The sequence below is a fragment of the Ochotona curzoniae genome, unplaced genomic scaffold (genome assembly GCF_017591425.1).
Source record: "Ochotona curzoniae isolate NIBS_2020 unplaced genomic scaffold, NIBS_Ocur_1.0 contig_1014, whole genome shotgun sequence".
In the NCBI taxonomy this organism is placed as follows: domain Eukaryota; kingdom Metazoa; phylum Chordata; class Mammalia; order Lagomorpha; family Ochotonidae; genus Ochotona; species Ochotona curzoniae.
The window spans coordinates 39,066,416-39,127,363 of record NW_024464920.1 but is presented as its reverse complement, the minus strand read 5'-3'; the positions used below and the strand labels follow the sequence as shown (position 1 = coordinate 39,127,363).

At 41.0% G+C, this 60,948-nt stretch overlaps 2 protein-coding genes across 7 annotated transcripts; one reads left to right on the top strand and one right to left on the bottom strand.

Annotated features, from left to right (window-relative positions):
- Positions 1-3,447: 3,447 nt before the first annotated feature.
- LOC121159354 (serine/arginine-rich splicing factor 1-like) lies at positions 3,448-7,510 on the bottom strand. 3 transcript variants are annotated; one of them, XR_005884356.1, is made up of 3 exons: positions 7,295-7,510; positions 4,851-6,176; positions 3,448-3,950 (listed from the first exon to the last, which is right to left on the bottom strand). XR_005884356.1 is itself a non-coding variant. In XM_040984390.1 (3 exons), the coding sequence occupies exons 2-3, from the start codon at positions 6,097-6,099 to the stop codon at positions 4,948-4,950; spliced, it is 762 nt and encodes a 253-aa protein (XP_040840324.1). In that variant the 5' UTR covers positions 6,100-6,176; positions 7,295-7,510; the 3' UTR covers positions 3,448-4,947. The 3 variants fall into 3 exon arrangements, 2 of the variants coding, with proteins under 2 accessions (XP_040840324.1, XP_040840317.1); XM_040984390.1 differs by having other exon boundaries at positions 3,448-4,970; positions 5,361-6,176; XM_040984383.1 differs by having other exon boundaries at positions 3,448-6,176.
- A 169-nt stretch (positions 7,511-7,679) lies between these two features.
- WASHC3 (WASH complex subunit 3) lies at positions 7,680-38,692 on the top strand. Of its 4 annotated transcripts, none has more exons than XM_040984368.1 (7): positions 7,680-7,815; positions 8,312-8,410; positions 11,301-11,366; positions 14,246-14,344; positions 18,349-18,456; positions 30,863-30,927; positions 38,442-38,692. In XM_040984368.1, the coding sequence occupies exons 1-7, from the start codon at positions 7,765-7,767 to the stop codon at positions 38,524-38,526; spliced, it is 573 nt and encodes a 190-aa protein (XP_040840302.1). In that variant the 5' UTR covers positions 7,680-7,764; the 3' UTR covers positions 38,527-38,692. The 4 variants fall into 4 exon arrangements, with proteins under 4 accessions (XP_040840302.1, XP_040840292.1, XP_040840316.1 ...); XM_040984358.1 differs by having other exon boundaries at positions 18,346-18,456; XM_040984382.1 differs by lacking the exon at positions 38,442-38,692 and adding an exon at positions 33,423-34,161.
- The last annotated feature ends 22,256 nt before the right edge of the window (positions 38,693-60,948 follow it).

Here is a 60,948-nt window from a genome sequence, read left to right as displayed (position 1 = left end):
GTGGCTCAGTGGCAAAAACCCTTCTCTTGCATGCACCGAGATCCTATATGGACGCCATTTCGTGTCCTAGCTGCTTCACTTCCAATCCAGCTCCCTGCTTGTGGCCTGGGCAAGCAGTGGAGGACGGCCCAAAGCCTTGGGACCCTGCACCCGCGTGGGAGACCAAAAGGAGGCTCCTGACTTCAGATCAGCTCAGTCCCAGCCGTTGCGGCTCCTTGGGGAGTGGATGGAAGATCTTTCTCTCTGCATCTCCCTCTCTGTGTAAATCTGCCTTTCCAATAAAAGATAAATAAAAAGATAAATTTTTTAAATTTTAAATTTAAAACTCGACCCTGGCCCATCTACCACCTTGTTGGTAGTGACACTATTGCTTAACTTTTCAGGCTTTCTGCCTACTGCCGCTGAAAACCTCACTCATTCCTGCTCTGGCACTGATGGCTGAGTCTCTCCCGTTGTCTGTGGTCTCCTGAAGTAATCCATCATACCGGACACTCAGCCTCACACGGTTTTCCTCACTGATCACTCTAGCTCCGGGGAACAAACCTCGTTGCCTTTGCGATGGTCCTCTCCTTTCTTCTTCACTTAGCCTAGGTCCTCTAACATAGCTCGGACATCAGCTCCCTTACAAAGTTTCCCCTCATATCACTAGGACTCCACCTCAGGGCATACTTTAGCTGAGTCTTCATCACAAAATTTTTCTTTTTCCCTTATTTATTTGAAAGGAGGAGCGAACGGGAGGAGAGAGTAAAGGAAGGGAGGGAAGGGAAATGGAGAGGAAGGAAGAGGGGAGGCTATAACAGGTGAGGGAAGGGGACAAGAGAGGAACGGTGAAGGGGAAGGGGAGACGTGAGAAGGGAGGGCCAGACCACAGCCAAGGCTGGCCACTCCATCCCTGTCCCCCACATGGGTGGCAAAAACACAAACGCTTGGCTCTCATCTGCTGCCTTCCCAGATACATCAGCAAGAGGCTGAACTGGAACGCAGGGAGCAGAACTGGATCCTAAGATGTTCAGATGGGATGCAGCGATCGCATGCAGCAGCTTGTTTTGCTTTCAGTGTCCACCCAAATCACCTGCGTTCATTTTTACTGTCCCTCAATGTGACCTATGAGCAACTTTTTGTTATGTCATTTTGATTTTTTATGATACAGATCCATAGGCTCAGGGATTTCCCTTTCCACTTGCCTGCCAATTTATACGCTTGTTTACCTTCCTGAAGTCAGGATTTGTATGTTTTGTTTACTGCTGTACCCTCAGTGCTTCTATGATGGCACTTAACACTATTAGGAAATATCTGTTAAATGGGTGGATGGACAGAAAGATGGCTCATCCGTGCCAGGCACCGTGCCTCTATCACAATAAAATCTCAAAACTCTGATTTAAAATCATGAATTTAAATGTAAAGGGGAGTCACAGAAAGAGCATAATCATTTTGCAAGGAATTTATAATCTAATGGAAAAACTCCAAGTCATATGGATTTTTTCAGGGGAAAAAGCAAAATATAAGTACAGTTGCCTGGAATTCTCACAGTGCTTATTTATAGCTGTGGCACAAGTGTAGTACAGGCTTGTTTTAGTGCAGCTTATTGTGTTTTGCAGATATTGTACAAAAAGTGAAGGCTTGTGGTAATCAGACATCCAGTAACTATATTGGAACCATTTTTCAAGCATGTGTTCCATCTCTTCGAGTCACATTTTGGTCTTTTTTTTTTTTTTCGAGATCTATCTATTTTTATTAGAAAGGCAGATGTACAGAGAGCAGGAGGAAAAACAGAAAGATCTTCCATCTGTTGGCTCACTCACCAAATGGCTGTAACAGCCAGAACTGAGCCCAACCACAGCCAAAACCCAGGAACCTCTTCTCAGTCTCCCAGACAAGTACAGGTTCCCAAGGCTTTGGGCCATCCTTGATTGCTTTCCCAGGCCTCAAACAGGGAGCTGGATGGGAAGTGGAACAGCTGGGACATAAACCCGTGCTGGATCCTGCCAATTGCAAATGGAGGATTGAGCCATTTAGCCATCTTGCCAGGACCCCACCTTTGGATCTTTTTCTCATTTTTAGTGTAGTAACTTGCGGTGAGTAATCTCTGATGCCACAAACTGCACCCGTGTAAGATGGAGCTCCTTTCCATAGTTTGTGTGCTCTGGCTCCATCAACCACCTGTTATCCAGGCTATCTTCTCCCAGAATGCCCTATTGACTGAGACACAGCAATATGGAAGGCAGATCAGCAGCCCTCTACAAGCAGTCTCCAGGCATTCAAGGGAAAGGAAGTCACGTGGCTTTCACTTGAAATCAAAAAGCTTAGTCTTATCAATATCTGGAATACTACAATACTGAAAATAATGAAACACCGAAAACAAAAAGTTCTTGAAGGAAATTCAAAGTGGTCCTCCAGAGAATACATGAACGGCAAGAAAGCAAAACAGCTTTAGTGCTAAGATGCAGTAAATCTTAGTGGTCTGTAATTCCCACATGAATCAGGATTCAGACAGGGAGCGCTGCATCCAGGCCTACCACGTGGGCGATAGGAAAGGAGGCCTACCTTCCATCCACTGTTCTTCTCACCATTCTGCTTCAGCATTCACAGAAAGTACAGGCAGGACTCCAAGAACCCAGTATGAGATGCAATGGGATATTGTACCAAGTGGCAATCCAACCTGTTGCATCACAATGCCTGCTTCCCCCACCCATGGCTTATTACTAAAAAAGTAGATGTTGTTAAGTATCACCAATGAGAGCGATTCCTCTAATGGATCTGAGATGTAGATTTTAAATCATTTGAAAAGAATGCAGGAATCTGGGTGTCATGGAAGGCTGCAACTCATGGAAGGCTGTTAAACATATCAACAGTTGGGTAGGCATTTCCTTAGGAATAACAGCTCAGTTGTGTTCATACCACAAAGGAGACCCTGAGTTCCCAGTTTCTGGCTTTGGCCCTGCTCAGTGGCTTTGGGGGCCTTTGGGGAGTAACCCAGTGTGGATGGGAATTCCATCTTGATAGATGTCTGTCTCTCTTCCTCTCCGATAAATATCCACCCCACCATATAACTTTTTAACAAATCTCAGACATGTTGTTCTTGCTCAGAACATTTAAATGACTTGCATCGCCTACAGAAGCCATGTTGAGGCAGGGATTTGACATAGCAGCTAAGATGCTTCTTGGGATGCCCAGATCCCGCAACAGAGCACTTGGGCTCCAGGGCTGGCTGCGCTCCCTCTTGTAGCCCCCTGGGAGGAGCAGGTCAAGCAGCTCAGGAGGTCGGCCACCTGTGCAGGAAGCCCGGATGGAGTCAGTCTGGTGCAGCCACAGCTACCGCAGGCATCTGGGGAGTGAACCAGTAGAGGGGAGATAGTTCTGTGTCTCCTTTTCAAAGAAATAAATACATTTTTTTTAAATGTTTATTTTTTTTCAAAGAAAAACAGCAACAGCTAATTGGAAACCTACTTATTTTTCAACTTCAATTTTGCTTTATTTAAATTTAGAAGTGACTTACTGATTACTATTTTCAACAAACCTCCCTTTGCCCCTTGAACGTTTACCATCTACTCGTGCACAATCCTTCCAAGGAGATTGCTCCCGCGTATTATCTCCAGGTCCTCGCTTTGCTCCTTTTACCAAAAAATGCAAAACGCAATTCCGTCGTGCATCTTAACGGCTCCAATCATCATAAAAAAAAAAAAGGAAAGAAATTCTTTGGAATAGCCAATTAAGTGGAATTTTAAAAATTCACAAGAATATATAGCCAATTAAGTTGAATAAAAAAAAAATCCACATGAATATGGTTTGGTTGGGGCAGGAATCCACTCCCATGCTCCTGGAAATCTGATCCCATTCCATGAATCCTTGTAATTCATCCTCCGTATCTTATCCACATTATGATTTGAATCCAATGATCCAGCGCCAAGCATTGGGATCCAGTGAGCCCTCTCCAGTCCAAACCTTTATAACTAGCAAAGCCAAAACAGAGGAGGCAAAATGTTAGATACTGCCATCAAAAAGGGTTTCTGGGGAATGAGTTATGTCTGTCATCAATTTCACAGATGTACAACAATAACTAGCAAAGTCCCCAAAACAAGTTTCTGAATGGTTTTCAGATAAACTTTAGAAACTTAACCATCATAGAGACTAACTGAAGAAGCATCTAATATTTACAGTTCAATGGATAATGCCAACATTTGTTACTTAACAGCGCATTACAGATTTTGTGGTTGCAAAGTTATGCGGTTGTAAAGTTAACTGGTATTGCTACCCATCTAAGCCTAAACTAAATCTAAAGCTCCCATTTGCAATTTAACTTGTAAATTAAAGTGTTTCAAACATGAGTCAATTATGAATACTATTTTAAAGGGGAAGGTGAGACTAGATTATCTACACCAAAATGCTGGAATTCAACATTCTGCTTTCATTTTGTCTTTAAAAAATGATATAGCAATGCTCTATCAGTCACACAGAGGACATGCAGGTTTAGCAGTATTGATACTATACTCTGTCTTGTTGGAATCACTGACACCCTGTGCCCACACGTACACCAACAGTAGGTCACAAATAACAGTTGTAACTAAGCTTTTGTGACACATTAACCAATTCTTCCCACATTAGTCCCTATTACAACAAACCAAAAAATAGGGAGTGGGTGAGGGGAGCAAAATAAATTGTTACCAAATGGGCAATACAGTGATGCCACAATTGCCCAGGTAAAGAGCATTGCAATTGTAGCCAAGGGTAACTGCACTAAGAAGCAGTTTGCAAGTATTTTGAGGTAAGCATACTCATTTTTAAACCCTTATATTTTAGTATAAGGTCAATACTGCCAATTTCATCTGGGACAATAGCACTTGGAGTCATACCATTGCCTCCATTGTTGTTCTGATCCTCCTCAATCCTCCGTTTGACCATCCTAAAATGATTGAAATGTGCTCCCACAATCCTTAATCCAAAGCATCCTTAATCCATCTCTTCAGATATGTCTACAGAAAGACACGTGAAAAGCAAGATAAACAAAAGAACATCCCCAGGTAAGATTAACCACAAACAGCCCCCGCATCCCAGTTCACACAAATCAGCACAACAGACATCACAATATCGCAGCCTGAAGGGCATGGAGAATGAACTAAATTGAAACAATCCTGCCTATGGCATCCCTTAAAGTACAATTTATCAAAGGCATGAGGGGAATGTAGTTGTTAGGAGCAAGGGGATTTTACACAAGAATGCGATTTAACACCAGCCCACTCTGAACAAAAACTGTTTGAATTTAAAAAAAAAAAAAAAGAAAGAAAAGATTGTACTGAGTAAAGGATAATTGTATACAACATGGGTTCTACAAAAAGTGTCACCAAACCAATCATCTTATGTGCGAGAGCGAGATCTGCTATGACGCGGGGAGTAGCGGGGCGACCCTCTGCTTCTGCTCGGGGAGTAACTGCGACTCCTGCTGTTGCTCCTGCTGCGGCTTCTGCTGCGACGGCGGCTACGAGATGGAGATCTTCCAGAACTGGGACTTCTGGGCCCATCAGCTTTCACCCGGATGTAGGCGGTTTCTCCCACGTGAGATCTAAACTTAGTGTTGTCCAGTTTTCGAACTGCATAGGTCATATCTTCTTTGCGCACAAACTCCACGACACCGGTGCCATCTCGGTGGACATCAGCATAACATATATCGCCTGCCTCGCGCATGTGATCCTTTAAATCCTGCCAGCTTCCGCTTGGAGGCAGTCCAGAGACCACCACGCGGTGGTCGGACCGCCGGGATGGGGGGCCATAGCGGCCCCGGGGCGCTCCGCCCCATCCACCTGCACCTCCGCCTCGGCCAGGCCCGCGGCCGCTCCGTGGAAACTCGACCCGGAGACGGTACCCGTCGTAGTCGTAGCCGTCGCGCTCGTGCACCGCGTCCTCCGCGTCCCGCGGGTCCTCGAACTCGACGAAGGCGAAGGGCGGGCCCCAGCGGCGGTTCTTGAGGTCGATATCTCGGATGGCGCCGTACTTATAGAACACGGCCTCAATGTCCTTGGTTCGGATGTCCGGGGGTAAGTTGCCCACGTAGATGCTGCAGTCGCTGTTCCACATTGGGCCACGGTTCACACCACCTCTGGACATGGCGAGGGCGACGGCGACGGTGACGAGCGCGGACGCGAGCAGGAGAGGCCTTCCCACCAAGTCAGCTGGCAGCAGCACTGAAATAAATACATTTAAATTTTTTATTGCAAGGTTCCCTTATTCATTAGAAGGCATAGTTACTAAGACACACACACACACACACACACGGAGAGATCTTCCATTTGCTGGTTCACTGCCCAGATAACCATACTGGTCAGGGCAGGGCCAGTGTGAAGGTATAAGTCCAGAGTTTCTTCCAGATCTCCTACACGGATGGCAAAGGCCCAACCACTTGGCCCATCCTGCGCTCCATTTCCCGAGGCTTTAAGCAGGGCGCACAACGGGACGGAGAGCACACACCAGTGCTCACACGGCCTAGCTCAACGGCACAAAATGGCTTTAACATTGCTCCCAAGAAATACATTTTTCAAAAAGATTAATTTTTAAAACTTTGGCTCATAATTCTGAATGGCAAGGCAAGTTAAAATTCACCTTTCTAAATTCATTCAGCAGAGGCGCTCACTTAGTTTAATCCGCCTTCAGTCTCACTTGCCTTTTCCTCTCCCACACCTCATTTCCTACCTTCATCCACTCCTGGGACTTCCTGTTTGGCCAAAAAGCAAACAACTTTGCATTTCACCTACATATCACGCTCCCTCGGGCCTCTCGGGCCTGTCGGGCCTGTGGGCCTCGTTCCTACAAAGGGCCACCACACACTAACACCCTGCTAAAGCTGGACGGCTCCGGAGCCCCCTTTTCCCGCGCCCCCAGAGGACGTAAGGCGTCCCAGTGTTTCTGGGTGGACCCAGGTAGAGACTCGTGCTTGTGTGTGCGCGCCCACAGCCTTCACGGGCATTTTGTTTGCACTTGTGCCTGCCACGTGTGTCTGCCCTACACTGCGTGTGTCTCCAAGTCTTCACCTTTCCACGTGGAGCGAACCGATGGCACAGAGCACGGGTTTCAACCCCCCGTGAGGGAGATTTTGCTCCAGGGAGCAGTGCTGGGAAACCGTTTCCGCACGGTCACAATCCGAGCCAAGCTCTTCGAATTGCAGGTGCAACGGTTTTTCTGAATCGCTGTGGCCCTCTTTTGGATGACACGTCCATCCGTCGGTCAGCTGCACAGGTTTGCGCCGCACCTGCAGCACCTGCCACAGCTTATGATAAGGCTAAAGCTCTTTGCAAATAGGTCTTACCTGAGAACAGGAGTCTCCAGTTCAGCTGGCTCTATCTGACTCAATATTTCCCGCAGGCCTAGCAAATTAGTAGGATTAAAAACAAAAAAAAAGTTGTTCGAGTGACACAGCTGTTTACAGACAGACAGGACTAAGTAGGAATAACTTCAAACGTGCCAATTCTTGGCCGTGCTTTCGGCCCCTCCACGCTGTTTTAAGAATTTACTATCCAGGAAGACGGACTGGCGGCAGGCGGCCCCCCGGAAGTAGTGATGTCACAATCTCGACCAAAAACTACCGTTCCCAGAATGCGGGGCGGAAGCGGCACTCTCCCTGAACGAGGAGTGATTGGCGGGGAGGCGTTTCCTTCCGGCGGGTCAGGCCCTCGGAGGCGGTGACTGGAGGAGGTGTAGGGCACGCCATTACCGGCTTGGGCGGGCTCTCTCGGGGAGGGACTTGTGGGTAAATTAGGTCTCCCGCCCGCCGAGGAGATGGATGAGGACGGGCTTCCCCTCATGGGGTCAGGCATAGACCTGACCAAGGTTTGTAAAAAGACCGAGTAGAACTTCCGGCGGCCGGGGAGGCGAAGGAGGCCGGGGAATGGATGTTAATCCTAAGCCTAGGGAGACCCCCTTCCCCTTCAGCCCAGCTTCTCCAGGCCCCAAACTGGCCCGAAACCCTTCTTCCGCCGACCTGGGAGAGAGGGCGCCGCGGTGCACCTTCCTGTAACAGAGCCTAGGCGGTGCGTGTGCCCCTTCAGCCATAACTTCCCCGCCGGAGATGGCGACTGGCTGCGACCTTTGAACCGAATGCTTTAGTTAGTCCCCAAGTTTAGTGTGAGCGTTATAGACGCCGTCCTGGTGGATCTAGAGCCCCGTCCTCAAACTTTGCCCCGAGACATCCCCGTTGAGGAAAACAAGCTTGACAGTCCTACGAATTCACGTCACATAACAAAATGTCCCAGCGGGAGGCCTGAGTCCGGGGGTTGGCCGGCCTGCGTTCCTTCTGCCCAGACCTGTCTGTTTTTACACGACACAGGTGCCTGCTATTCAACAGAAGAGAACGGTGGCCTTTCTAAACCAGTTTGTGGTGCACACTGTGCAGTTCCTCAACCGCTTTTCTACCGTGTGTGAGGAGGTAGGTCCTGTGATGTGGGGGTGGAGGAGAGTCACGTGGCTCTGGGCGGCTGCCCCGTGCGGTAGCAGCCTGTGTTCCCCTATAGGCGCTCCTGCCACACAGTCGGGGATCTGCCCAGTACCAGGCTCTGCAGACTCAGCAATCTGATGAACATGGGATCTTGTTTTTAATCTAGCTGGTTTTTTTTTTAAAAAAAAATCTAATTCTCAGAACCTTTTTTTCTTAAAATGTATTCAGTTTATTCAAAGACAAAAGGGCAGAGAATGATGGGGGCTGCCGTGGGAAGAGACGAGGGCCCTGGTCTTCGCACACGGTGGGCAGGGGCCTATATGCGTGGGTCATCTGCTGCCACCTTCCCAGGAAACGGAAGTACAGGAGTTAGGACCCCATCGGATACTGCATTGTATATGGGATGCCAGCATCCGAAGTACATGCTTAACGAGCTGGGCCACAGCTCTACCACAACACTGGCCACTAAACAGCAAAATCTTTCCTGGTTTTCCAGTAAGACAGAAGAAAAAAATATGCCCATTGATAAAGTCCACAACCCAATCTGAGGATCCCCCTTGAATGACAGGAACTCATATACTTGAGCCATCAGCCACAGTTTCCAGGGCGCGCATTAGCGCAAAGGTCACAGAGCTGGAGCTCTGAGCACTTTTACATGGAACACAGGCGTGGTGACATCCCCACCAGATCCGAACCCACTGCTGACACATTTTATTAACTATATCAGAAGCCCACTGCCAGCAATGATGCATTTTATTAACCTGCTCACGCTCATATAAAAGCTGCCACATAAGCAAATTGTAGCAATAAAGGGTAAAATTAGCTGTGGTGTCATTAAAAAAAGATTCTAGTATTTTTCTTAAAAAAACAAGCAAAAAAAAAAACACCAGGATTTATTTGTTTTTATTGGAAAGGCTGATTTACGCATTGAGGGAAAGATAGGTCTTGAATCTGCTGGTTCACTTTCCCAGAGGCCAAAATGGCCGGAACTGACCTACTCCAAAGCTGGGAGCCAGGCCTCCCATGTAGGGGCAGGTGCCCAAACATTTGACCCATCCTTTGCTGCTTTCCCAGGCCACTCCTGGCTTTAGATTGGTTAGACTCCAGCTGTTGCACCCCTTTGTGAACCAATGGATGCAAAATCTTTCTCTGTCTCTCCTCTCTGTAAATCTGCCTTTGCAAAATAAATATTAAAAAAAAAAAAGTGGAGTTGTAGGAACAGGAACCAGCGCACCCATATGGGATGCTGGTGCTGCTGGCAGAGAATCTTCTGCAAGCCACTATGGCAGCCTCTAATGTTTTCTTTCTAATAAAACTTCCTAATATAAAATGCCCATTTTAAAAATAAGCATGCTTTAAGGAATTGCTTTCTCTGTGGCCAGCTTCAGATTTTGTACTCTTTCTGGTTGTTGTCAAAAACGATCATTTCTCAGTATATTGAAGTCCTGCTTATTATTCAGTCTTAGCAAAAACCTAGAAAGCAGTCTGAATACCGTGTGTCTGCCAGATCAGGAACTGGCCAACCTTCATGGAGCAAGTGTACCAGAACTGTTGAATCTATCTTGACAGTAGGATGCTGGACTCTCTGCCATTGTCCATGCTTGCAATGTCAGGATACACTTAAATAGCAGAATGATGGACTTATGACTGATTGTGAAGGAGTATGACATGGGAGAAATTATTGCTGGGAGGGGGAACAGGGATTTGGGAAAGGGGGCAAGGGAAATCCCAGAGCCTATGGAGCTGTATCATGGAATAATAACTTTAAAAAAAAAAAAAAGAATGTAAAAAGGCAAAAAAAATAGGTTTTAAATATGGATTGTATTTTATGATGTTAGTTTTGTTTGTGTTGGGATGCACACACATATCCACTGGAGGGTACTTTAAAAAGTCTGTAGAAAATGGAATTAAATTATGTTTATTTTGGTACAGATTTTGTATTTGCATGAGATTTTGGAGGACGTGTGTGAGTGTAGGAAAGAATTGCTTACATTTCAATTTTATATTACTGTTTTACCCTTTTACACTTCAAATTTGGGACTTTGAATTTGGGATTAATTATAGAATGCTTGTCTATCTAAGTAATTTTAAAAGTAGAGTCTGTTCCAGGTTCTCTTGCCTAGTTTTTATTCTTGTTTTCAGTGAAGAATCCCTTCATTCATCATCCAGTAATTATTATGCTCCTGTTAAGTGTCCGGTATTGTTCCAGGAACTGGGGCTATAGGAATGACCAAAAGATTCCTTAGGTTGAGTTGATATTCCAACCCCTATGATTGTTTAGTGCGTAACAGTGAGTTTGCTAAAGTTGAAAATGAGTTTTCTTTGTCAATGAATATTATTTTATGAATTACCTGTGAAATATTCTAATGAAAACAGTTAGACACTTGAGTTTCATCGCTTCTTAGCCTTTTGGCTAAGATCCAGTATAGATACTTGAGTTTCCATTCCTAGTTATGGGTTTGGACAGTTGGTTATCAAAAAGTGACACATATTTAAATCATAATTGCTTTTATTTTCGAACTTGTGTTTATAGACTCTGTTTTGTTTTTAAAAAATTTCTATATTTGAAGGGTGAGATGACAGAGAGATCTCGTATCTGCTCGTGACTTCTCAAATGGCCACAGTGATTGGAGCTAGGTAAAGGCAGAGCCAGGAGCCTGGAACTCCATCCAGGTCTCCCATGAGGCAGGGGGACCAAGGACTTCCGTCGTGCTCTGCTGCTTTCCTGGGTGCATTAGCAAGGAGCTGGAGATGAAGCCAGCAGCTGGAGCTCAAATCACGCTCTGATATAGATTGTCAGCGTGCCCCACAGCGACTTAGCCCATTGAACCACAGAGTTAACCGTGGACTTTATTCTTGTCTCTAAATTTTTATTTTTCAGAAACTGGCAAACCTTTCTCTACGTATTCAACAAATTGAAACAACTCTCAATATTTTAGACGCAAAGGTTTGTATTTCTGAATAATTTGTAGTATAAAGCACAATGTATGTGCCAGTTTTTTCAGTCATACTTTCATTGCATTTGAAAATGAACTCCACTTATCTGCTGCATCTATGAAGTGGTATAATGTTCTGGTATTCACCGTGAAGCATTAGCCGAGTCTATTTAAGTGTGTACATGCCTTTCGATTCCTTTCATTATATTAGCCAAAAAATAATGTAAATAACATGCCAACCAACTGTAGTGTTAACACAGTTCACTTCATTGATGGGAAATTCAAAATTACATTGTTTTGAAAAAAAAAAAAAGATGTCTCCAGTGCAAAATTCAGAGATCATATCAGATAATTTTCTTTTTATTTTTATTACAAAATCAGATATACAGAGAGGAGAGACAGGAAGATCTTCTATCCAATGATTAATTCCCCAAGTGAGTGCAATGGCCGCTGCTGTGCCAATCCAAAGCCAGGATCCAGGAACTTCTTCCGGGTATCCCACACAGGTGCAGGGTCCCAAGGCTCTGGGCCATCCTCGACTGCTTGCCCAGGCCACAAGCAGGGAGCTAGATGGGAAGTGGAGCTGCCGGGATTAGAACCAGCGCCTATATGGGATCCCCGGGGTGTTCAAGGCAAGGACTTTAGCCGCTAGGCCACACCGCTGGGCCCGATAATTTTCAAGTGCCAAGGAGCAGAACCCATTCTTTTTTTACTGTTAAAATGAAGCAGTTTTCTTTTAATCAGCTGTTGAACTGATCCTGATTTTATTTTTATTGTTAGTTTCCACAATATGGTTTTGTCGACATAAGAGTTTATCCCTCCCTTCCCCATTTTCCCTTCCTACTTCCCCTCCAGCCATTTTTCTACCAATTATCACAGTAGTATACTCCCTTAGTAACAGGTATAAGTTTAAGTTTCTGCTGTTTAAATGTATTGTAGCCTGCTAGGCACAGAGAAAGGTACAAAACATAATATACTATAAAGATATATTTAAATATTTTATAGGAAATCCTGCTGTTTTTGAAAGTAGAGACATGTAACAGTACCTATTTTGATATCATGGATTTTGAGAGATATTCAGGAAAAGTAGAATGCTATTTTGAACTAATAGATTTGATAAACGACGGTGACATATTTAATTTAATTAGGTTTTTTAAAACATTCATATATTTTTCCTGCCTATCAGGTAATGGATACACTTTTATTTGTGACTTTGCCCTTTTTTTGTTTAAGATTTTTATTTTAAACTTTAAATTTTATGGTACAATTCTGTAAAGTCTGAGACTTCCACCCCCTCTAATTGCCACCCCCTGGCTGATTTTCTCATATTGTTTAGTGGTTGTATTAGAGTGCACTCGCACCAGCAGTGAAGGAGGGTGCCTTTCTCCCCACATCCACGCCAGCAGGTGTTGCTAGTAGAGTTCTGAATGTAGGCCAGTCTCACTGGAGTTAGGTGGTACCTCAATGAAATTTTCATTTGTATCTCCCTGATGGCATCTTATTGTATGTCTGTTAGCATTTGAATCTTCTTTCTTTTCAATGAAGCAACCAACAAAATGGGAGAAAATTTTTGCATACTACACAAGTGATAGGGGACTAATATCCAGGATTTACAAAGAACTTCAGAAACCCAGGGAAAGGAAAAAAAAAAAAACCTTGTGAAGAAATGGACAAAAGAAATGAACAGACCTTTTTCAAGTGACTTTGCCCTTTTACCCCAGGAAATTTAACCTTGAAATTATTTATTGAACCTGTATGGAGAGGGCAAATGGTATTAGTCTTTTTAGAATTATGACCAGAATGCAGTGTTAGGGACGTCAACAAGTGTTGCTCTCACATTTCTCTTGCTTGAAGTTCAGGGTGCTTGGCCATGAACATGTTCCTTATTCTAGCAGCCATACCTACCTGAAACGGGTTCATCGTCACTGTGTTAGAGAAGTGATAGCTGTCAGCAGTTCTCAATGAGTAATCCTACTTAAGCCCTTATTACTGTTGAATTTTTTCATCTTTGTTGTGAGTGTCTGACTCATTTTAATGTTTGAGGAATTCTCATGGAGTTGAGTCCAGGGTCACATATTAGGTTACCATTTGAACAAGTTAGCTTTTTTCCCATGGCCATAGTTTTTTCCCTAAGTTAACCAAATATCTGAAAAAATGTTTATCATTAATGGCAAGATGAAATTGGGGAAGAAAAGGGTTAGCATAAGTCATGAGATGGTAACCTGAAATGCTTAATGATTTTAGGTTGACATGCTTACCCATTTTGTGTTCAAATGCTGATGGTATGCCCGTTTTTTAATACACAAGAAATGTATTTTAGTAATATTCGGCAGTAAACGTTTGAAGAAAGACAAAAGAATGAGCTGTTATACATTAAAGTGTAAAGACAAGAGTTCCATCATACCCCAGATAGTTTAAACTTAAATATGCACCAAAGATCTTCTGCTTACAAAACATTTTTAACAAAATTTTATAGTAGCTTTGTAAGGCACTTCCTCTGAGTCCCCACTTCCCAGGTGAGCATCTTATTGAGACATGGGAGATTGACAAAATGTCCCAGCTTGCAAGTGGTTGAACTAGAACTTAATACTACTACAAAACCCCATACTTTCAGTCCTTACACAAAAAGATTTCAATATTTTAAGGATAACTTAAAAGAGTGGTCAAGGAAAATTTAATTGTTAAAAAATTCTTCAAAAGCATTTTATTTATCATTGTAATTCACTTTTAATTTGTGATATGGAAAATTAAAGATCAGAGATTATAAACCTAAAAAAGTTGCATTAACTTAAAATAGCTGTTAGAAAATACACATGTAAAAAAAAATCACAGCATAAAATTATGCACCTACTGCTGTCCTGAGATGCCAACACTGGCTTTCTTTTCTCAGTTGTCTTCCATCCCAGGCCTGGATGAAGTCAGATTTGAAGTGTCTGCTGTAAGTGTCACAAATGACTCACGTTCTGAAACTGCTCTGGAGCCATCACAAGTAAGTCATTTAAAGTTCGGGAAGCAGGAGCAGCTCTCCTTCACTGTTCCTGGCAGACCTACCTAGCAGGCTGGAAGGAAGAAAAGTAGGTGAAGCTAAGTTTTTTGTTTGTTTGTTTTTAAGATTTATTTATTTTTATTGGAAAGGTAGATATACAGAGAGGAGGAGAGACAGGGAGGAAGATCTGTCCGCTGATTCACTCCCCAAGTGGCCACAATGGCTGGAGCTGTGCCGATCTGAAGCCAGGAGCTCTTCTGGGTCTCCCACATGAGTGCAGGGTTCCTAGGCTTTGGGCCGTCCTCAACTGTTTTCCCAGGCCACAAGCAGGGAGCTGGATGGGAAGCAGGGCTGCCAGGATTAGAACCGGCAACCATATGGGATCCCAGCACGTGCAAGACGAGGACTTTAACCACTATGCTATCACTGGGCCCGAACCTAAGTTTTAATGTAAAGATTGTAAAAACTTGAAAGATTATGGAGTGAAAAAAAATTTTTTTTTATTTTGAAAGGCTTCCTGCAGTTAACATTTCCTTTGCCTGTAAAAACCAAGATCAGTCTAAGTTCCTATGAGAACATAGCTTTAAAATGTTCAATGTAGAATTTTGAAACATACACAAAATGGAATAATGAATACTCAAATACCCATTTCCTGAATTCACCAGTTAAGACTTTTCTTTCTACAATTGCTTCATCTGTCTTTTTGATACTTCCCTAAATGAATCTCAGATATGTCATTTGGCTCACCATAAATCCTTGAGTTATTTCTGAAAAGTCTTGACATTCTTTAATTTTATAACTTTTTAAAAAAATCAGTGCTTTTATTATACACAGTAGAGGAACCATAGTTCTGTTGTCCATCAGAGCCCTGCTACTCAGGGATGCATCTTGGACCAGGTGCAAGGGCATAGACTTTGGATTTGTTAGATTTGAAGAGTCTCTGCCTCCTCTCCAAAACTACTGAATCAGTCTGTATTTTCACAAGTTCCCTAGGTCGTTTTTAGGCTCTTGAAATTTAAGAGCTACGGATAATAAATATACCATTTGTCTGTAAAGTTTGCAGCTCATTTGTTCATGGAGAATGGAAACGCTGCTGTTTCTCAGTTGGGTAATAAAATCCAACCTCAAGTAATCACTAAGCGACTAACTTCCAATGTAATTTAAGTCTTCATTTTTGCCTAGATTTGGGATTGTTTCAGATCACAATGATGTTGGTAATCACAATAGCTAACACTTAAAGTGTGTTTACTGTTTGCCATGGCTTGCATGTCTAGGTGATTTCTATAACATAACCCATGTTAACTTCATAATAGCCATATAATTTAAGTACTTATAAACAATCCTTCTTTATGCATGTGTCATGTAAGGTACACAAAGGCTTAAATTAATTGCTGAAGGTCAAACAGTAACATAAGAGCTGACATTTAACCCAGGCAACCTACTGCCAAGAAATCTAGCTCATATCTGCTGTATTACATTACACCGTCTCTGGTACCGGCATTCAGTTCATTAAACATAATGAAGATGTGTGAAGCCCTAGGAGGGTGCCTTGTATAGTGGATTCTGTGTTCTGCATCTATGGACTCAGCTATCTATAGTTCAGAAATATTCTTTTAATTGTGTCTGTACTGACTATGTACAGACATTTTTAAAAAAAATTTCTGAACAATAAGTATGAACAGCTATTTTGCATTGTAAAATATATGGAAGAATAGTATGAGTTGTATGGAAGAACTACACCATTTCATATAAGGGCTTTGAGCATATATGCTCTTTGGTATCCTTGGGGCTGCTTGGCACCAATCCCCCATATCAAGGAGTAATTGTGTTTAGATATAGTATTATTTAAGAAATGAACTCAGTGATCATTTATGCTATACTTAGATATTAGAAAATGTAACCTCAGTTTAATTTATATAATGAATTCCATTATGATGGAATGTGTTTTTATATAATGTACATGTGGAAATCCAGCTGTTGTAAGGGTTTGACAAGCTTGTCTACAAAGACCATCCTTTTTCTGAAATGACATCTGTAAACAATATTAATATAATGTTTCCACTCATTCATTCTTCGGTAGCATTGTCATATAGTTCTCCAGAACTTTTAAGTATCATCTGTCTTTAAATTTCATCTATGATACATACTTGGATTTTAAAACTTTTATACTGTTGTTAGTCTTTGCCTAAAATGTGTCATCAAAAATTTAATACAATAATCACAGATAAATTTCCTAATTTGCTTCACAAGTGATCTGGTATAGCTCTGACAGTTTTATTCTGTCATTGAACATTAATTTCCCTAGATGATTTATAAAGATCTGTTGGCTACTTAATTTAAAAAATAATAAAATTGTATGATTGATTGTAAAACTGATAAGTATTGGTAGTTTAATAGACTGTTCACTATTTTCTTAATATGTAAGTCAACTTCACATTCCTCCTTCATTGTCACTAGCTTGTTATGTGAAATATTTTTGAAATAGGCTTAACACTAAGTTCCCATTTGCCTTACTGTCATCTCAGTAGTCAGATAAATAATAATTATACATTTTTAGGGAAAGTCATCCATTTATCACCATCTCTAATCTATGCTTGAGTCAAAAGGGTTTTTGTACACATTTTTTTGTGTAACTTTAACTTCATGGTTCACATTTTAGTATTTGTAATAGAACATCCAGTTGTACAGATTGAAGTTGATTTGAGAGTAAAATGAAGGGCAGCTGAGAGATGTGACAGAGGATTTAGTTGGTTATCCAAATAGGCAAGTTGTACGGCATCATATAATTAAACCTTGCTGAGGTCTTGGTTATTAGAACAGAGTTAATAGCTGAGTTGAAATCTATTTGTTTAAAAACATACTTGGATACATTTAAATTTTGTGCTTCATTAGTAATGTTTTGAATTTTTGTGTTTACATATAATACAGGTAAGTATACACAGAGGTAAATATGTAGGTTTAAATATAGATACACTCACTTTTGTAATACTTAGTATCATATAATTGGAAAAACTTGAAAATTTTTGGATGTTTGTTTCAGAATTTTTGACAGATTAAATTTGTATTTCAGTTATTTAAGCAAAATTCATTTTAAAGAATAAAGGAGGATATATACTAGTTTTTATGCATTTAATCTTAGATACTGAGATACAGAATTGAGTTTATTTATTAAAGAATTTCCTCATAATGTTTATGTGCTGATAATGAATGGTATTCATGAAAGTGATTCTGAATATATAATTTAATAGAAAATTCAAATATTATATACCTGTGTCCTTTATTAATGACAGGATTCCAGCAGAGACAAGCACCGGGTACACAGTAACAGGCAAAATGAGGACTGCCTGTATAATGAAAGCACCTTTTGCTCTAAAAAAACACCATTCTACAGTGTTTTATGTTGCTAGTTCATTTTATTTAGTCTTAACTGCTGTGTGAACACCATTACACTGTTGGTTCTATCAGCAGCTGAAATGTGCAGAAGTTTTGTCTGAAAAATGGTTCTTTCCCACCAGTTCTGCAGGCAGTGCTTTCTAAAAAGTTAAAATAGGCATGTCCACTTAGAATAAAGTGACTTGTAAATGAAGAGTTCAGTAGATGATGGATACCACTGAGATAAATTCTCTTTCAGAATTGATAAATTGACAAGTGGGTTTTTTTTGGCATCATTAAAAGTTCCATTGAAATAATATATCTTGTTGTTATTCATGTTTTGTGTGAAGACTCTGAGGTGGCCAAGTAAAGCAAAAATATGTTTTTGCATGCCATGAGTATAATTGTGTTTTAAGGAACATTTGTTAAGTATAACTTCCTCTGAAGTCATATTTAAGTATCTATAAATATTTGGAAGCATGTATCCCATAAATACTGGTATTTAAACTCAGAAGTGTGATTTTGTTCTATATACCAATTGTCATGTAATTAAAAAGATTATAAAATTGTAAGTAACTTGAAGAATCCCTTTTGTGAACTGACTGAAGATTTACACCAAATACTCTCTACAGCAGAATAGTGTACAAGAGTCTGGACCCCAGGAAAATGAGGTATCAGCAGAAAATATTGTAACTGTAGCCAAGGATCCAAGATACGCCAGATATCTTAAAATGGTTCAAGTGGTAAGTTAATTTAGTCTTGTCTTTTCTGTTCAGTAACCTTATTTGAAATTAATAACCCTGGAGGTTTCATTGTTATTTTTTTCAGTCTAAGAAAACCGCCAAGCTGAGTGACCAAGTTTTCTGTTCTCTTGCTTCTTTCCTGTTTTAATACCCTGATAAAAAGTTACTGCAAGTGACAGCTTTCTAATTAGCATGCTTAAAGTTAGCATAGTTTAAGATAGATTTATGTTACGTTTTTGCTTTACACAAAATTTTCTTTGCAGATCTTGGTTGAATCAGCAAATAATGAAAGGATTATTCATTTAGAAAACAATTTACTATAGCTTAATTCTCATATACTGACATATATTCTTTAGAATACTTTTGGCTGACCCATAACTAAAGTGTGACGGATCTGAGAAATTTTCCTGGCCAACCAGAGACCAAGATCAGTGGTGATCTATGAGACCTAGTGTCTGGGGGAGCCTGGTGCCTCCCGATGGGTGGGGGCTCAGTTTTCTGAACCTTCAGACACAGCTGTGGAAACATGACTGCCACACTCACTGCCAACATTGCTTTCCATGATAAATATCACTTTATGGAATATTCCGGAGTTTATAATAAACATGTATTATTCTTTCTCCCTCCTCCCCCCCCCCCCCGCTACCCCTCAAAAAAGGAATACTTTTGTTGCAATGTTCATTTGTACGACAGAAATGAATTCTCTAGGCCATGCCAGATAGTGCTTTTAAAATTATGTGTTTTCAGAATATTTGTAATTCGCCATAATAACATAGTTACTTTCATTCTTGTACAAAGTCCTCTGATGATTCAAGAGCTAGCTGAGCATCATTTTTCTGTTAATCGAAAATTATTCTTGTCACGCCAAACAAAAACTGATATTAAAAGAGAAAAGTTATCTCTATGACACTTAGAAAAAATTATTCATTTGAAAGGGAGAGTAACAGAAAGAGGAAGAGATTTTTTTTTTTCCAATGGAATAAGGGAATAAGACAGTTCTCTGTTTCTTTTGTTTTCTTTCTTTTTTTTTTTTTTTTTTTTGGAAAGGCAGATATATAGAGAGGAGGAGAGACAGGAAGATCTTCTGTCCAATGGTTCACTCCCCAAGCAGCGGCAACGGCTGGAGCTGAGCCAATCCAAAGCCAGGAGCCAGGAGCTCTTCCTGGTATCCCACACAGGTGCAGGGTCCCAAGGCTTTGGGCTGTCCTCGACTGCTTTCCCCAGGCCACAGGCAGGGAGCTGGATGGGAAGTGGAGCTGCCGGGATTAGAACTGGAGCCCATATGGGATCCTGGTGCGTTCAAGGAGAGGTGCGTTTAGCCGCTAGGCCACACTGCTGCCAGGCCCTCTTTGTTTCTTTTGTTTGTCTTCTTTATTTATTTTTATTGGAAAAGTAGATTTACAGAGAGAAGGGAAGACAGAAAGATCTTCCATTCTCTTGTTCGCTCTACAAATGGCCATGAAGGCTAGAGCTGAGCCTATCTGAAGCCTGGAGCGTGTTCTGGGTCTCCCGCACACATATAGAGTCCCAGGGACTTGGGCAATCCTCCACTGTTTTCCTAGGCTGTAAGTAGGGAGCTGGATTGGAAGTGGAGTAGTTGGGATACTAACCATGCTCTTATGGGATCCCTGTGCTTGCAGCGGGAGGATTAGCCAATTGAGTCATCACACTGGGCCCAAAACAGAAATCTTGCCTGCTCTGGTTTACTCCCTATAGAGGTACAAAGCCCCGGGCCTGGCCCTGGCCCAAGGCAGGAACCTGGGACGACAACCAGGTCTCCCTCGGGGATGGCAGGGCCCAAGTCCTTGCAGTCACTTTGCACTGCTTTCGCAGGCACACTTACAAGGAGATTCAACAGAAGCCTTCCTGTCTGATATAGGATGCCAGGGTAACAAGTAACAAATGAACCCACTGCACCACCACACTAGTCCCTGTTCCTGGCAGCTTTGTTTGTTTGTTTGTTTGTTTGTTTTTTGGCAAATCACCAGAGTAACTTAAAAACAAAGAGTATTCTCTTTGAAACTCAGAAGGAATAGATTAGCTCCTATCAAAATTCTTCACTAACACTAATATCCTGGACTCTGGCTCCAGAAAAGAAAACTAGATTTTAGGATGAAAATGCCTAAGAGGTTTTTTTTTTTTTTTTTTTTTTTTAATAGGAATAAAGCCAAACTAGTTTGAGTATGAATCACAATGACTGTATTTTAAAGCTAGAGCCCAGGAAGGCCAAGCCTCAAATATAGACTGTTTAAAATGATAGTCTCACAAAAGAAAACGCTGCAGAGTGACTCAGAAAGGCTTTTTATATTGGTCTCAGCTTACCTAACCTACATAAAATAGGAAATAGGAAACTCTGTTCCGTAAGAATGCCCTGAAGTCTTACATAAAAGATTATATCTTAGAATCACTTTGAAATAGCAGTCCTCATTTATCTAAAGTTTCACTTTCTAGGGCTTCAATTACCTGCCATCAGTCACATCTAAAAATGCTAATCGTAAAACTAGGAAAAATAAAGAATTTGTAAGTTTTAAACTTCATTCTGTTTCGGGTCAGTGGATGAAACCACACCGTCTCCCACCCAGGACGTCAGCCATCCCTTTGGGCCCGTCCACATGACACCTACTCATTAGTCAACTGGTTTTCAGACCACCTCTCCTTTCCTCTACAACTTGGAACTTCTAGAAAAGATGACAATACCAGAACCTGTTGCAATATATGAATTAAATTATTCAGTTCTGCTATTCGTAATGCAAAAAAAAAAAAAAAAAAACTAGGTAGTTATTTGTGTACTCCAAGTATACTTTCCTATTTTTTATGTTGGTGTTGTAATTGTAGTTTATTTATTTATTTTAAAAAGGATTTATTTATTTTTATTTGAAAGTCAGATATACAGAGAGGAGGAGAGACAGAGAGGAAGATCTTCCATCCGTTGAATCACTCCCCAAGTGGGTACAACAGCCAGAACTGAGCTGATCCAAAGCCAGGAGCCAGGAACTTCTTCCGGGTCTCCCAGGTGGGTGCAGGGTCCCAAGGCTTTGGACCATCCTTGACTGCTTTCCCAGGCCACAAGCAGGGAGCTGGATGGGAAGTGGGACCGCTGGGAATAGAACCAGCATCCATATGCGATCCTGGTATGTTCAAGACGAGGAATTTAGCAGTCAGGAATTTAGCTGGGCCCTGTAGTTTATTCTAAAGTGGTTCAGTTTCTTAAGTGTTACTGCAAGAAAACAGTATTCAGAGGGAATCTATATAGAAAAAAATAAATATGACCACTGACCATAAGGAGCTGCCACCTCAGTTAATTCTGGAGGCAACCTCACTTTCCCAATAAGATTACAGATTTCACTAAGAATTACCCAGTTTGTCTCAACTTCAGAGATTAGCGAAGATTTCTCTTGCTTATCCACTTGTGAAAATTTAGAAAGACTGACTTCAGTATGATTCATCAAAGGAGTTCTACTTTGTTGGTGTGTGATCCGCATAGTTTACCACCTGTTGTATGCTTTGCTACGGCGAAGCAAGTAAGGATTTTTAGAAGCATGCATTCCAGTTTTTAGGGAATTTTTTTATGTTAGCAAAAATGAAGATACCAAGTCAGCTGCTCCCTGGTAGTGCCTTTTATCTGTGATTCCACTTCTGCTCAGTTTTTTCTGTGTTTGAAATGTAGAGCTTTCTTTCATTCAGTAGTATCTCAGTGTTTCGTAAGCCGCTCTACAGTCTTGTAACTTTATCCCCACTTCCTTCCTAAACTATTGCTTAAAATCATTTTATCCTAGTAAAGACAGGGGGCAGAAAAATGTTTCTCAGGTCCTTCCAATTTGTTCTCTGTTACAAGGTGCTAGAATCTATAGACCACATCATTCAGTTTAGCTAGGAAGACAGAGATGGTCCTGCAGACTACATAAGCAAGATTTGTCTTTCCAGACTTAACTCTGGGTATTAGCATTAACTGTAACTTTTTTGCTTTCCTCTAAACTACCTTGAAAACTTCCCCTTCCAGGATCCTAGGGCTATCCCTGAACAAGCTGCTTTTACATTTACCTGGTCTCACCTTTCACATATCTACAAATACTTCACAGTCGTGATAATTATCATAACCTCCTTTGAACAAAAACAGACATAATTTTTTGCTTGCCACAATTACCACTTAACAGGGTAGTAAACAGGACCTTGGGTTTTGGCCTCCAGTGGTTCTCCCCCCGCCCTTTGTTGTCACTCCTGTGAAAAGTAAGACGGGGTAGTTATTCTTCTGAGAGACAGCTGAAATGCCCAGGAGGACACTGGATCTGTGCCCTGTGCTGCTGAGATGCAGCACGGTTCACTGCCACGTGCTGCCCGTCTGACCGTGTACAGATCGTGTCACCTCTCAAGGCCTCAGTTCTTCCATACAGAAAATGAGATCTGAAGTTCCTTCTTGGTTTATGATGTATTAATTGATATCCAAATTACTATTTTGTCACTAATGAATGTCACTGGAACATCTACTGGCATTTTCTGATTTTTCTGTCTTTTAATTTTTTTAAAAGACATATATTTTTATTGGAAAGGGAGATCAGATTTACTGAGAGGAGACAAAAAGATCTGCTAGTTCACTTCCCAAATGGCCACAGTAGCCAGAGCTGAGCTGATCAGAAGCCAGGAGCCAGGAACTTCTGGCTCTCTCACATGGGTGCAGGGACCCAAGGCTTTGGGACATCCTCTACTGCTTTCCCAGCCATAAACAGGGAGCTGGATGGGAAATCAAGCATCTGGGGCACACACCGGTGCCCATGTGGGATCCTGACACTTGTAATGTATGGTTTAGCCATTTTGCCATTGTGCCAGGCATCCTTCTAAAGTAAATTTTACACAAGATTTTTCAAGAAGTAATACTGTTATGTTCCAAATGTAGCAGATAATTGATTGTGATTTAATGTTTGTTGTCATAACAGTACAGCTTGACATATTGCTTTATTCTGAATTACTTATTGCTTTTATAACTTAACTGGAACTGTATGTATAGGTCACTTTTCCAAAATTTCTCCACTTTTAACTGGCAGAGTTTGGTGATTCCTTTGCCAGTAATAAGTTGTGTATTAGGAAAGTCCAACCCCCACATTAAGAAGCTAATGACTTGTATTTTTTGAAAACATATTTGCCAAAATGGGACACTTGCACTTTTTTTAAGCCCTATTTTCTTTGGCTGACATAAAAAGTGAATTAAATAATCTCTGGGTTTGGTGGTTCAGCTGGGTCTGTTGCCAGCAGGATGTTGACCTGGAGAAATGTGACTTCCATTAACTAAGGGTAGAGATTGCCAAATGACTATTTCACATGTTCATTAAGAAGTGATACACCCAGGATCTGGAGAAACTAATCCGGCATGAAGTAGAGTATGCTTCACATTTCACGGGTAGGGAATGTTACCCTCAAACATAGCTTTCCATGGCAGCAAACTCCAAGGGAGGTTCCTCATGGCAACAATATTGTCTAAAAAAAAAAAAAAAAAAAAAAAAAAAAAAAAAGGCTACTGGTGCTTTTTTTTTTTTTTTGGAAGTTTTTTTTTTTACCTTGAAAGTCAGATATACAGAGAGGAGGAGAGACAGGAAGATCTTCCATCTGTTGATTCACTCCCCCAAGTGGCTGCATGGTCAGAACTGAGCAGAACCCAAGCCGAGAGCCAGGAGTTTCTTCCTGGTCTCCCACATGGGTGCAGGGTCCAAGGCTTTGGGTTATCCTTGACTGTTTTCCCAGACCACATGCTGGATGGGAAGCGGGGTCACCAGGATTAGGACTGGTGTCCACATGAAATCCTGGTGCATGCAGGGCAAGGACTTTAGCCATTAGGCTGCCGTGCCGGGCCCTACTGGTTCATATTTAACTACAACTGTGAAAAATAGTGATACAGATTTAGTTCAATAGCTATGTTATTTCTTCAATTTTAAGTACTATGTAAGTGTATTTATGTGTTTCATTTAATTCAGAAGACAAAGGATTACTAATCAGTAACAAAGTCAGTTTTGAGCATATGAACCTGTGGGATGGAGGAGACAGGATTTTGTGATGTTTCAGTCTCACACTAGTCGTTGAAGGTAAGAGCTGCATGTCTAGTGACAGTTTCCCATATATCTGAGAAGATGGAAAGCTGGAGTCGGGAGGCAGAGCTCGGGCTCCAACCGAGCCAGTCTGGTGTGGCGTGCAGGTGTCTGAAGCACTAGGCTAAATGCCCATCCTAATAACTGACTTTGAAATTGAAACGATTTTATCCTTCCCATCAAATGTACAACCTGGTCTGTTTGCCTGAAAATGAAATAACAAAGGAAAGCTTTGCAGGATGGTTGTCTGCGACCAGGCGCTCTGCTGCACGGACCTCAGGTGACCACTGTCAGCAGTGCTCCTTCTGGCTGCACATTTCATTCTGTGTGAAACGCAAGCACCTTTGGTAGCACGTCTCCATAAGCACAAGTCTTTGACAGCTACCAGTTAAAGACCCTGCGTTAACACAGCCTGAGTATCCCGGAAACCTAGAAACAACTGTTTGTCATGTTTTTGGCAGAGAAGTAAAAAAAAAAATGACTTGTTCTCTGCTAACGTCAGTGAGCTGGCTTCTGAAGAAACTGTGTGTGAAGAATTATTGTGCTAGTCTCACGGATGCTCTTTTTTTTCAAGCGTATTGACTCCCCTTTGGATCCTCCCATGTTGTCCTGAAGGTTAGGAAGCCCAGAACCACTAATGCTACATGTTGATTTAATATTCAGAAACATGGCCTTTCAATTCTGTATTGGCCCTTCTGTTTATTCCCTTTGTTTTTTTTTAAATATTTCTCAAAAGGTTTGTAGCCATAAGGAACAGTGTTGCTGAGTTCAGATTTAAAGTTTTGTCCATTTCCTAATGTGTGATAAAGATTGAAGGTGCCATGTAAAAGGAAGATGGTTGTTATGTCATATGATTTTCAACATATGTTTGGAAATACATGTGCTGCCCTCGGTTGCTGTCTGTTCGGCTGGTATTCATTGACACCAGTTTTTACTAGAATTGTCCTGATGAAAATCTTTTAATACTAATACAGCATCATTTCTCATTGGAACTTTACTTCCTTAGGTGGTGTTCAGTTACTTCCAAATGGTAATTTGTGAAGGACCTGTTCTCAGAAACTGTTTGCTTACCATAACTACTTTTACTTTTGGTACTTATAGCCCATGGGAAATGTTTTTGAGCGGTGAGCTCCGGGAGAGTTTAGAGTTTTAACTATTTTAGGAGAAGCGTTTATCCTAGAGATTAAGATACCAAGTACCTAGACCTGATACGTAATTCCAGCTCCTCACTTCAGCTGCCTGCGAGTGCAGATCGTATGAGCCAGTGAGGATGGCTCAAATAATTGAAACCCTGCTGTCCACACTGGAGACCTTGAGAGACCTGGGTGGAGCGCTCAGCTTCCAGGTTTCAGTTCTGCCCAGTCCTGGCTGATGCAGGCTTGGGGGAGTGAACCAAAAAATCGGACTTTTCCATGTTTCTCTCTGCTTCTCAAATAAGTAAATGTTTCTAAAATCATATCTGAAAAATAGTCTCATACCAATGAAATGGTATACTGCACAGTTGCCTCTGCATTTGAGTTGTAGAAGAACAATATTTGATTAGTATTGTATTTATATTTAATTGTTAAGAATCCCATTCTTTATAGCTTTTATTACTATGTTTGGAGATACTTTTTAAAATCCTCTTTAAAGGAGGCATATGTAGTAATTTGTTTTGCAAAACTGAACAGGAGATCATCTGAACTTGTATATTCTTAGATTAATAAAAAGCAAAAATATCTGCTATAAACTTTTTTTTTCCCTAGAAAACAAGACTAATAACATTTAGGTTCTAGTTAATACATATTTCAAAGTCCAATTATTTTAACAAAATGAGGTCTATAATCATAATGTAGCATTAACTTACACTTCAAAGCACATCTTTGCATTTTAAATACTGTTTTGCATTATAATGAAAATAGAATGAGTCTTCCACAACTTCAAACTGATCTTAAACAAATAATCAGGAAGTTACACAATGCATAAAAAGCAGGCCCGTTTGCTTGATGCTTACCGGTTAGAAGTGTACCTGTGGGAGGCAGAAGCAGAAAGGGTAAGTCGGCCACACGGGAAAATCAACGCAGCTATTACCGTCTCACAACCCTAGACCCTTCCTTTTTGAAATACTAACTAAATGGTTTTTCTTCAGCGCCCATACCCTAAAAGGGAAAGATTGTTAAAAGCGTCTTATGAGCAAATTAATAACAATTGACTTACCAACTTCCTGGGGCTCTGGCCATAGCTTGTACAATTTTTGTTCATTTTCCCATTTTTTGTTCATTTCCACCATTTTTAAAGAAAGCTGCCAACAGTGAGAAAGTATTCATCACTGTGAAATTTATCTTGAGATAATTCTTTAAAAAGGAATAATTTACTGTTTGGTTTCATGTATAGTTACTAGTCAAGATTTGTGATCCATTTTACTACCCGGATATTTGGAATCAAATCAACACTCCTTGGTGACAACAGTATCAGGGTTAAAGTTTACTATTTTCTAAATGTGTTCAAGTTAGAAATGAAACTTCTGCTGTTCCAGAGAGCCATAGTCAGTTTCATGGCTAGGAGATTTCCTTTTCATTAATTATAATTTGTTCAGTAACCATTTATCCAGTTACGTCCTATTTTATCTGAACTTTTTATCTTAACTGTCACACACTTCTAATGTATTTCATAAAATGCAATATTGATGTTTTTTAAAGCTGTTGAAAGTTAGAAGGCAAAAGTGTAAGTGAATGAGTCAGTTTGACTACCTTAGCACTTAAATAAAAGGAATCTGATTGGAGAACTGGCTGCCTTTCTTCTATCAAAGCCTCTTTTCAATTTCTACTCCTTTCTCCCCTAAAAAATAAAATTTTGGTCATCTATCAACATAATAGATCTTTTTCATTATTATCATTGTCCCAGGTAGGGAAAAGCACTTCAAGATTTCCATCTTTCATAACAATTGTTGCAATTCAAACTTATAAGCCAAGAGAAAATCTCTAAAATATAGGGTTTATTTTTTTTTAATTTAAAAAAATAGTCATTTATCTCTCTTAAATTAAGAGGCTTCCCTCCCCAACCTCCGCTTCTAATCTGAAACTCTAGGAAAATTTCAACATGATTTATAAAGGGATTCAGTAGCTTGGTTTTCATGAACACAATCACAAGTATATATAAATATTGGCAGTCCTGTCCCGCTCCGAGTGGTTCCTATGATATAAGAAACTGGTATTTCACCATTCGTGTGGCCATCCTAATTTCATTAGTGTGGCTTCTTTACGCACTTTCTCCAGTGACGCAAATAAAGACATGATTTTTTGGAACATCAGGCTTATGGCTGCCTTCTCTCTTCTTCATTACTTATGTTGGACAAACTGCCATCTCCACTTGCCAAAAAAAACCCCACAGTTCAGTAGACTTCAGCTTTGAGGTCTTTCATACCCTCCTTAGACCACCAGTAGCTTTGTCTCTGGGTGAGTAGAAATTGGACACTTCTTTTTGATGTTTAACAAACCAGATTCTGTTACTTGACCTTTAAGGAAAAGTTTTCTAAGCCATATCATTGGAAACATAATGACAAATCTCTTTGGAACATAGGCCATTTTTTTTTAAATCAAATTTTATGAGATTTGTATCAAGATGTGACATGAAGTTTCTAATAGAATGAGATAGTGTGTCTTGTGTATTTTCCTTTACCCATGTCCATATGCAGAAATTATTAAGGATGCACCGATTTTTTTAGTATGTCTATACTAAATAAGTCCAAGAAACTAAGGTTAAAATATTGAATTTCTAGATTCAGATTTTTATTCTTCCACCACATTTGATTCCATGAACTGCATGAAATTTTAAAATAAGAGTCTACTCAATTTCACCAGCTTCCCTACTCCCATTGTTGCCTCTTGCGTGACCACCTCCCTGCGTCTCAATCCCATATCACTTTCTTTGCCATATGTTAAGAAATGTTTTCTTCAGCCCATTTTCTCTTTATGTTTTCTTGCTTTATAATTATTTGTATAGCCTTTCCCGTGATGTCCTGTGGATTATACTAAAGTATAATAAATATATCACATAGCGGACTTTGCAGACTTTATACCTCAAAGCATAGTTAATAGCAGCTATAAGGTCTTTTAAAACAAAGTTGAGTTAGCTGTGCTCCTTTTTCTCTCTGCTCAGTGTTCTGAAGTATTCCCAACTGCTTTCCCTCTAGAGTCCGAAATAATTGAATCGCAATTAGTTATCTAGTTAAATGCCCAATTTTGTTGTTCAGTCAGCTTTCTTCTCTTAATAATTTGATTGTTAACTAGATTTTGTTTTTAAATCTGTTAAGTCGGTGTTCTAAGTAATATATATACTTAAAGTAGTGTTGTTTTTAATCTCATGCCTTAACATAGTCCTAAGAGTGCATTCACATTGGATGCTCCTAAGCAGAGACTCACTAAGAAATGTAAAATAAAATCAACATTTGGAGAAGGGAATTATCTGGACAAGTGTACACTTGTTCTTAAAAAAATACATCTGATTTAAGTTTATATATGATAAACTTCTTTAAAGATTTGTGTTTGTTTATAAGGCTTTCATTTTTAATTATAAGCAAGCTCCTATGTCATTTTTAAGACATAGATCAAAAGTCACGTCACTGCGTCTTCCACTGACCATCAAGCATAGTGTAGCTTTTCCTGAATTCAGTGTTCCCCATTACGCAGGCATTAATATCAATGTCATGATTGTATTATAACACATCTGATTGACTGTATGCTCCTGAGGGCAAGGAGCCCTTTATTTCTGGAGCCAGAAGCATTCTGCTGCCTACCACAGGAATATTAAACATTGAGATATTCATTATGATGTCAGATTTTCTATCACCAACCACATTTCCTGGTGACCATCTGCTAGGATCCCTGAAGCCAGAAAACATGGGAGGAACAAGTGCAGAAGCAAGCAGAGGGACCTCTGTGCAGTCATGTGCCTGGAAACTTCAGAGTGGGGCTCTGAAACTGTCCTGGACCATCAGAGCTTCCCGGGGCAGTTCTCCACCTTACGTTTAACCTAGATGTGTGGAGCAGTTGGTCACACGGGAAGACTGAAGGGCCGAGCATTCAGCTGCAACAGAGGGAAGAGGGCATTTATGCCTTCCATTCTTGACCCAGTTTGCCTCCTGTGTGAGGGAGGTGGTCGCATCCAGTGTTGTCATCAAGGTCCTCAACTCTGCCACACCCCACCAGTGTTCCTAATGTCAGGAATGGTGTGATGTGTTTGGTTCTGTCTTCACCCTGAGCGCTCTCAGTGTTTCTCAGATCGGTCCTCTTTTCAAGCAGAGTTGTATTTGTTGATGTGCCCTTTACTTATGCTTTTATATTTTAACTTAATCTCTAAAATTTATGTATTCTCTGTTTTTGAAATGTAGACACTTATAAAATTATCAGTATTTATTGTTTATATTGCTGACTAGAAGATGTATAATATAGTTCTAAGAGACTATATATATAGCTCTTTGATTCTTTGGTTTTTGTGTCTGAGTTTTCTAGATAGAATTTGATCGTTTGTTTAAAAAGAAAAAAATTAAGATAACTGTTATATATTTTTAAAGACTCTAATTATATGTTGTTGTGCTTTTTTTGCCGTTTCTTGATTGTTTAAGTTGTCATTTTTCCCCCACTTTGGGTGATGAAAATGAGTATTTGATCTCTGTTTTCTAACCAGTAGAATTATTAACAAAAAAAGCTCAGATAATTTTTTTTCATTTCAGTTATTATATTTTTCAATGCCAGAGTTTTCATCTGGTTTCTTTTTAGTTTTTCTATATCTTACTGATGTTTCCAGTTTCTTCACAAACTGTCTTCTAGACCCTTTTACAATAGATATTTAAGGTAGTAAATCAGACAAAATACATTGTAATTTACATATTTCACATTTAACCAATTTCATGCAAAATACTTGAAGCAAGCACAGGTACAGATTTAAGCTACTTGATGACTTCATTGCCTCTTCCTCCATTTCTTTCCTTCTGTAACCTCTCGCAGTTATGTCCCAGGGTAGGGCTTATCCTCTGCATACTTTGTCCGCTGTTCTTCAGGCAAGATCTGATGCCTCATGGTCAGGTCCCGTGTTCTCATATTGTGAAACATCCTGTTACTACACAGGTTCTCAGGAAAGCTTAGATAATTTTAATTCAAGCTTCTGTGGTATTGATTCCATTAGATCAGTGTAAAATGTGTGCCTTATATTATTCAGTAGCTATGTGCATAGTAATTCAAATTATGAACTCTTTTAAATAATGATATATGTAAAAGTTTTGTTTCAGTTTCTGTGTAAAAACATTAAAGGAGCATTTTTCATGGTTAAGTTATTATCTTGTGTCTTTTGCTTAGGGTGTTCCAGTGATGGCAATAAGGAACAAAATGATGTCAGAAGGTCTGGATCCAGATCTTCTTGAGTGAGTAATTCTTCTAGTAATGATATCCTGTCAACTTATTGCATTTGTCAGTTGTAATAAAATATTTCAAGCTATATTATTTCCCTGTAGAGCGTTCTATGTTTCTGGAAACTATCTTCATAGAATCCTTGCTGTGTTATAAACATGAGGACAAAATCTTATGCTAACAAATCCAACATTTGCACATTTTAGGAGCAGTTTTTGTTTTGGTTTGTGTTGCTTTTAAAGAATGATTTATTTGAAAGAGTTGCAGTGAGAAGGAGAGAGAGAGAAATCTCATCTGTTGATTCACATCCCAGATGGCCACGGTGTCCGATGCTGGGCCAGCTGAGGCCTGAAACCAGCAGCCAGGAGCTTTTTGTCGATCTCCCACATTGGTGGCAGTGTCCAAGCACTTGGGCCATCTTCTACTGCTTTCCCTAAGCCATTACCAGGGAACTGGGTCAGAGGTGGAGCAGCTGGGCATGAACAGTACCCATATGGAAGACAGAAGAGTTGCAAGTGATGGCTTTACCTGCTGCATACAATGGTAGCTTCCAGGAGCAGTTTCATCGAACATAGTGTATCTGTATGTCTAAAAGAACTGAAATTCATGAAAAGGTTTTGAAAATTAGAATGTAGTGATTTCTTGAAGAGACACAGAGATGAGGACAACAGAGAGCTTCTGTCTGCTTCCTACTGCTTGGCGCCCACCACAGCCTGAGCGTGGAAGCCAGGAGGTTCAGTTCAGGTTCAGGGTCAGTGGCTGGGATCCCACCCACTGGAGCCATTACTTACTGCCTCTTAGGATACATGTTAGCATGAAGCTGCAGTTAGGAGCACAGCTGACACTAAAGCCATGACATTCTCGTGGAAGATGGGAGCACCCACATAGAAGCATCCTGACCACTAGGCAGATACCTCTCCCAGGTGGTAGTTCTTTTCATGCTACATTTTTCTTGTGTGGGATTTTGTTGGGGCTGGGCACAGGTGGCAGTTGTACCTACCTTGTTTTCATAGAGATCCTTAATATGTATGATATTTATTTTAAAAATTATCAAGGTTGAGCTATACTGAGAAATCAATAGGGCCAAGTCACCCTAAAGACACATTAATGGTTATTATGAAACTAGGCATCGATCTATGCACATTGCTTATAAAATATTTTTTCAGAAATGCTAAAAAAAATTGTGGCTCAGAAATTTGATAATGATTCATTCCATCTGTGTGAACCTCGCTAATATAGTTCATTCTGAATAAAATGTGTATTAATTAATCCTTTGGAACTATTGAGTTTTACAGAGAGTTAGAAAGAATGTTTCCAGTTTGGGACTTTAGTTCACTCTGGTGTGTTTAAATAGTGTGTAACCTAGGCGTTTATACTACTTTTGTAGGCTTTGAAATTTTTCTTAGCTGTTAGCCCTTTAGGAAAAATGCACATATCAGAAGTGAGATACCACAAACATTTTTCTTTATTTTGATCTTTCAAACTAAAACTTAAGGTTTCTAACATGTGTCTATTTTGGATATGTGTCCAAGTAGCAAATAGTTTAAGTACAATGGTACAGCATGGTAATTTGAAATAAACTATCTCTGGGATATTTTATATTTGTTCTAGAAATTGCTTCTGAAGCACACTTTAAAATTAGATGGATTATGACATATAATTTAATGTAATTTGAACATATGGATCCAAACTGTTTTAGTAGTCATTGGAATATATATTATAGTTAACATTTATTATGACCTCATTTTTTCTTCTGGAAATACATAGTGTGCATTACATAATAGCATAGCTAAAATGGCCTTTAAAAATATATTTCTGTATAAAGAAAATTAAATAAATGAAAAATCAGCACCTGTAAGAATCAGCATGTCCTGGATATCCAAACTCATACCCCAGTGACCATGAATTTCTTACGTTTACATCTGATCGTACACCTCCGTACCCATTTCTGTTGAGTTCAGGTTCTCATTAGTGTAGCGGCTCCTGATGAGTTTTTCCATTCTCCTTCAAGGTGTTCACTGAAGCCTAAGTAGCTCTGTTCCTGCCTGAGACCTGCTTCAAGTCTTCCCATGACTCTTCACTGCCTGAAACTTGTAGTCTAAACATCTTAGCATTATGTAGTAAGGTTTTATTATCAGGGCTCAGATTGTGCTTGAACGTCATCTTTTGCCACTCTTCCCAAACAGTCTGTGTTATACAGCCACAGTAAACTACTTGCAGCTCCCTGAATGTATCATCTTCCTCTTCCCTATTGGTGTTTTCAATGTTTTCTTTCCTCTTTGAGGAGCTCCCTTTTCCTCAGCTTGTTGGCTTGGCTAGTTTGTTCTCCAGAACAACATTCAGTATTAACAAGTTCATGAGCGCCTACCAGGAGAGAATCTCAACTACCCCACGACTCTTAACAAGTGTAAGGGGAAGTGGTTGTCTGTAAATGTTAGGAAACATTCCACTGCGAGGGGGTGCCAAGTTTTAGGGTAGAATTCCAGTAACAGTTAACATTGTCTTACAGAAAAGCTGCTGCCCAACCACAGCCTGGAGCCTGAATTCCGACCCATTACCTCATAAGTGCTATGCCATTGGTTACCAGGGGCACTGGTTAAAGTGGAGATGACTCACAAAAACTTGACACGAATAATAGCAAAGCAGTTCCAACTGCAGTTAAATAGGTATGATAAGTGGAATCCACCACCTTATTAACAAGGATTCTGGCACTTTGGATGATGGTGTTTACATAAAGCTTAAAGAACCTCACTTTGGGAGAAGAGAATATGATGAAAGATAAGAAAATGTGCCATCTGAGAGAAAAGTACACTTTTAATTAGAATGTTAGGTTCTTATTGAGCCTCAAGCAAGATCTTTAGTAAACACTGGTATGTTTTATTTTTTTTTAGTTATAAATACATACTTTATCTTTTATTAGCTTCAGATACTAAGACAAACTGTATCACTGTTGGAAGAAATAGCCCAGATCCTGTCTGCACTGAGCAAAGAACAAAGCTGAGGTTAATTTGGAAACAGTCTTGTTCATAAAATATTTTGGTATTCAGTTGTCATGTGTATAAAATTTGGAAGCTCAGTGTACACAATTTAAAAGTGCCATATGATAGAAAAAAAGGAAAACCTGGCACTTTTCCTAGAAAAATGATTGTCATAGAGTTGAAATCTGCAAAACTGAAGAAAGTGCCTGATGATTACTGACTAAATACTATTTATTTGACACTTATAAGTGAATGTTTATTTTTGAAAACACAGTTTTAAAAATAACACTAATTCTTATATAACTAAGGATTAGTTCTATTTGGCTTGTAAAAATTAGCTTAGTGTATTGAAGAGATGTAAAATGATATCCTAGTCGCTATCCTACTCAAAGAGTTTAGAGGAAAAAGGAAAACAGAAATTTTAAAAATATGAATTGCCTTGAGTTTTCATTCATAATATAGAAATGTAATTTATGCCTTAAAAATTCTTCCGGTCAGCTTCCAGAATTTCTTAGTAAGAGGGGTTTGAAGTTCTTGGTTTCTATCTCAGTAACTAAGGTCATCATTCCCACTTTGTAATTGGGACTTTTGACTCTAGTAAATAGCCCATGGGCAAGAGGTGACATCCCTGATGGACACAGCTCAGGCAGCTCATGGATACAGCTTCATTCTGCTGTGTGCCTTTCCACCACCTTCTTTGTGTGTCAGTTTCTTCATTAGTACAATGAAATATAGAAGAGGTCCTCTCTTCATAAAAGTTCTCCAGACTAAGATTCATTTAAAAGCTCTGGACAAGTAGTGAATGTTCAATAAATGTTAGCTGTTGATTTATGAACGTCTTAATGTACCAGATTCCAAACATGGAATTTACCAGGCTTTTGGAACACAACATATCCATAATCCTGTAGTTAGCTCTATTCCATTTATAGTTTCAAGAGATATGTTTGATATATACAGAGTTCTCTGTTGAAGTTATGCTCAGTTTCTCAAACTGAACATCTGTAGTTTCAACTTTGCAATAAAGCATAAACTTCTGAAATGGAAATTCAACTAGTCACATTCCCCTTGCTAGTGCAAGGGTGCAGTGTACAACATATTGATTTGGCTTAAGGAGAACATAATTGAATTAAGAGTTACTGTGCAGGCTTTGAGCACAGTCAGCTCAGTTGGCATTTGTTCTGGTGAGATCTATTCAAAAAACATTTATCCTGTCCTCCCAGACAGAATAACCTACTCTTATAGTTACCAGAAATAGAAATAACCATTTCAGTCAATTTAAGCACCAAGACCAGGAGGAAATTATTAGTTTTAAAGAAAATGATACTGGAAAGTAAGACAACTTTTCTTTTAGAAATCCAGCAAATTTTCCTGACCTCTGAGGAATTTATCTGCCAGTAACCTTTTGTCTAACCTTCTCCTACACAGCAGTATAATGAATCAAAGATTAATTTTGAACTGGTTGAGTGGAGTGGACCTCACTTCTATGACTGGACAGTTCCAAAAATAAATGGTTTTATTTTTTTCAGTTAGAGCCAGTCACGTTTCCTTTGTATACTGGCAAGGTTTGCTTGTGTTTCTTGTATACCATACTCTGTAACAGTACTTCATTTGCCTTTATAGTTTCCGCACTGAAATAGCAGCTGAAGGACAGGAATTACTTTTTGCCTCCGTATCTGATTTCCAACGCAGTTCTTAGCAAAAACCAGGTTCGTGATGGTAATGAATCTATTGATATACCAGATTACATTTATAGACGACTTACCGTATATTCTGGAATCTTCTGCTGTCCAGCAGGGACAGCGGCTGGGGTTGGAAAGCGCGCACAGTCTGGCTCTGCAACCTGTGATCTTTACCATGTGCTACAATGTCAGGTCCATTAAGAAATGAGTACAATTCCCTTTAAGAACTGTGTTGCTCGGACACTTTTCTTAGATAGCATTTTTTTAAGGAGTACTATGCACTTTTGTTGTTGTTCAAGTTGTCATACCAATATAATTTTGATGTGGTATTGAAAATCTCTGATTTTTTTCTCTCTCTCTCTTTGTTTTAAACAAAGTAAGAAATCCATGGCATCACAGAGACATTTCCTGGGGCAGATGTGTCCAGTAGTCACGTCCAGAACTTGTGGAGTTGCTGCTTCTGTAGGAGGGAAGAAGACAGTGGTCTCATGTTAGTGTTTGGGGCAGATGCAGCATCAGACAGAAGCCGGAAATGCTACGCCCAGCTTTACAGCCTTACTGTTCTGCATCCATGTGGGTCCCTCACAGGCAGAATCTACACTTACCCAGCAGAAGAGCTGGGTTAGTATATAATGGCTAGAGACTGGTGCTAGCATTTCTTTCTATTTTGTAACATATAATTGGAAAGGTAGAGTTACAAAGAGAAGGACAGAAAGATCTTCCATTTGCTGGTTCACTCCCCAAGTGACCACAATGGCCAGAGTTGAGCTGATCTGGAGCCAGGAACTTCTTCCTGGTCTCTCACTCTGGTGCAAGGTCCCAACAATTTGAGCCATCCTCTACTGCTTTCCTAGGCCACAGGTAGGGAGCTGGATGGGAAGTGAAGTAGCTGGGATTAGAACTGGCACTCACATGGGATCCTGGTATGTGTAAGGCGACGACTTCAGCCATTAGACTACCATGCCGGGCCCCACGAGTTTTTGATAAATAAAAGAAATTGGTAGAGTTTTATTAAGACACAGCAGCTATATTATTATTCCTTTTGCTTTGGGTGTCCCTAAAATCATATTTTCCTTGGTTAATTTACTTGAGGATAAGAATGACTAGAGACGGGACAGTAGAACTACTGGACTGATGAAAAGATTTACTGCCACAGCATGATTGGAACCTTTTTAGTTGAGTGTTTTAAACACCATTAAAATTTCATTTGGGGGTGGCATAGCAGGTAAAAGCTACTGCCTATAACATAGGTGCCCTTCTGTGTCCTGGCTGCTCCACCTCTAATCCCACTGCTTCCTGATGGCCTGGGAAAAACAGCAGAAGGTGATCCAGGTATCTGGCTTCTGCCAAGCTCCTGGTTCCTAGTTTTTGCCCAGTCCCAGCTGGCCATTGTCACCATCTGGAGATGGAATCAGTGAATGAAAGATTTCTCTGTCTTTATTTCGGTATCTCTCCTGGCCTCTTTCTGTAACTGTTTCAGATTAATAGATAAGTAAATCATTTTTTTTTAAGATTTATTTATTTTCATTTTAAAGTCAGATATATACAGAGAGGAGGAGAGACAGAGAGGAAGATCTTCTGTTCGATGATTCACTCCCAAAGTTACTGCAACGGCTGTAGCTGTGCCAATCTGATGCCAGGAGCTCTTCCGGGTCTCCCACGTGGGTCCTGGGTCCCAAGGCTTTGGGCCATCCTCGACTGCTTTCCCAGGCCATAGGCAGGGAGCTGGATGGGAAGTGAGGTCGACGGAATTAGAACTGGCACCCATATGGGATCCTGGCGCGTTCAAGGCAAGGAATTTAGCTACTAGGCCACTGCGCTGGGCCCAAGTAAATCCTTTTTTAAAAAAAATTTCATTTTGGTACAACACATCCAGTTAGAGTTGGAGTTTCACCATTCTCACAGCTACTTCTCATGCCTAGAAAGTCTTTGGAACAGTAATTTTACCAACTCGGACTTTTGTTTTTAGATTTATTTATTTTTATTAGAAAGTCAGATTTACAGAGAGAAGGAGAGACAGAGAAAGATCTTCCGTCTTCTGATTGGCTTCCCAAGTGCCCATAATGGCCAGAGCTGAGCCAGTTGGAAGCCAGAGGCCAGGAACTTCTTCCAGGTCTACCATGCGAGTGCAGGGTCTCAAGGCTTTGGGTGGTCTTAGACTGTTTTCAGGCACGAAGCTGGATAGGAAGCAGGACCACTGGGACATGAACTGGTGCACATATGGAATCCTGAGCATGCCAGGCAAGGATATTAGCCACTAGGCTATTGCATCAGGGCCCCAATTCAGACTTTTTATACTCATTTTCTCAAGAGAAAGCATTAAGTGAAAGCATTCAACAAACAATAAGAACTTTTCTTTGAGCAGGCGTTCTTCTCCCCTGAAAAATGTCCACATTACCTGTTTCCTAAAGGCTGTTGTTGAGCTCTCTCCTGTTTCTAAGCTTTCCCCTGCAGCTTTCCTGAACATGAGAGCTTTGCTTTCTTTCCTTGTCTAGCTTCCCTTCTCTGAACCTCATGTACCCTTGAGGCTGCCGGGATTCAGCACCAGTCGTGCCAGCCGCTACAGATCACATCTCTGTCTAGAGTTGGGGCTCCGTGGTAATGAGAAGCAGAAAGTGCTGAGATAGCACACTGTGTACGCACTGGCAGGAGAAGACAGTGCTGCGGCCTCCGCAGAAACAACACTTAATCCCCCGTGCGCACAGCCAGGGAGAAGCATGCTGTGGTGCAGAGCGAGAGACCCTTGGTTAAGGACAAGTCTTGGCAGATTTATTAGCAGCAATATTCTAAGATTAGCCTAATTTACAGTTTGTAAGTACTTTCTTCAGTTGGAAAAACCTTTTTTTTTTTCTTCTTCTTCTTCTTTTTTAGGAGGCCAGATGCTCCAGTGCCTGACGGCGAGAGTGAAAGAACTGCAGCAGAAAGTTCAGACAGTGAATCTTCTTTCAGTGACTGAGCCTAATTTTGATAACAAATATGCATATTTTGGGGCACAATTTGTATTCTGTGAGAGAGCCTAAACTCTTAACACTTGATCATGAATATATCAAATGACTGCATGCCCATGACCAAGCTTTCTCTATGTAAAAAAAAAAAAAAGTAAATAAATCATTTATAACCTGGCCCTTATGTCTTCTTATCAAAAAAAAGGGCCCTGAAATGGGAAGGAGAATAATCTAAATAAACTGTGATTACTAAAATATTTCAAGGATGTAATGAGCATTTAAAAGTTAAGTTGACGTAGGGTCAGCCTTTGTACAGCGATTAAGACATTGCTTATGATACCCACCTCCTGTTTCGAAGTTCCTGGGTTCAGGTCCCATTCCAGCGCGCCGGGAAGCAGTTGATGATGGCTCAAGTGCTCGGATCCATGTTGCCTCCGTGGAGTCCCAGCTCCTCTCTCCAGTTTGGCCTGCGCCTGGCTGCCCAGGGCATTTGGAGAGTGAACCAGTGAGTGGGAGATTTCTGTCTGTCTCTTTTCTTCCTTCCTTTTTTTTTTTAATGGTACAATTTCATAGGGTCTGGGATTTCCCTACCCCTTTCCCAGTTTCCCATCCCCTGACTGATTTCCTCCATATTATTGTAATAGCATAGTTCGTCATAAGCAGTCATAAGTCCATCAGTCTGTTATTTAAATGTGTCCTGACATTGCTGGTAGGGACAGTGGCAGACAGTCCAGCATCCTCTTGTCAAAAATTTATATCCAGCGGTTTTTTTGGGAATCCATCTTTGATTTGGAGGTAGAGATGCATACTGCATTGCTTCTTCGCATCTGGATATGATAGTCTATTATGCCATCACTATACATTCCCTTAAATGAGAAGCCGAGTAACAAAGTCAACATATGTCTCTATTTCTACCATTCAAATAAGAATATAATACTGAATGCTTTTAGAAATAAGTTTGGTGATCAAAAATAGACTTGATGTAAAAAAATCAATGTTGATAAGTGAATTATACTTTTGTAAATATTTTGACTTGAAAACTATGTTCATTTGTTTCAGAAATAGCTGGCAGAAAATAAAATTAAATTGAAGTAGAAATTTCCCATGACAGCTTTAATGTATATGTTATGTATTATGGATATGGAAGTTATCAATAGTATTTATTAACATATAGCATTTTGGGCCCAGCGCAGTAGCCTAGTGACTAAAGTCCTCGCCTGCATGCACCAGGATCAGGTGCATTCAGGGGTAATTAACTACTCTTGCATTTGTGAACTGTACTTTTGTGTGAGAAAGCAGGTTCCTCAGCATCAAAAAGGGGCTCAGAACAGAAAACAGAGGAACAGGCATAGCTCATGCTTGTGTAGGGGTTTCCCCCATGAAATGTTCAAGTCCAAGCTCTCTCGGAACCATCAGTGCCTCTGTGACTGGGAACAGTGTCAACTCGTGGAGGTGATGCAGGGCCCAGACAGTGCTTGCTATCTGCTGTTTGACCACTCGGAACTGCTGGAGTCTCATATTGTCTGTTAGCAGGACTTGAAGGCGATATCCAGCCAGTCTGTGTAGAAGACACAGAAGGATTAATGGGACGTGCTGCAGTTTCTGTTGCTGAGACAGCCTAAAAATTCTGTTCATCGTCTCCTACCATCACCCATTACTCTCTGCCACAGATTCAGCTTGTCTAAGTTAGTTGCAAAGTGACTCAGACCTCCTGTCCTTAAGGTGTCTAGGACCTTGGTGGTTTTGTCCTTTTTAGGATATGATTATCAGAATGGTTTTGTTCATTTCAGCAGTGAAAGCACCAAGTTGTAACCCCAGTGAGTCACCTAAGTTCCAGACATATTCTCCCTATGTTGTTTTGTGATCACAACTTCAGCACATTGTTATTCAGCATATCAACCTCCTTTTTGCCCGTTGTCCCACAGACATGAGTAATTCAGACAGACCAGTCGGCAGCAGCAGCTTCTGTTTAGTGGAATCTTCATTGTGCTTTCCGGAGAAATGTGCCAGCTCATTCTTCCGGTCCTGTCCAGGGAACCAGGACTTCCAGAAAAGTCTAAGGCAGCACAGAAGAGAAGCACAGCTGTGCAGGTAAGTGGCTGGGAAAGAAAGTAGGGCTAATGCTACTTCTGCATTCTTGGTTCTTATTTCTATCAGTTATAGAAATTAAAATTTTACATCATCTGCTGGCCATGAGTGTATTGGATAAACCCCATCCTGGAAAACAACCTCCTGCAGGATGTTATCACTGAGCCAGTACCTGACTTGAACCTGCTTCATCAGACATAATGCCGCATGTAGGACCAGCAGACCCCATGAAATGGTAACTGAGACAGGCTTCACAGCTGAGGCCGTACAATGCAGGACATCGTGTATAAATCGGCATTCTTTACTGTTACTATTTTCCTTGATACTGTCTTGTAGGTATAGGGGTTACCCCTCCACCTTCCCCCGCATTCAGGCTATCACTGGTAAAGCTAGCAGAGACGTTACTAGAAGGGGAGGAAAGCCCATATTAAGAATTATAGCAGGAAAGAGTTCCTCCCTCTTCCAGGGTGGAAGGAATTTGAGGAAAATAACTTGCTACTAAGCGACTGGTCCTAAATCCTCTACTGCTGACAGGTGGAGTATGCGGTGCTGGCAGGAACTAGACCAGCCCCGAGCTGTGCAGCCTAGGCAGAGCCCCCAGCTCTGCCACCATGGTTACCCCATTCTTGGACTCCTTGTGGAAGCCTGGCCTGATCAAGGTCAAGGCTAGCTGTCTGTTAAAGGAATCTTCCTGTCCACTTAATCCATGCTTATTCATGAATGTCCATCATACAAAAAAACCCTTCATACTTTGTGCGCATTCGTATAATTTTGTGTATATGCCTCCTCATCAGATTTTTCTCTCTAATCTTCCAATCTTGATCCTTCAATCCCCTGACCAACTATGTTAGTTACACAGATTAAAAACAAAACAAAGAACTTGAATTCTTCACTCTTCTCCATCTCCATGCCTGTTTCCATATAATTTTGGTTTGCCTTCTTACTCTGGGTAGATCATTGTGCCTCATGTTTTGATTCTGAACTCCAAACCATGTGATTTAGTTTGGACCAGGGAAATGCTAGCAAATGTGATCTGAGCAGAGTCTTGGAAAATATTTAATTGTCTTGCCTTCTCTGGTGTCTGTGTTATTGACAGACACTAAGAACGTGACTTGGGCAGGGAAAGAGGAAAGCATTTGGCCTAGCAGTTAACTCTCAGGTTGACACGCCTGCATTTATTCCCCAGTTCTGGCTCCTGATTGCAGCATGCCCCTGCCCAGATTCTGGGAAGCAGTGAAAATGTTCAAATGATTTGACTCTTTCACCCTTGTGGGTGACCTGGACTGCCTTCCCAGATCAGCGCTTCAGCACTTCCAGGCATTGCAGGCGTCTGGGGAGTGAATCGATGAACCAGCAGGTGCAACTGCTTTCTGCTACTTAAACAGTTTAACAGAGATCAGGAGGGTAGAGTGAAAGCGGGTGAAGGACATGTGGAGCGGAGCTGAGTTGTTCCATTAAGCCACCAGCTAGCGCAGACCCAGGCATGATCAGAGAATCTGCCAAGCTTACACCTCACTGGCCCTGAATGTTTATTATTGATTGTAATATTTTTGTGTGTTTATTATACCATATTATTGCAGCCATCATAGCTAACACAGCTGACCATAGACCATAAGCTCACAGGAATAGGCTGAAGGGGAGACATCAGGGCAAAAGGACCAAGAGTAGAAGAAATGAATGATAAGCCACTTATCACTTTAATATGACTTCTGGACTTAATTAGATTTGACCACAGGTGTAAGATCTGTCAATGAAGGGTTGCTACTGTGGCTGTCTAGCCTTATGTTGTAGTTTTAGTTAACGATGCCAAGTTCATGAAGAGCATCTTCGGTTAGTCTTTTTTTTTTTTTTTAAGATTTATTTATTGGGCCCAGCACGGTGGCACAGTGGTTAAGGTCCTCGCCCTGCACGCCCGGGATCCCATAAGGGCGCCGGTTCTAATCCCTGCGGCCCCTCTTCCCATCCAGCTCCCTGCCTGTGGCCCGGGAAAGCAGTCGAGGACGGCCCAAGGCTTTGGGACCCTGCACCCGCGTGGGAGACCCGGAAGAGGCTCCTGGCTTCGGATCGGCATCGCATCGACCGTTGTGCTCACTTGGGGAGTGAATCATCGGACGAAAGATCTTCCTCTCTGTCTCTCCTCTCTGTATATCCGCCTTTCCAATAAAAATAAAATAAATCTTTAAAATATATATATATATAAAAAGATTTATTTATTGTAAAGTCAGATATACAGAGAGGAGGAGAGACAGAGAGGAAGATCTTCGGTCCGATGATTCATTCCCCAAGTGAGTGCAATGGCTGATGCTATGCCAATCTGAAGCCAGGATCCAGGAACTTCTTCCGGGTATCCCACGTGGGTGCAGGTTCCCAAAGCTTTGGGCCGTCCTCTACTGCTTTCCCAGGCCACAAGCAAGGAGCTGGATGGGAAGTGGAGCCGCCAGGATTAGAACCGGCGCCCATATGGGATCCCGGTGTGTTCAAGGCAAGGACTTTAGCCGCTCGGCCATGCCGCTGGGCCCTGGTTAGTCCTTTGATGTTGTGTGGTAACAGTCCCATTTTCTCCTGGGCACAGAGCCGTGCCAGGGTTGCATTTCACATGATGAGAAGTCATGCCCTTTGCTGAATATTCAAGGGTCCTCACCATTAATCGTCAATTAGTACCTACCAGACATGCTCCTCAGGGTTCCCATTTGCCCTACGTAGCTCGTGGATCAATGGTGGTCTGAGTTACGTCATCCGAGGAGTATGATAGCTTTTATGATGACTTAATTGTCCCTCTCAGCTGAAGCCTGGCATTTGTTAACCTCAAAGCATTGGAGGGAAAACCTAATGAAGTCCTGAGGAGCTGATTGCTGATCTTGCTAAGCGCCCACCTCAGGTGAACGCTCTGCTGGGCTGCTTGGTTCCCGTGGTGCATTCTAAGAAAACCTGAGGCACGGTCACTCCAATGGTCTCATCTCAAGCTCAGAGTCTTCTTTGATATTAGGGCCTTGACTACAGCAGATGAGCCTGGTTGAGTCTGTGCCTTTCTTTGCTTTGCTGCTCTGCCATGTTTGTAATTACACTCTGGGTCAGATTTCCTCCACACCTACTCCGTGGAAAAGGGCAAAACAGTCTCTTTCAATTCTGCCAAGAGACTTTTAACCATCACAGTATGCCAAGAATTGTTGGGGCTGCCACTTTCCTACTTGAGGCATCTAAGACAGTGAACGAATGATAGCCAGTTTCATACCGTTCTGGTGACAAAGCCACAAGATAACTCATTATTTCTCATCCAGATCCACTTCAGGTAAGTGAGAAACACCAGGATTATACTGCACACTTATCCTAGCAATTAGGTTGAGTGATCCAGTTCCAGAATATCATCCAATGTATCTACTTTCTTTAAAAACAAACAAAAAGTATTGATTGAAAGATAGAGTCACAAAGAGGGAGAGATCTTTCACCTGCTGTTTCACTCCCCAGATCACTGCAGTGGCAGGTGCTGGGCCAGGCTGAAGGCAGGAGCCCAGAACTCCATCCCAGTCTCCTAAGAGTGGCAGGGGCCCAAGCACTTGGGCCATCTTATACTGCTGTCCCAGGCACATCAACAGCTGGATCCAAAGTGGGGCAGCTAGGACTCAAACGGGTTCTCATATGAGATGCCAGCATCACAGTCGGTGGTTTTACGTGTTGTGCTATAACATCAGTCCCTGCATCTGCTTTCTAGGGCCATTCTTCATATCAAAGTTTTGTGTTTCTCCTAAAGTGGATCCTGAGATAAATGCTTGGTGTAAATAGTTTATTTTTGAGGTAATGCAGGAAGCAGGAATGGCTGAGCAGAAAGAACAGGAGAGGAAAGAAAACCCAAGGCAAGGGCATATGGTATATTACTGGGGTCAGTGTTGTGACATAGCAGGTGAGTCACCTCCTGCAACACTAGCATTCCCATGAGTGCCAGTTTTGAGTCCTGGCTGCTCTACTTCCTATCCTCCTCGTTTGCTAGTGCACCTGGGAAAGCAGCAGAAGATAGTGCAAGTCCTGCATCCTTGTGGGAGACCTGGATGGAGTTCTCGGCTCCTAAATTCAGCCTGGACTGAGCTCTGGCCAGTGCAGCCATTTGGGTAGTAAACCAATAGATGAAACACCTCTCTTTGTCTTTCCTTCCTTGTAGCTCACACATATTACTCACACATACTGCTAGTAAGGGCACTGGGGACCTGATTCCATGACCATCAGTCCCTTACCAAGGAGTATTGCTTACTACTATTTCCCATCTGAGGTTGGAACGTTTCTCCTCCAGACTGGAAGCATTTGTAGGGCCCGTTATCCCTGCTTGTGGGATGTAAGGCCATGGGAGCCTGCTGGGAAGGAACATGAAGTTGGAAAGTGGGAAGATGGACACTTATTTTGAGTCGCATTGCTGTCAGCAAAAGGGGAGTGGAACTGACCGTTGCAGCTGTCTGGGGATATATTTCAGGATGCCTGTCAGAAGCATAAACTACAGACAGTGCTGCTTCCAAAACACACATCTGACCTGAGTTTACCTTGATTTACAATACACAATTTTCTTTTGGATATGAAGACAAGTTGGATGATAAGCCACACTTAAGATTTCCAGAACTTTTTCATTAAACATTTTACTTTTTAAAATCTTCCAAGAATGAGTCAAGGATAAACAATGACAGAATCTATATCTTTATAGTCTGTTGTAACTATAACACAATTTTAAAATGTTTCCTTTTACACATACTCCAAAAAGTTTTTGTGTAAAACTTTTGTATCTGAACTAGAGCAAGGCTCCTTTTAAATTGTATCCACGAGCTCTTGAACACTGTCCAGACAGCTAGATGCTCAGTGAAAATTCCCTTTTGTTTCTGATCAAGTTTTTCCCCCCAAACAAGCTTGATTTCCAGGTTTGAGAAGAGCTTAACTCCTCCCATTTAATTCTGTATTTTGCTGGTTTCAGCAATACAAAGATTTCTTTCAGAAGACTCACTTTGACTTTTCTTATTCAAACAGTTGATAAGTGAAAGTTGTGACACTGAAGCAGATATCACTCTGACTTGGATGACTTGGATAAATAATTCAAACGCGACAGACATATCTTCCTTTGAAACAAGGAATCTAAATTGGAAAGGTTTTATTCATGACTCCATTTCCTTCCTTCCCCAAACAATGTTACCTTAGATAGTTTAAAAATATGTAAGGATGCAGCTGTGTCTTCGACACACAGATTTCATTTCCTGTGCAAGAAATACCCAGCACTGGGATTGCTCTCGCACGTAGGATTTCTAGTTTTAGTTTCTTGAGGAACCAACATGTTCTGTTTTCCACAATGGCTGTACTAATTTAAATTCACACCAACAGTATGTGGTATTTCCTCTTTCTTTACATACTTGCTAGCACTTCTTATAACTTTAAAAATATATATATGTATTATATTTATTCAAAAGGCCATGTTTTAGAGAGAGATCTTCCATCTTCTCGGTCAGTCCCCAAATGCATTGGTCGGGACAAAGCCAGACCAAAACCAGGAGTTTTATCTGGGATTCCCACACGGGTCCAAGATCCAAAGCACTTGGGACAACGGCTGCTGCTTTCCCAATTGCATTAGTAAGAAGCTGGATTGGAAGTGGAGCAACCAAGGCTTGAACTGGCCTCCATGAGGGACACTGGCATGGCAGGCAGCATGTCACCTGCCATGTCACAGTGCCAGGTGTCTGCTTTCTACACTTTCGTTGATAACCCGCTGTCGCTGGGATGAAGCAGTGTCTCACTGTGACTTTGTTTTGTCTGTTGATTAGTGGCGCTAAACTTTTTTTCATATCCTTGTTGGCATTTGTGTGCTTTTTGAGAAATACATATTCAAATCCTTTGTTTTTGTTTTTATTTTAGATTTATTTATTTTTATTTAGTTAGTTGCAGGAGAGAAGGAGAAAAAGAAAGGTCTTCATCTACTGGTTCTCTCCCTCAAAAGGCAAGAACTCCCAGAGCTGAACTGTTCTGATGCCAGGAACCAGAAGCCTCTTCAGGTGTCCTACGTAGTACAGGAACCCAAGCATTCGCGTTAACCTCTGCTGCTTTTCCAAGGCCAGGAACAGGGAGCTGCATTTAAGTAGAACAGCAGGAACTCAAACCCTGCGCTCATGGGATGCCGGCACCACAGGCAGAGGCTCAGCCTGCCATACCATGGCAATGACCCTCCTCTGTCCATTTTAAAATCTTATTATTTGAGTTTTGCTTTTTGCTGTTGGGTTTCTTATATACTCTGGATATCAATCCCTTGTCAGATGAATACTTTTCAAATGTTTTCAACTGTTCTACTTTCTCCAGCTCTCCAGCACCATTTATTGAAGAGAATGTCTTCCTCAGTGTATGTTACTGATGCCTTTATCAAATATTAGTAGGCTATAACTATAAAAATTTGTTTCTGAGCTCTCTGTTTTGCTCCATTGCTTGATTTTTATGGCCATCCTCTGCTATTTTAGTTATTATTGTCATCTGTCCCAAATTCTTATTGGGAGATAAAGACGAGCAAAAAGTTTTTTGAAGAAAATTTAAGCCAGGACAGAAAATACAATACAGGGACAGAAAAGGGTCATACATGACAATGACATGATTTAATAAAATTTTTAAAGATTTATTTTTACTTTGGCCTGGCACCATAGCCTAGCAGCTAAAAGATCCTCGCCTTGAATGTGCCGGAATTCCATATTAGATCCCAGCTCTAATCCCGACAACCCTGCTTCCCATCCAGCTCCCTGCTTGTGGCCTGGGAAAGCAGTCGAGGATGGCCCAAAACCTTGGGACCCTGCACCCACGTGGAGACCTGGAGGAGGCTCTTGGCTTCAGATTGGCTTAGCTCCAGCCGTTGCAGTCATTTGGGGAGTGAATCATCAGACAGATCTTCCTCTCTGTCTCTTCTCCTCTCTGTATATCTGACTTTGCAATAAAAATTAATCTTTTTTTATTATTAATTACATTGCATTATGTGACATAATTTCGTAGGCTCTGGGATTCCCCCAACCCCTCCCCATACCCTCCCCCCATGGTGGATTCCTCCACCTTGTAGAAATATTACAGTTCAAATTCAGTCAAGATTCTTTCATTGCAAGCATATACCAATCATAGAGTCCAGCATCTTATTGTCCAGAAAAGTAAATCTAAAAAAAAAAAAAATTATTCTTACTGGAAAAGCAGATGTGCACACAGAAAAAGATCTTCCATCCAGTGGTTCACTTCCCAAGTGACCACTATGGCTGGAACAGAGCAGATGAAAAGTGAGGTACCTCTTCCAGGTCTCTCAGATGGATGCGCAGTCCCAGGCACTTGGGCCATCTTCCCCTGCTTTCCCAGGCCATAGACAGGGAGCTGCAGTGGGAGTAGAGTAGCCAGGACACAAACAAGAGCCCATTTGGGAGGCTGGCACTTGCAGGCAGAGGATTAGCTAGTTGAGCCGTCACTTGGCCCCATAATCTGAAAAATCTGTAAGCTCGAAGTCCCTTCTGCACAAGTGAGTATGGACTATTTTATGGATTTTTCAAGGGGAACAAATAGTTTCCTCTTGGAAAAGGCTGCTGTCAGGGTAATGTCTGCTGTAAATGAAATGTCATGAGGTGAGATGGCTACAAAATGACAGCCCAGCAGAGTGTTGGAGTCAATCAGTGTAAAATAGCAAATCCGGCTGGCAGTTTAGGCATTTTAATATTGATGGAGAAACGTGATTTTTGTATGGAAATTTGTGGAGAACTATCAAAATATATTAAGGATAGAAGTAATGTAATTTGGTTGTGTTTTTGTTTGCAAAGATCACTTTTCGTTGAAAAGAACTGATAGAAACTGGAATTAAGGTGATAAGACTAAGAGATTAAAATAAAATGGTAAACTCTTAATTAAGGCACTGCTTATAAAGAAGTAGAGACCCTTTTAAGAAATGTGTGCAAATAAATCAAGACTATGTGACCAGTAGAATATGTGGCTTGAGGAAAATCAGCAGTGATGCCTGGATTTAAGGTTGTGGTTATACATTGCCATTTATTCAGCTGAAGAGTTCAGAGGAGAACAGGTTTAGGGGAAATAATAATTTCATTTGTTCATGGGATGGAGCAGATCTGGAACTAAAGAAAAAATCTGGACTCAAGTGGCAGCTTTGGAATATCAGTGAGTGATCTATGAAATTATGAGCATGGATGAACACATGAAGGAAACTGGGCCAAGGGAAAGAAGACCAAGGAGGGAACTGGGAGAACACTTGACTCACTGGACAGGCCTAGATGAAGACAGCTAGAATGAGAATGCCCGTAAAGGATTGTGGCTTTGTCCATCTTCTGAGAGATGGACAGAGAGATACCACAGAGAGATACTTTAAGGCTGTGTACTTTATTAAGAGAAAGAGATTTACTTATTTCATAGCTTTAGAGTGAAAAAGTCCAGGCATCTCTGGCAAGGACCTCTTTGATTGAGTAACACCACAGTTGATGACATTTTAGAGTGGATTTTGTGTAAGACAGAGAGATCACGTAGAAAGATAGGAAACCAGTCAGAGTGTAACCCAGTTGATTGTTGGAGTAATGTTCCCATGAAAATTAACCAGCATCTGGAGAACTAAATGAGTCTTGTAAGAGCTGCATCTTTAATGAGCTAACAACTTCCCACTAGGCCCCACTTCTTAAAGGTACCGCCACCTCTTAATATTTTCACATTGGAGACCATGCTTCCATGTGAGCCTTGTAGAGGCGAGGGGAGGGGACATATGTAAACTATAATTAAGCCACCAAGTCATGACGATATAGATATACAGAGATAGAATATACAGAGAATAGTTCATGTGGAAAGCAGTGATTACCATCAACAAATGCCAAGTGATACTTACCATACCATGTTTCTTGGTCATTAGATATCCCTGCCAGACTTGAATTCTAGAAGGACTCAAGTATTTCTTGTATTTCCATCTCCAGATACGGTGCAAAGCAAATACCAGATGCTCAATAAGTGTTTTGTTTAATAAAGATTAAAGCTAAAAGAATCTTCCAGATTTTGTAGCAAAAAGCTTACTGATAACCATGATGATAACAATTACAGGGGAAGAATTGGGATGGAAGCCTCAAAGTAGTGGGTTGAGACACAAAAAAGACATACACATGTTTTCAGAAGCTTGGTTGTGAAGGGGAAAGGATTAAAGAGCTTTTAGTCCAACATAGTAGGAGAGTCATGGGAGAGTTTTGGTCACTAAAACGATAGAGAAACAGAAAAAGGAGAGAATTGGTCGTGGCAGCATTCCCTGAGATGGAAAGGAAAACAAATATATGGAGAAAGAACATTCATGAAAACACTTGCATTAAAAATTAGAAGTTATAATTGCAATATTTACAATGCTCATGGAAAATGCACATTATCTTTTAATTCTATTTTCCCACAGACTGATTGAAATCACTTTGTATCAACAGCTATGCTGTCACTGTATGACTAATCGTCAGATGACTGAGTGGTCAGATGGGGCTCAGTGTTTGTGAAAGGATGAAGTTGCTGACTGGTCCGGAATGTTTCTATAGGCTGGGGCTTTTCCAATGTATGTTAGGTAAAGATGAGGAAACAGATCATTTTAGGTGCAAGGGCTACAGAGAGAGTGCTTTGTAATAAAAAAGGACCTTGAATAGTTTCGTGTCGTGCTTCAAATTTATCAAATGTGGCGGGATCCAGCTATTACATCTTCAGGTGTTTGGGTTGGTTTGTTTGTTTTTAGTTACTTTTTGTTTTTCCCATCCCCGTTTGTTGCCTCTCTTTACACTTCGGGACTCCAGTTACACCTATGTGAGGCTGCTTGATGTTGTCCATAGTTCACTGCCTGTCTATTCACTTTTTTCAATGATTCCAGCTTTGCGTTTCATTTTGGGTGATACCTATCATGATCTTCCAGTCCACTGATATTTTTTTCTGGTGATGTCTAATTGCTATTAATCCCAGCCACAGCCAGTGCATTTTCATTTCTAGAAGTTTGAGCCTTTATTTTTTAACATATTGGTTACTTAAAACCATGTCAGTTAACTTCATAATGTTGTAAGTTGTTGTTGATGTTATGTTGTGGCTTTTCATTGGATGGGATGATATTCTGCCAGCTCTGCTTTCAGACCAGAGATGGTCTCCCCAAGAAACCGTTGAATTTATCTGGACAATAAGATGCTGAACTCTATGCTTGGTACATGCTTGCAATGAAGAAATCATGACTGGATTTGAAATGTACTGCTGCAACAATGTGGAGGGATCCACCAGGGGAGAGGGCATGGGGAGAGGTTGGGGGGATCCCAGAGCCTATAAAACTGTGTCATAAAATGAAATGAAATAATAATAATAATAAAAGAATGCTTTAACTAAAAAAAAAATGTTTGAGCCGTTTTAGGTAGCTTTTCAATCATATGGGATATATTTATAATAAATGTTTTACTCTCTATGTCTGCTAATTATGTCATCTTTGTTACTTTCAAGTGTTCCTGTTTGTTTTCTCCTTGTCATCATCTGCCCCTGAGCAAGTCTGACAATTTTTTATTTAAGGCATTGAAGCTTATTGCTTTTTGATTGCTAGATGTATTTATAATCCTTTAAATAGTTTGGGCCTTTGACTGGAATGCAATTCAATTTATTGGAAAGAGTGAGGTTTCTGAGACTTGCTCTTAAACTTTGATGGATGCAGAATAGCCCAGGGGTCATTTAGCACTAATTTGGAAGCAACACCTTTCTGAGCACGCACTGTTCTGCGTCAGGAAGTATTGCTATGATGACTGATGAGAATAGAGTCGTCCCAGTCCTGTGTGTGCTCTAAGGGTTCCCCACATACCCCTTTCCAGTAATTTGTTCTCCAGACTTAGTCGTTTCTTCAGACCCATTTGCTGATTTGTCCTCAGATGAAGACTCCAGGGGATCCTCTGCAAGTTTCTGGAACTCTTGGCCACTACAACTCTGAATTCCATCACCAAACTGTCCTGGGTTCCCCTTTCCCTGTGCAGTGAACTTCAAATCCTGGGGCACAAATCACACTCCTCATTTAGTTTTTTAAAGATTTACTTATTTTTATTGGAAAATTGAAAAATTTTCTATTGGAAAGGCAATCAGATTTTATATGGAGATGCAGAGACAGAAAGATCTATCCACTTCTTCTCTGCCTAAATGGTACCCAGTGGCCAGAGCTGAGCCAATCCAAAGCCAGCAATTTCCTCTGGGTCTCCCATGTGGGCTCAGGAGCCCAAGGCTTTGAGCCATCCTCTACTGCTTTCCCAAGCCACAAGCAGGGAACTGGATGGGAAATGAAGTACCAAGAACTTGAACTGGCACCTATGGGATCCCTGCATTTGCAAAGAATTTACCCATTGAGCCATCATGTCAGGCCCTCCTCTTGTTTTTTAAAATCTGTTATGGAGAGTTCCATCCCAAAGTACAAAATTGCCAGTGTATCTAAACCATGATTTCACCTGTTTTGTACAGTTTTTAGTTGTCAAAAGAAAGCAGATAAACTTTGTCCTTTTCACTACATCATGGTCTTTAGTAGAAGTTCCTGCTTCAAATTTCAATTAAGCTCTTAAATGTAACCAGAATGTGAGCCTCTAGAAATTAATCTAGCACCTAGAAAAAGGCCTTAATGCAGTTACTACTTCTGAATGAATGAAGTTGGGATTCCTTCCAAAGTTATCTTCAACAAACTTTTCTTCTTTAACTCTCATAATTTTCCTAATATACCAAGAACATTGCCAATCCTGATTCCCTCTTAAGAAATATTGACCCCTCTCTGTTATAGCCATGTTGAGCAGTTAACATACTACCAAATAATCTTTCTAAAATGATTTGGGAAAAAAAATCCCAAAAGAAGATTTACATAGACTGTAGGCACTCCCTTTGACTTAATCGATGGAAATGTTCCTGAACAGATTCTCTCACCAAGGTATGCCTGACAGTTGGTTTGAACTGATGCAGGAAATTGTCCTTAGAGGAAATGCTTATGTGCCTCATTTATCAAAGTAATTTGGTCCTAGTTTACCTCTATAATTTATGACATAAAGACTAGATTTTGTCAGGAAATAGCTTGGATTGACACATCGTCTCTTTCAAACGACCACACTACCTGCTTAAACAAACAAGTCTGTGACTAAATCGGATCTAAAGGAAGGATAAAATAAATCCAGCTCAGTGTTAGTGACTGTGTTAACACATGACACGTGGGCTCCCTTCGTCATCGCTACAGCTGGTCTTCTTCCATCCATGTTGGGACGTTTGCCCTTTTGAAAAGTAGCATAGCATGACAAGAGGGAAGCTATGTGTATCATTCCAGCACTAAAGAGGAACATACCCCCCTCCCAAAAGAAACACTTTTTATAATTTTCTGAAACTCAGATGTGGAATTAAAGATACTTTTTAAGTGAAAATAATTCAACTTAAATATATTGCTAACATATAATTGAATTAAAACAGCAAAAATCTACCTTACAAACTACAGCATAAATGACTTTTTGCATCTTTTTTTAAATCGATTTTTTATGATACAGTTTCAGAAGCTCTGGGATTTTTCCTCTCCCTCCCTCTATTTTAGTTCAATAATATAGTCCTTTATAAGTAGTTGTAAGTCCATTATTCTGCTATTTAAGTGTATCCTGACATTGTAGGTATGGACAGTGGCAGAGTCAGCATTTTATTGTCAAGATATAGCTAACAGTTTCACCCTCTTTAAAAAAAATTTTTCGTTAGCCTCACTATTTTATTATTATTATTATTATTATCATCATCATCATCATTTTATGATACAGTTCCGTCAGCCTGGGATTTCCTTTATCTCCTGCCTAATCTCCCCCACCCCTGTAATGATTTCCCCTATATCAAGTAATTCCAAGATGGAATTCAGGCATCTGACATCACATCTTTTTTCATTTTTTTAAAAAGATTTATTTTACTTATTTGAAAGGCAAAGTTATAGAGAGATGAGAGCAAAGAAATTCTGCCATCTACCAGTTCCCTCCAAGAATGCTCCATCCAGGTCTCCCATGTAGGTAGCAGGGGTTCACGTGTTTGGACCATCTTGTGTTGCTTCTGCAGGTACTTTAGCAGGGAGTTGGACCAGAAGTGGAGCACCAGGGCTGTCGTTGCTTCTGTGGGATGACAGCATCATAGTGGCAGCTTAGCCTACTGTGTTGTAACGCTGGTCTTAACCTCAAGCAATGCCTTAACCTCTGACCAAAGTTTGCCCAGGGGTGTTTTGAAAGGGAGCATTTCCAAACTTGTCACCCTTGCTCCACATCCATTGTAAATTTTTTTCTGGCACATAGTTGGTTAATCTCAAGATCTCCCTCCAGAGAAGCTGCTCAGGTCACAAAGTCTCTCACTGGCCAAGGGAGGACTATGGAGTTCTAGAAGCACATGCCTGTCTTCCAGCTCCTCTCTTTGGGTAGTTAAATCTAAAATGAAAAGGAAAGCAGGCTCTTAAAGAGTGTTCCTTCTTTAAGAGAATTCAGTTATGTTTCAGCACTACGGAATATACAACCCAAGTAGTCCGTAAAAGCAGTAATCATGGCGGCGAACCAAAGCTTTGTAAAGCTAATTTATTACACATGAATTTAGTTTGATATCTTAGAGTTTTTTTAAAAAAAGTGCTTCATCATTTTGAGCACCAAATTTCTAAGCTGCAGGTGGATGTCATCTGTAACATGGGATAGAAGAACTGAGTGGGATTTATTTTCCCTCATTTTATTTGTGCAAAGAATTTGAAGCCCGAGCAATTCAGTGTTGACTGTAATGATTAGGCCAAGAGATTTGAGTGGACAGGGTTACGACATTGAGTGCAGAGGGAAAAATGGGACAAATCAAAGTCAAAATAAGTTTCTCCTCCTGGAGCCATTACACGAGTGGGAACAGCTTGTTCACTAATTGCACAAATGAAGTCATTTCTGTTGTACGATTTTAAAAGCCTGACATGGGAATCTTTCAGTTTCATCTTGCGCGGCAATATAACGCTGGTGACAGGTATTTAAGAACTGCCTGTTCTTCCAGAAGGTTCACTGTCTACCATATCCTGTCACACTGTCCATGTGCAGGAGCTGCTCTCAGCCCAACATTGAAGCACAGCAGACGCTCCGTGCGGCGGGCCGACCTCTGATCATAACTCCCCCCTTGGACTTGATGCGCGTCATTTACTTAGGTGTTTTTTTTTCCCTCTTGCTTGCACTTCAAAGACAGTGAATAAGGCTTTTCATTTTTTTTTTTTTTTAAAAAGACCACTTTTATTTAAAAACAAATGTACTGGCTCCCCAAAAGCAAACAGCCTTACAAAACATAGTAAAATGCTTTACATGATGTCTCAGATCCTTGCTGAAGTTTATTTTCATTGTCTAATCAGTTCCATTTGTTGGAGAATCCTGGAGGTTAGTTCATATTCTGTTAAATGCTAACAGTAAATCTGTAGAATCATAGGAGCGTGTGAAACAAAAAGGTTCATAAAATCAGGATAAATTAGGCTAATGGTTAGCACTGTGATAAATAAAACGTTAAAATTGCCCCTATCCCACAGCGGTCCAGGAATGCCCTTCCTGAACAGTTAGTCACCGTTCAGCAGAGTGAAAGCAAGACGATTCTTAAGCTCCATGTTTGGAGCATTTGCAAGTGGTGTTTGATGTTCTGATCGAGCTGCTGGCTCCAAGCACTTTGCAGGAGGGACTGTTTTGCAATAAACTCTTCTTGAGAAAGATTTGGACATCTCATACCACAACTTGCCTGATATGAACATTATGAATAAAAGACCTTTTCCTTTAACCTTCTTTCTTGCTTTTTAGAGGCCCCAAGTAATGAACATTCTCAGGTTTCTAGTTTAAATAATATTTATAATATGAAAGCTGTACAGAAAACCAGGGCCCTGTAAACAAGCCTACAGTCAGTTGCACTAATCTCCATAAAAACACTGAAATGCAGTAAATCAACCCTAGACAATAAAAAATAATGCATTAACCTGTTACAATTGAATTTCTTTCTAGTACGCGTGTTAGCAAGTTTCCTGAAGTAAAGGTCAAAAAAAAAAGAGGAAATAAAGCTGTTTTATTATTTCAGTAGAAAATAGTACATACTTTCTATAGCAGTTTTATCCAATAAAATGATATAACAATGGAAATTATTTGAAGTTTTCTAGTAGTTCTATTTTAAAAGCAGGTGAAATTTGATTTAAGGATACATTCTGTTTAACTCAGTGTATCTGCAATCACATTTCAATATGCCATCAGTGAAAAAAATCCATGTGATATTTTTCTTTTTCTCATTCAAACCTTTGAAATCCAATGTGTTTTTTGTTTTTTTTTAAGATTTATTATTTTTATTCTTTTTTTTTTTAAAGATTTATTTTTTTTTATTGGGAAGGCGGATATACAGAGAGCAGAGACAGAGAGGAAGATCTTCCATCTGATGATTCACTCCCCAAGTGAGCCCAACAGCCGATGCTATGCCCATCCTAAGCCAGGAGCCTCTTCCGGGTCTCCCATGCGGGTGCAGGGTCCCAAAGCTTTGGGCTGTCCTCAACTGCTTTCCCGGGCCACAGGCAGGGAGCTGGAAGGGAAGCGGGGCTGCCGGGATAGAACTGGTGCCCATATGGGATCCCGGGGTGTGCAAGGGGAGGACTTTAGCCACTGAGCCACCGCGCCGGGCCCATTCCAGTGTGTTTTTTATACTCACGGCAAACCTGATTTGGACTTAGCAGTTTTCAAATGTTCATTTGCCATTTGTTGCTAGACTGCTGCATTAAAACAACTCAATCAAATGGTACATAATTATTTCACTTTAAAAAAAAGATCTGTTGCAGTCCCCCCACCCCATCCCCTTGGCTTTGTTTAGAAGCCATATTATATCTGTGGCCTGCAAGGACCGACTATTCTGTCCAGAATGAGTACGACTCAGCCTGCTGAGCATGTTGCAAGGCAGTGGGTCTACCAGAACCCAGTGGTATTTTGCTTCTCTGTTAACACTGTGTTCCAATACAGGTTCTGCTATTAATCTTCCAGAACCTGGGCCCAGCACGATGGTATAGTGGTTAAGGTCCTTGCCTTGAACGCACCCGGATCCCATATGGGTGCTGGTTCTAATCCTGGCAGCTCCACTTCCCATCCAGCTCCTTGCTTGTGGCCTGGGGAAGCAGTCAAGAACGGTCCAAAGCCTTGGGACCCTGCACCTGCATGGGAGACCCTGAAGAGCTCCTGGCTCATGGCTTCAGATGGGCGCAACACCGGCCGTTGTGCTCACTTGGGGAGTGAATCATTGGACAGAAGATCTTTCTCTCTCTCTCCTCTCTGTACATCTGCCTTTCCAATAAATAAATCTTTAAAAAAATATATTCCAGAACCTTTCCCTTTTCATGGCCTCTGGCCCAGCAACCTAATGTTAAAACTAATTTGAACCCAAGAGAAGGCCTGTCCTGAGCATCCCTGAGGCAGTGCTCGGTCAGCACCTGTTTCTAAGGCTGGACACTGGTTCTGTTCCTGCTCCTTTACTCAGGCCTTACTTACCCTCAGCAGTGCGTCACAAGTCCTGCTCTCGTCCCCTAACTGCGTGGGCCCTGCCTCGTTAGCCCTCTGCCCTTGAGCTTTGTCCGTTGCATTGTGATGTCTTGCCCGTCCCTCACCCTGCCGTTTCAGTCTTGTGCCAGATGTACATAAGTTTCCTTTGATTAGATTGTAGCTTGTCATATTGTTCATCTGTCAGATCCTAACTGTTCAGTTTCTGAGATCCATGGTAGTGCCCAGCCTCCCTACTGATTTTGTGGGACATTACCCACTAGCCTTACAACACTCTGGTTTCTCATCAGAGGAGAATAAGTCCAGTGAATAGAATTGATGCCCCAGTGCTATTGAGAGTAATATCTCAGGGGAAGCAAGTAAAAAGTTTTGTTTCTGAGGTTCACTAGAAAGCGGTTTTGAAAGACGTATGAATCATCTTAACACAGTCGTTACGAAGGACTAAAAGAGGTGGACCTTTGAAATCCTTTTTGTGGGCTGGGTCCACATAATCACCCCTTTTGGGAATACTCCTTATCCTTCAGTGTTTTGCATAGGAGTTTCCCACTCCTGCTTTTTACTACACAGCTATCCCTAATTCAGCCTCGTGTCTCAGCATATCCCAAATCAAACTCATCATCGTGTCTGCAGAACCTGTTGCTTTGGCCTCTTGAGTTCTGCCAAGGACAGCCCTGGGTGTCTCCTGCATCACTCCCGACAGCAAAAAAGTTACCAAGTTTTCCTATTCTGCATCATTAGCATCTGAAATGACTTCCTCCTTGCAGTCTCCATGATCAACCCACCGGTTCAGGCTCTACAGCCTCTCCTCCGTACCACTGGAATCACCTCCAGCTCTGTTTCCCTTTGCCTTTTAAATTCTGTTTACAAAGCAAATCTTTGACAGCCGAGTTGACTGTCAGCTCAATTCTCAGTTCCTGCACTCTGTAATAAAATCCAAATTCTTAAGCCTAACTTTCAAGGCCCATCCATGTTCCATTCCTAAGATAATGGAATCTCCTCCTCCCCAACTGTACTTCAGCCAAAATGGAATTATCAACTCCCAAATATACCCTGCCAACCCTGGGTCTTGTCTGTAGCATTCTACTCTTTTCTGAACTTCCCTAGCCTCTTGTTGATTGAAATACAATCTCATCCTTCAAGTGCCAGTCAAAAGTGCTACTTCTTTCCATGAATACCTAGATTTCCCAGAACAGAATATTCTGTTGCTCCATGTATATATTTTATGTGTGTCTATAGTATGACCCTTACTAGATTTTACATTGTAAATGTGGTTACATTTTATGTATCAGCATCTTATTACTGCTTAAACTAATGAAATCATTCAGTCAACAAATACCAAGTACCTGTGATTTGCAAGTGTGATATGGGGAACAGTGAACAGGGCATATTCACTTTAGAGGGTCATCCATCCTACAGTACATAGCGTAGATCTTACACTTTGTAAGCACTTAACTGTTGTTTGTTAAATACATAAATTTCTCATTTATTTGAAAGACATTTATCCAAACAAGAGATCAACTAAGGAGGCCTCAGAGAAGCTGAATTAGGAGTTATCTATGTACACATGTTTGATTCTTAGTTTGCTCTTGTAGTCCCTGGAAAGCCAGCTCACAGAGTGAGCCCTTTGCTGGAGTTTTGTAACAATACTAATTGTGATAACAGCCGGTGAGTTTGGGCATTTGATTTCCAAACTTGTTACATATGAGAAGCAAGCAGACTAGGGGCAAGCCACAGTCATACAGCTACAGTAAGACTGACAGCAAGGGAGATCCTAGAAGAGTAAGGCAGCCCTGTGGCCTGGGAGGGCAGTCGAGGACGGCCCAGGGCTTTGGGACCCTGCACCCACGTGGGAGACCTGGAGGAGGCTCCTGGCTTCAGATTGGCTCAGCTCCAGCCGTTGTGGCCGCTTGGGGAGTGGATCATCGGATGGAGGATCTTCCTCTCTGCCTCTCCTCTCTGTATATCCGCCTTTCCAATAAAAAAATAAATAAATAAATGAAAAAAAAGAGTAGGGCAGCCATTTAGTAAAGGGTCACACAGCTCTGCATGCCACAGGGGGATCTGAGGGTTTCTCTGTGTGCTAGCTCATTGCCACTCTACTGAAAAACCTGAATAATCTAGCTGGATTATGTTTAGAAGGCACTATTTTAGTAGGCAGGAAAGATTAATATATTGGAAATTTTGCCAACCAAGATAATTAAAAGTAAAACATTTTGTGTTTAGATAAATCCCCTGACATCTATTAAATTCACTTACCCAGAACGACTCCTCCCGCCCCATCTGCAGCCTCTCCAGCCAGGGTTTTGTTGTACTTACCTGTATTACTTGATTCGTATGCCTCAGAATATTCACTGGCTCTTAGTATCTAGTTCAATTTTCATTCAGTAAATTTTATTCCCTTTTTATCTGCACAAGCCTCTTCGAAGGCCAACGTAGGACACAAATGATTGAAAGATGTCCACCCAGCGCTTGTGTTGGGAATTCTTAAAGGCTGGTTGAGGAGGTAAGGCCCACATCCTTGAACCAACTGAGGGTGCACTAGAGTGAGATGCAAAAACAAGTCTACAACACAAAAAAGAGTTTGTGCTGAAGGATTGTTCGGGGAAAGATGATGCCTAAGCAGGAAAGATTTCTTAGAGATGATCCTCTTAGCCAGAAGTGGAAGATGTGGGAGATCATTGTGGGTAAAGAAAACGGCCAGGAGGAATACGCAATAGAGGCAAGAAAGAGCGAATGGTGTTCAGGCTGCAGGAAAAAAAAAAACTGCCCTGACGGTGGATGTGAGTCCCAGAGTAGGACCAACAACAGAACTTGGGAACAATCCCGTTATCTTGTACATATCCCCGGGACTTTTTCTAATGTCTTCGTCTTCTTGGGTTGCCATAGCAAAATACTATAGACTGGGTGGTTGCAAAAAACAGAAATCTCTTTCTCATCATTTTGAAGGCTGAGAAGCCTAAGCTCAAGGTGCTAGCTGATGGATTTTGTCTGTCTTCCCTCCGTGTGGTCTCTCTTCCTGTTCTGAGATGGCAGGCTTCAGACTGTGTGCTTTGTCAGAGAAAGCAAACTCTAATATTTTTAGAAGGTCCACAATCCTATTAAGACACAGACCTCATTACCTCATCTTACCCTCACATGGGACAGGGACCTTTAGGGCTTCAAAATACAAATTTTAGAGAGAAATAAATGGCCAGTGCAAATATACCATTAGAATGCAAATTCCAACACTGTTTGAAAAGCCCCTGAAAATGAAGTGTGATGTATGCATTGATGCTGCTATTGCCTTTTTTTTAAGTGATGTATTTTTTGCAAATCAGAGAGATGGGGGGAAGGAGAGAAACACGGATCTTCCATCCGCTAGTTCATTTCCAAATTGATGTAACAGACAGAGCTGAGCTAACATGAAATCAGGAGCCAGAAGCTCTTTCCTGGTCACTTTCGCATAGGTGGTAGAGCCATAAACACGAGGGCCGTTTTCTGCTGCTTTCCCAGGCTATTAGCAGAGAGCTGGGTTGAAAGTGGAGAAGCTAGAACACAAACCAGTATGCCCATGTAGGATTATAGCTGTGACAGGCTGTGGCCTTAACTGCTGTACAACTACATCAGTCCCATTTTGCTAACATTTAGATAATAGCTAGTTGCCAATCCACAAAGATGAATTGATTTGCTTTCTCTATATTCTTCTCACAAATAAAATAGTATAAATGTAAAGTTCTTCCTTGGACAAGACCATCTGAGGATCTTACTTCTAAAATATAATACCTAAAGCTGTGGACGTACCTGAAGCTAAGAGTGATAGTTAACAGGTTCATGGGGAAGTGTTTGTCTAGAAACTTT

Excerpts from the sequence above, each read along its gene's own strand:
- WASHC3 (XM_040984358.1), top strand. The coding sequence starts at position 7,765 with ATGGATGAGGACGGGCTTCCCCTCATGGGGTCAGGCATAGACCTGACC. Across the intron at positions 7,816-8,311 it reads CAGGCATAGACCTGACCAAG|GTGCCTGCTATTCAACAGAA; the intron begins GTTTGTAAAAAG and ends TACACGACACAG. Across the intron at positions 11,367-14,245 it reads TCAATATTTTAGACGCAAAG|TTGTCTTCCATCCCAGGCCT; the intron begins GTTTGTATTTCT and ends TTCTTTTCTCAG.
- LOC121159354 (XM_040984390.1), bottom strand. The coding sequence starts at position 6,099 with ATGTCCAGAGGTGGTGTGAACCGTGGCCCAATGTGGAACAGCGACTGC. Across the intron at positions 4,971-5,360 it reads TCATAGCAGATCTCGCTCTC|ACATATCTGAAGAGATGGAT; the intron begins GCACATAAGATG and ends GTCTTTCTGTAG.